Source organism: Pollachius pollachius (genome assembly GCF_949987615.1).
Source record: "Pollachius pollachius genome assembly, chromosome: 18".
Classification (NCBI taxonomy): domain Eukaryota; kingdom Metazoa; phylum Chordata; class Actinopteri; order Gadiformes; family Gadidae; genus Pollachius; species Pollachius pollachius.
Window position 1 is genome coordinate 18338313 of NC_136951.1, and position 70232 is coordinate 18408544.

The window sequence follows — 70232 nt, forward strand, 5'->3', positions numbered from 1 at the left end:
CCCTCCCTCCCTCCTTCCCTCCCCCTCCCCGCCCTCCCTCCCATGTCTTGTGCCTCTGTAATTAGCCACCCATGGAGGTAGGCCCTGGCCCCTCTCTCTTAAAGGAAAAACACACACACACACACGCACACACACACACATACACACACACGTCAGAGTAGGGCACATGCCAGCTTCCTCATGTGCCCTTGATTCCTGACATTCTGACGACCCCTATTACCTCCCCCCCCCCCCCCCCATCAGATGTCTGACCGGACTGACTGCGTGTTTGAGGTGAGTTCAATGAAAGGCCAACATGGACTCACTTTTATTTGTTCTTCTTTAAAGCGGACCCGTCGCATGTGTCTATTTCATCATGTGGGAGACAGTGCTTCATACATGAAATGATGTCTGCGACATCAACTGCGTTTCGGGCCAAAAAAAAACACAATCAAGTTTGTACATTGTTAATGTTATGGATTTGCCTTCGCCGTTGTTCCACGTTGGATCAGTGGCATCTCTGGTCCATCCTTTCTACGCTTCTTTCGGCGTGTAATAAGTTGTTCTGACTGCGAAAATCGCAGTCTTAAAGTCTGGTCTTCATATATAAAGCAGGACGCTCTTATGGACAGAAAATCGCCGGGCATGACGGTTTCCCCTTTAACTACGCCATAAGCTGTAGACGGCCCAGGATGAACCGTGTTTTATATAAAGAATAGTATTCGCTGTCGGCTGTTATATTAGCCCCATAGTACGGTGATGTATGTTTTTCATTAGCATTTCGTCTCATCTTTTTTTAATATATAAAATCCATAAGCGACCGACTGTGAATACCGATAACCGTCCATTAAGGAGCAGGTAGGAGCTTCAGGGAAACTTGCTCCAGGATGCCCACGGGTTAAGCTGCGAACATTTGGGGATTGAACCTGTATCCTTTAGGCTGTGGATCAAACACCCAGTGGCTGTTACACTGTTACCGCCTCCCACACAACTTTAAGCTAGGGAGTAGAAGGGCTGATTATGGTTCCACATCGACACAACGCAAGGGGGGTTACGAACCCCTTACGTCCTTGCGGATCCTCATTGCGTCCACCGCAAGGGCCTGCGGGCGCCTCCCAAAGATGTTACCCTTGGGTCGAGGCGACGCAGCAGCAAGGTCTGTGATTGGTCCGCTCACCAAAACCCGACGCAGAACCAAAACAGCTTCCCGACTGCGTCAAAGCGCCTGCGTGGTCTTTGCGTTGCGTCGACGTGGAACCATAACTGAGCCTTAACTCTGAATAAACACGCACAAACACAGAAAACTCCACACATCGAAGCTGAGAAGAGAGGGGACCTTTTTTTCCAGAGGACTGAGAAGGACGAAGCCCTATAATGTCTCAACCCCCAGCCACTGTATGTACAGAAGCATGTCCAGTGGCTAGTTTGCCATCCTGTAAACCCCCCCCGAGGATTAAAGAGCAAATTCACAGAACCGCGTTCTTGATTCGCTTATCCGCCTTAAGCCCCCCTTCCTCTTGCCTCCTTGATGTTGTACCGCACTGCACCCAGTTAGTACCCCCCCCCACCCCACACACTTATCTATGGTGTCGGCGTTCGGGTGAGGGTAGGGGGGGCGAGGAGGAGCGAGCGGGAGGTTCGTCTGTAGCCCCTCTGTAAATGTTTTGTCTGCCCTCGTGCTCTCTCTCAACCTCTATCCCTATCCCTCTCACCCTCTATCCATCTCTCTCTCTCTCTCACCCTCTATCCATCTCTCTCTCTCACCCTCTATCCATCTCTCTCTCTCCCACCCTCTATCCATCTCTCTCTCTCACCCTCTATCCATCTCTCTCTCTGCCTCTTTCCATCTCGCTCTCTTCCTCTCTAACTATCCTTCCCTCTCTCTCTTCCACTCGCTCTCCTGCTCTCGATCCATCCATCGCTCCATCTATCCCTCTCTCTCTCGTTCTCTCGCTCCCTCTCTCCCTCTCGCTCTCTCAGGGTGATATTGAAGAGATGCTCCAGGCTTTCCCCCAGCGAAGAGCCGAACAGAGGGGCCCCTGGGAAATATTTTATTCAGGCAATGCCAAATTTTGCACTCCGCTCACACACAGACACAAACGCGGAGACACAGATATACAAACCAACACACAAGCACACACACACACACACACACACACACACATATACACACACACACACACACACACACACACACACACACACACACACACACACACACACGCACACACACACACTCACAGAGACACACACACTTACACACACTCACTGCAGTTTTTATGAAAGAGATCCTTGTCCTATATTTTGCTCAGTTGCTTGTAGCTGCCAAATGCATTTTCATATCCTGTAGGACGGTGTTATTCAAAACGACGGGTCTCTGTGAGTGCATTGTAAAGCACGGACATGCCCTAGTTTGACTTCCCCGTTTCAATGCGGAATGTGAGGGCAATATCGCCGTATACGGGCGTGTCCTTTGTTGTGCATGGAAATAGTAGTTAGGTCCGGTCACGCGTGGATGCGTCCCAATAGCACGGAGCTGAGAGCAACAGAAACAAACACACCACACAACTCGTACGTACTTACGACCATAAAAAACGCCAATAAACGCCAGGGTCGCTTTTGTTGATTAATGTATTTTGCTTTAAGTATTTTCATGTACAACAGCTGCCCCTTTAGCGTGAAGCATTACCTAGGTATCTAGGGAGCCTGTGTTGTAGACGAGCCTCCTTACACAACGCATACACCCACGCGCGCACACACACACACACACACACACTTTGTACGTTCCCGCCGTCTCTCTCTCTCTCTCTCTCTCTCTCTCTCTCTCTCTCTCTCTCTCTCGCTGACACCTCAGCTCATTAGACAAGATCTGCAGGTGTCTCCAGAGTCTAGCAGTCTTCCTCCCAATGCGCTGAAGAAGGCCTGCTCTTCGTGAAGTTATTCAGAATCCCCACGTCACCATCTTTTCGTTTAATACCATGTACGGCTTTCAGCACTAATATATTGTCATTTACTCGGTTGATGCTGTTCTATCAAAAAGTGACTTACAGAGAAGATTCACTGGTTGGGCTGCGAGAGGGAACTAATGTAGATCTCCCAGCTGGGAGCCCAACGACAGAAGCTACACTGTAGCTGCGCTGTTCTGCACTTCGCACAATAGCGCCCTAATTCTGCTGTAGCACAGATGGTTACTCCCTGAAGACGATTTTATTCCTCGGATTCAGATTCCTGCGTTAGATTTCTGTGCGTGTATTTATCTAGGTCTACTTGTCGTACATTGATTTCAGACATTGGTTTGGTGTTTCTTTATCCTTGACAAATGTATTGATTGAAGTATTCAAGTATTACCAAATAACTAGCGAAAGACGCCTTTTTGATAATGTTTTTGTCCATTCTTACAATCCAAAATTTATGTTTTCTATAAATATGTTTTTATGAACAGGCTGGATGTTCCCATTTGGAATGGAATTTTTTTGACTATTGAAAGACACACACACACACACACACACACGCTATTGTCTTTTGGGTTGATATTGTATTTTAATAGCAGCTTTGTTGAATCAGAGCTTCCGTTTGAATACACCCATTTAGGGAGTGTGGATCGACCATGTTGGTTAGTCGCATGGGCGCCTTATCTTTAATTAACTCCAAGGTAATTTGATTTTAATATGATTGTTTAATAGGATTTTAATGATACTGATGATTCTCCATTGTTTAACCTGCCTATTTTAACAGCTTTTTTTGTATTTTTTTCTGATTGCCGTGTGTTTCTTGAAAGGCTTTGAGTCCCCTTTGAGTCTTGATCGTGTCTTCATCTAGAAAATGAGACGCCATGTTTGATTGGGCAACAGCTGTGTGTCTCCCCCTCTAGCTGTCCGCTATTCCTACCTCTGTTCTGGTTCCAGACCGTGTGTGTGTGTGTGTGTGTGTGTGTGTGTGTGTGTGTGTGTGTGTGTGTGTGTGTGTGTGCGTGTGTGTGTGTGTGTGTGTGTGTGATTGCGCGTGCGTGCGTGTGTGTGCGTGCAAAACCTATACCTAATTTGCTCTCTATCGTTCCACATTTTTAAGCCGTTTCTATGTACATCTGACATTTCCGTGTCTTTTGGTGTTTGTTGTACATGTATGGGAGTAACCATGGCTCCCAGTCCGAGTCTGTCATTAGCCTTATTGAATCTGGGTGAAGCGAGGTCTTGTTAAAGCAATAAACATAGACAGACCACTTTTTTGAAATTGATCCTTTTTTTATTGACGTTCATTCTAACTTTATTATTTACTGGTTTAATGAAGATTGAATACTATGCCCGGTTTCAACACAGATGCGCTGTCGTGTAGAGTGTGAATTGGAATGACAAAGCTGTGTTTAACTCTATGTGATGTCACGTTTTCTTAACCTTTATTCCTTATTTGTGCAGGATTTTGTTGTCCCACTAGTAACTAGGTTACCAGTTAGACTGAAGCCGCATAAAAAAATTCAATAAAACTAAAAGACAAAGCTTATCTTTGAAGCTCGAGCTGTCTTTATAAAACTGTTAATACATCCGAGCCGGACCACAGCGGATTAAAACATTCCTACCGCCGCACGGTTCAAATCATCTCAACAAATTTAATAAATCCTGTCTGGAATAATTTTATTATTTATCCCCCTCGAGTTATAAAATAATAGCGAGCTTCCAATTAAATTATTCTGAAACGTAGTGCATGCGTGCGCTTTTCTTTTATTTATTACAACAAACTTCGGCACTGGCTTCAAATGCTAGGAGTTAACGTTCTGATCCACTGTGTTGATGGATGGGCTTAACACAGAACGCTGCGATGCCTTTCCGTCTAAGATCTGTGTTGGGCATATAAAAAGAGGCTCAAAATAATAATTACTACAGTACAAGAAAGGAAATAAACATTCATAGGAAGAAAGGAGGGTCGCAAAATGGAGGACAATATCCTGGTGGCTCTTAAAAAGTTGTTTTTCTTTCTGTCCAGACATTTTTACTGAAAAATATCCCTAAGGTGCAATACTTATTATGGACCACAAAATTGCCTAATGTGCTTATTTCTCTTGCTAATGCAGCAGGCAGGCAGGAAGACAGGAGCTCTGCTCTCCAAGGGGAAGAGTACAGTACAATCAGACCTGTAAGCACTATTTAAGTAATTAGACTACCGGGCTGGAAATAAAACAAGTACGCTTGCACGTGCTGACGCACACACATACACATACACACACGTACACACACACACACACACACACACACACACACACTGAGTATCTAACTTTAAGGGAAAGCAGTATTTTTTATCATCTTATTTTAACTTTAACTTGTGACCTCCCTCTGACACTAATTCTCATCCACTAGGATTAGCAATTCTAGCCTAACATTTAACTCTCTCACACACATGCGCACACTGAGCACTTCATGGCTTCTAACTGCGGAACTGGGAGAGGGGGTGGTGCAATCTAAGAGCCCAGGGACGAATGCGTAATGGACTCCCTTTTTATCCCGCTCAAAAGAGAGCACTTGAAACAGAGTGGAGGCAAAGGAGGGCCGAATCAGAGCCGAGAGTGTGTGTTCCAGAGAGAGAGCGAGAGAGAGAGAGAGCGAGAGAGAGAGAGAGAGAGAGAGAGAGAGAGAGAGAGCGAGAGAGAGAGAGAGAGAGAGATAGAGAGAGCGAGAGAGAGAGAGAGAGAGAGAGAGAGTGAGAGAGAGAGAGAGAGAGAGAGAGAGAGAGAGAGCGAGAGAGAGAGAGAGAGAGAGAGAGAGAGAGGGAGACGGCGGGAGTGTGTGTGCGCGTGGTTGTATGCGTTGTGTAAGGAGGTTGTGTGAGGAAGAGAGAGAGCTCAGGTAGATGGATTGATGGAAGCACTGCAGGCATTATAACGGAGGAGAAGGAGACAGCAGTGGGTGGGGAGAGAACAGATGAAGCGAGAGGAAAATTAAAGCATGAATGTGTTTCCCATTTGTGTATTTAATCCTTTGTGATATATGGTAGAAGAATTCAGCAGCCTATGACATTTACAACATATAGCGATAATCAAAAGCTTTGGCGCAGATGATAACTCCCTCAAGACTGAGAGAATTTGATTACTGTGTCAGATGTTTCAGATTCTGTGCGTGTATTTTACATGCCGGTTTCCATGTTGTACATTTATTTCAGACATGGGTTTGTGGGTGTGTGTATGTGTGTGTGTGTGTGTGTGTGTTTGTGTGTGTGTGTGTGTTTGTGTGTGTGTGTGTGTGTGTGTGTGTGTGTGTGTGTGTGTGTGTGTGTTTGTGTGTGTGTGTGTGTGTGTGTGTGTGTGTGTGTGTGTGGTCTGTGTGTGTGTCTATGCTTGCGTTGGATTACTCCCCCCTCCCACCGCTAAAGACATTGCAGAAAGCTACATTAAATGTGTATGAGTGTCTGGCTCACTTATCAGAATTTAGATCGAGCAGTCAAGCCGACAAGTTCAAATCCGGGTGAATCTCTTGCCTCATATTTTAACAAATTCATAATTGGCAAACACATACTCAGCCGGCACTAGTAAATTGCCAAAAAGGGTACGTAATGGCTCCAAATAAACAGAGTGCAGACCGGCTACTGTCGAACTACACTCATTTAAAGGGTTCATGTCATGCCATCAGGTGTGGGTGTGATTAGCTGGTACAAGCCTTTTGAAAATTCCTTCATTCCCTGTGCCATAGTGACATCCAAAGTGTGCGTGTCCACCTAGGTGTATGCTGGATAGATCAGTCTACAAGCCTACCCAATGGACTGTAGCAAACGTTGCTCATCTATCCTTCATATATCTGGGTGGACAAGCCCACTTGCGATGTCACTATGTCACAGGAAAGGAATGATTTTTAGACGGCTTGGACCGGCTAATCCCAACCACACCTGGTGGCATTACATGAGCCCTTCAACGTCCCCTTCTGACAGCCCCATCCACTCGTGGGCCTCTTCCAGGTCTCTCTGTCCGGCCGAGGCTCTGTGCCGTTTCCCCGGAGTGGTTCTGCCGTAACATAGTCGGACATCTGGATGCCAGATTGGTGTGAATGTGACACTGTGCTCGAGCATCCAGATGTTCGGCCGTAACATAGTAGGACAGCTGGATGCCAGATTGGTGTGAATGTGACACTGTGCTGGAGCATCGAATCTATTCATTGTGCCGTTCTGCTCTTATAATAAGGTAATCACACTAGCATGAAGAACGGGGAGGAGCACTGATAGATGGATGAGTGGTGGGGGGATGGATGGATTCTTTGCAATGCATGATGGATAGATAGACCCAATGGGTGGATGAATGAACAGAAGGCACGTGGATGGATGAATTGATATTACGGATGGATGACTGGATGGATGAATTGATGGATGGATGAATACACACGAATAGGTGTGTGGATGGATAGATGATGGATATAGAGAGATACAGTAGGTAGTTCGACGGGATAGTGGCTAGACGATGAAAGGGTGGGTGGGTGAATAGATAGATGCCCAGAGAGAGCGTTAGATAATGGATGGCGGATGAAAGGATTTCATATTTTCATGCCTCAGTTGTCGTTTTAACGGTTCAAGGTTTAGCATAAGGTTCAGTAATTTACACCTTTACAGTCTGCTGAGTGCTGCCATTTCAGCCATCTGTGCTGTGCTGTACTGTGTGTGTGTGTGTGTGTGTGTGTGTGTGTGTGTGTGTGTGTGTTTGTGTGTGCGTGTGCGTGTGCGTGTGCGTGTGAGTGTGTGTGTGTGTGCGGATGCAGTGGATTATCACCCACGTGTGAGAACATCCATGATCTGAGTTTGGTAAACGTAGTCCTTATTCAATCGTCTTGATGCGCAAGTGAGAAATCTGTTTGCCTTGTTTTATGGTCTGTCAGCAGGAGTGCTTGCATCGCACACACTCTTTCTCTCACATGTGTGCATGACAAGTGTGCCCATTTCACCATTGTGCGCGCGTCGCAGCTTTCGGAAGGTGTCTCCAGATACACACGTTCATCCAAGGTGTTGTATGTCAGCGCCGTCTCATTGGCTGTTTGCGTGCCTCTGTCATACTACATTACCCATAATTACCCACAAACGGAGACAGCATCATGGCAGGCTCCTCTGGGACACACACACACACACTAACACACACACAGATAAACAAAGAAAATCAGGCATTCTTCCACACAGAAACAAACGCACACTCACACAATCACAAAACACAGACACATAAATAAACAAAGAAATACAGATATATTTTTCACGCACACACACAATCACAAAACACAGCGACACACACAAACACACAATCACAAACCAGAGACAGACACACAATCACGCACAGAACAAAAAGACAGACACAAACACACACAATCACAAAACACAGACAGACACAAAAAACACACACCAACCACAAAGACAGACCCGCATACACAAACACACACACACAGTACGACAAAGGCAAGAGTGTTTAGAGATGCAGGCGTTGACACTCCTTAATTGCCTTCCAGATCGTGGCATGTATTGATGCTGTGAGTGGGCTCGTCGCGCGACCGGGTGGGCTTGAGATTTTTTTCCTATCATTTGTGATATTGGAGAACGTCTAGAGATAGAGTTTGAACTGGGAGTCTGCGAATTTGACAATTTGACGCTCCCACACATTGCTTGCAGTATCCCAAAACATCAAGCAATGAAGTTGATAGGTGGCCATTAGTGTGGAAGGTCATGGTGACTTTTCAATCTGCCTGTAGTCTCTCTGCTGTTTTTGCGCTGTGATTACTGAGGTTTTTGTTTTTTGACGTACCCAATCAAAATGTAGGTTTTTGGCAATAGAATAGTTGTAACTTTGCTTTAATGTCTCTGTGATTACTATTGTTTTTCCTCAAACTCAAATCAAGATATAATAAAAGAGAAACACTCTTGACTTGTTTCGTCATATCTATGCCATACAGATATGACGAAATGCATTTCTTTCTTCTTCCGATACGTATTTACAGGAGCTAATCGCCAAGCTGGCTTTTCCCCCTGGCGCGCTATTGGCTGGTTTAACACAATCACGACAGGGAAGCGACGGCAAGCAGCCAATTGCGCACAGAGTTGTTTGAACTAGGGCCGTTGATCACGCCTCTTTGTGCTGAAGATTATCACTGCAGCCTCCCCAGCCCAACGTGCAATCTACGATTGAGCTTGGTCTGGCAATAGCCAGGCTACCTATCTATCATAGATGGCATCGCTTCGCAACAGCGAATCGGTCGTGAAAATGTGCTGCAAGGGACCACGCGTAAAATTGGCAGAATATGTCGGAAAAGCAGCGGAGGAAGATGTGCCGCTGCTCCATTTAAATCTTTTTGCACCCCTGTGCATGGCCGTGCATCCTAAATACGACTGAAGCGCAGCCGGAGCAAGCGCCTCCACTAATATAATACCCTGTCACCATTTTTAGGGCGAGATTGTGGTTTTGCAAACAGACAACTGCCACTGAGTCATATTGAATGGATAATGTTTATTTAGCTCACTCCGTTTTAGGCATTTTCTGGCGTTTTGAGCGAGAAAAAAGTTGGATTCTGAATCCATTAAAGCCCACAGCGCTAAAGTGAGTCAGCGCCATGAGCCAGGACATAATACATCGGGTCTTGACCTCGCAGGTTTTTCACCTGCTAGAAAACCCGAGCTTCTCTAAGATCATGCGCTAGCTTGATATTTTAATTCCGCGTTCCCACAAAACCAAACTGGTATCATCAGTATGAATATCAACAACATTTTCTGAAGGACACATTTTGGTTTTAATGAATGTGTTGAGCAGAGCCCCACCGCATACAACAGTCGCCATTGTAGCCGCTGTTTTTATTGTGAGCTCAAAAGATTTCACAAAAAAAAAAAAACCCTCCATTCAGGCAGGCGGCTCCGGATGTGTCAGTGTGTGTTGGGGGGTTGGTGTGTCAGGAGGGAGGGGGGAGTCGCTACCTCACCAGCCGATAAATTGCGGGGACAAGAGCAGGGCTGCACTATTCTTTCGAGTACACCAGATCAGGGCCCTGCCCCCCGCCCCCGAGGGCCGGTAACCGCCTCCGCACAGACAAAGACGCGGAAGTGCACGGTGGGGGTGCTGGGAGCACTCAGAGGCGACGACAAACAGATCGGCATCTCCCGACCGAAGATCTCCGTCAACAGCGGAACCACCGAACGGAGAATACAGACTTGCGCGCACACATACATACGCACACTCATACGCGTGCCCTGCGAACACGCAGGCTAGCAACAAAACACACGCGAGGAGGCCGGAGCGAGGCGACGTGCGCGTCCTTCCAGAGTGATGGACGGGGACGGAGGAAGACGGATGGTTGGGGGGGGGGGGGGGGGGGGTCAGGGCCGATATGACAGCCGAGGCGGAGAGGGGGAAGATAAGCGAGGGACGGATGAGAGCCCCTCTCGTGGGGGGGGGGAGAGGCGGGCCGGTTAAATGTCATTCATTAATAGCCTCCCCCCAAAGCAACGGCGGCGAGGGGAGAAGAATACGGAGAGGAGAAAGACAGGAGGAGAAGAAAGAGCCGCACAGCCGTTCCACAGCCCCCCCTATAGAAAGCGTTATCGGGAGCAGCTGTGGGGCGGCTAAGCCGCCACACAGACCTTTCATTATGCAGCAAATCTGGGCTTGTAGACATATATGCGGTGCTAATTAGCGCGGCGCGGCTTTCCGAGCGTCGCGGGCGTCGGAGCGATGGCTGGGAGGCTTTACGCGCTAATTTCCGTTTTCGCTCGGCGCTTCCGCCCTTCATCAACGCGAGCACCGTTGACCTGTCGAACGAGCACCGCCACCCGTCTCAGTGTGACACCGTGCCCCCCAGAGGTGCTGTATATTTTAGCCCACCCCCCTGCAACCCACCTTATTGCACACTACGGAATTCTTCACACACCTTTCGTTTTTTCATAACATTGTGGGGGCCGAGAATGGTAGGGAACGTAAACAGCACTGTCCCAAGAAGGTTGGTAATGTCATGTTAGTGTTGGTATTTAAAATTCATAAAACAGTAAAGAGTACTGAACGTGCCCCGACGGTCCGTGGAAGGAGGCTGTACTTTGGCTCAAAGTTTCTGCCCTTTCCTGACCTTTACAGGGCATAAGTTTGAAGCCCAGTAGGCCTATTTGAGACACACACATAAAGATGACTTTATTCCATTTTTTATTCATAAACTGTTTTCATGTAAGATACCTCAAAGGGCTGTACTGACTGCTGTCTTGGATTCTCTAAGAAACCGCATGTTAAGCTAAATGACAGAAAAGAAAACCTGTGCATCTTCATTATTATTTAACCAAGTTAAGTGAATTTCACCCCACCAGGATTGTTTACGTACTGTAAGAGTAGCACACCATAGCTCTGTTACACCGAACTAATTGACAGAGACGTGAAACACTGTGCGTCACGTTCACAAAGCCGTCCATTCTATGATAAACAGGGATAACGAACGAGGCACCGCACAAGAGACACAATGGCGAAAAAGGTGCCCATTGTTATTCCGAGTCTATGCATGCATTCTTCAATCTTCATTCGCTGATTATGAAGCTGCCTCTGATTAATTAACGGTTTTTGCCGTATAATTAATACATGCAAGCGTTTCCACGGTATCCGTGTGTGCCTCTGAATTATTCTGTTTTTTCAATTTCGAGAGAGACTGTTCAATTGAACGACGGCAGCCACGGGAGAGACACGACCCATTCCTTATAACAAACTTGGATACGACCACATTTGACTGCAAGCAAAACAACTCTGCTCATGAGCAGGTGTCCTATTTATTTTTAAAACTCTCTCTTCACCTTGCAAACCTTATAACGAATTGAACAAGCGCATGCAAAAGGCTGCAGGTATTTTGGCCCAATGAAGTTAAAAGAAATATACTAGGGCGTTGAGTGGTATGATGTGAAGGTATTTTCATAGAAGTGGTATCGACTGTCATGTGTGTGAAGGTTTTTGCTTTGCCTCCGGGTCAAATTGATGTTCTGTCCATGGATAATGATAGGACTCCCATCTCATCAGTCAATAACCCGACAATGAAACCTGAAGCTCTGGTGTTTTGTTAAACGCCATTTACCATAACCTTCATGTTTTGAGGCACTGACCCTGAACTTTGACCTTGTTGTGATTCCAGGCAACCCAAAAATAGACGGCTTGTTCTTTAGAGGTTGTGAGAAGGAGTGTGGTTCTCTAAGGGTGGCCCATTTGAATCCCTGGGATTTCTGTAAACACTGCTGCCCGAGACATGCCCTTGAAGAACAGGTAACTTTTTAGTTCTCCAAACACAAAACCCTCTCATCGGTCAAAGAGCCTGACCCCATGTCCCAGGTGTGAAATTATATTTTTTTCTGTATGATGCGAAACAAGGTGTCTCTAAATAAAGTACACACGTTTTCAGTCAATGCTTACGAGACCATACAACAACAACAGATGACAGCTAATCCAACACACCGCTTGACCCCAACTACCCATTTCCACCTCTGTGATTGCAATTGGCTAACATGACTAATATTATTAGCACAATAGGTTAGCCATCTTGAGCCCTGCAATTATCGACATTACATAAGCACATATGATATTAGCACTTAGCTGAATGGTCCATTGCAGGCATACTTATGAATACGCAAGCAGGCATACTTATATATATATATACATGAAGCATTCTTTTTGTAAATTTCAATGTTTAAGAATCAGCTCTACCGCCCTTATGTAATCAATAAATGTCTTTCTTTGCCAATGTTCACATTCACACCAAATCAGTTATTGCGACGATTACCGCAAACTGCTGAGGCAATGTCACTTCATAGCTTATTTTTGTGACATCATGCTGTGAACTTAACCACTCCCTTACGGCAGGGTTATACAGCTCTGAAAAGGACAGCATGGTGGCCATCATTCTCTCTTCCATGTACACAGTTGCTCGTTAACCAACGGGATGCTACAAGGCTAACGCTACATGGTAAACAAGGTTAATCTTCCCCTGGACGTCTTCCGGTCTGAACACCGGCTTACGTGATTGGCCACTGCAGCGTAATGTCGGGTTGCGTTCTTCTGCGTTTACAAAAGATTAGTTGTTGCAAGTTTTCGGCTGCATACATATGTTTAAGCACACTACCCACATTCAAATGAATAGTTGAACCGGCGTTTTCGCAAATGCCGGAATCAGTGTGAATCCGAGTGGGATAAATTATACTGTACTACAATTGAATACAAAAACACCATGGGATTTGCACAATTAGGTATAATGACTGGATAGGGAATGGCTAGAACTGCTGACGAACTAAAGCGAGGTGCAAAAGTCATGGCCAGACAGACCTCCTATACAATGTGTGCCTTTCCACTCATCCCAGTATGGAACGATTACATTAGAATCGGAATATAGGATCCTCTACGGTGCACATAACACAAAGAGAAAAAAAAGGAAAAGGATTCTCCTAATTAAAACTTGCTGCAATGGGACGACGGACTGCATGCGAATGTGAACTTTGTTCACATGATTTCCATTTTTATGAGGTGGACTTTGCAAATTTGCGAGCGATTTATTTCTTCCCTTCTCCAACATGTATAGTTTCCCTGCCCCTTATTCCAGAGACTGGAACGTTGTCACACTGATGGAATGTGGATTCATGGCCTCAAGTGCTCCGCATTCATGGAGGTTACCTTCCTGTGAAAGTTATTACCTTATCGATCGTTGGGTGTATTTAACCAATACCGGGCGCCCGCTAAAGCCGAAACCTCATTGATTTCTTCCCGGGCCTCACTCAGACAAAGGTGATGAATTATATTGAATTAGTTCACGTGTCCGGAACCCTATGGTTTCCCGCTTTTAAGATAAAGGATCGTTTTTAATCTTTTCCATTGCTCTCTCTCTCTCTCTCTCTCTCTCTCTCTCTCTCTCTCTCTCTCTCCTCTCTCTCTCTCTCTCTCCTATTCCTCCTCTCCTTTTGTTTTGTTGTCGCTGTTGGACTAACTTCTTTGTGTCTCGCCTTGAGGGAGTCTCGGCTTTGAAAGCGTTGTTATGGCGACTGTGTATTTAATAGGAACAAATTTCACTCAAGGACATTAATCCCCGCTCTTTTGAAGAGGTTAAAGTTCATGTGTTCTGCAATTATTTAATATCTTCCGAAACACCTCTCGGCAAAGTTCTAGGAGTCTGTCACCCCGCAACAACTTTGGTTCATACTTGACTGTCACTCGTGTTGTGTCTGTGCAGCAGTCGTTTGATACATCAGAGCGATGGGATCCAGTATAATATATGTGTTTTTCTATAGGGCGGGGCGACGCAGGCAATCAAAGTCCCCCTGCAGTCTCAGATGACATCCACTATCGGGAGCTGCGAGGGGTGGACACCAGCAAAACCAGATCATAAATACTGACAACAACAACAACAACAACAACAACAAAACCAAAACAGACCACAAGGCTAGGAGCGTGGCTGGTGAGTCAAGCTAATTAGCAGCCGAGTGCATGAGATCTGCACACAGTCCTCAACTGAGGAGCCCTCGAGTCTGTCTCTCTCTCTCTCTCTCTCTCTCTCTCTCTCTCTCTCTCTCTCTCATCTCTCTTTGTGTCTCGGTCAGTCCCTTCATCTCTGTTTCTTCTCCAACCAATCCCCCCTCCCCTTAGCACTGTCTCTCCATCTCTCCAACCCCCTCATCCATTTCCTTATTAATGGGTTTAGCCCAATTCTTGATCCTTTCTTGTTTTGCCAATCCTTTATTTGGGCCTTTGTCGAAAAGCAGGTGTAATCGTGTGTTCAGAGCAATCCCTGGTCCCTGATGCATGTTCCCCAACCAAATGCACAATTACTGAACTGGAAACAAGAAGACAGCAGGATGATGGTATTCACCGTTTTTTTTCATTTTCTCCTAAAATGTATTGTCTTTGTTTTTTCCAGGTGGTTTCATGTTTTAGATCAAATATTTATCTGATCTGTATTTTTAGACAGATGATTGATGGATGGCTAGAGAGAGACAGTATATCAATAGATAGATTCAATGATTATAGATGAATTGAGGTAAAGATAGCAGAAGGATTGTCATGGGAAAAAAACTGCCATGATCAATTAAACATCTGTGATTTACGTTAAAATCAATGCACGCCCACTGTGTACATCTATGGACATATGTACATCTATTGAATTGTATTCACTTTCGAAATGCTGGACTGTGAGGGCAGGAACCTTTTGGAATAGTATTTGATTATCCATTCAGAAAGGCTATTCCCTTCACAATGGACCATATGTGATTTAACTGCAAAGTCACAACCCCAGTGCATATCTAAGTGGTCTAGCAAAACATGTGCATATTAATAGACCTTGAAATGGCTACAGAGAACACACACACACACACACACACACACACACACACACACACACACACACACACACACACACACAAATACATCCTTGGCAGTCAGGTGGGTGTGTATCTACTCAGAGAGACAGACTTAGACATTATACTGTGCCCATTTATCTTCAATGGTGTGCCCACCACCGAAGAAATATGCTTTGTGTATTTTTGTATTATAGCAGTTGACAAGATAATAATCGGATAAACATCTGATCAATTGATCGTGCTGGTTTGCTGGGCTAGGAATCTTTCAAATCACAAGGGAAGGATTTTAAAACGGATATATATCTTAATTTAGTCTGATTAGATGCTTCTTCACTTTTATGGAGATCACTATGTGCAGTACAGATAAGATCAATTCATATTTAAAAAGCTATTATCATGCGTCTATCGGTGGTTATTCATTTTCTCCTTGGAGTAGGTGAGAACGGCTTTCAAACACTTTCATTTCTTTCATTTAACTTCTTAAGGGAACTTGCGTGAACATTAAGTTGAATTTTAGAAGTTCATGTAATTCTACGAGATTCAGTATTACGTATTGTATTAAACATGATGATGTATCCGTACAAAGACTAAGAAAAAATACAGTTTTTGTAGGACTACTGTGACAATTATTTGTTGTAAGTGATTGCTCAATGTAATACAAACAGTGTGAGTTATGCTAATTGTTAGGGTACATTTATATTTTAAGTTTTTCATTGGTTCAAATACAATCTGGTCAGTGTTAGTCGTGCTAAGGTGTCGGAGTAGAGTCAGGAAAGTACGCTGTTTCTGTCCCTGAGGTGAATGGAACAGGAAGATATTCCAATAGCAGTTTAACACTTCCAAAATGTCCTTGAGTCGTTGTAAACTTGTAAAACGGTAGTGTGACTTCAGACAGAATGATCCCTTCCAAAACAGCCAGGGATTTAATAGCAGATAGATAAAGTAGTAGTCGTGTTACTATTAGCTAACTGGAAGTTAAGCGCAAGTTTACTTTGTTCTGTGTTTAAAACAAATCAGTTATTATGGTCAATTCCTGTTCAAAGCATCACTTTCACTGTGATTATTTTCACATAAGCTGAATTTTGTCACCAGAGCCTTTTCACATTCTCTAAGTCGAGAGAGCGAGAGAGAGAGAGAGAGAGAGAGAGAGAGAGAGAGCGGCTATCTGCAATTCCATGTTCCATATTCATTAACCCAAGCATTCCCCAATGAGGGAACAGGTGAAGAAGTGATGCATATTATTAGGTGTCACACTTTTGAATACGCATTCTTTAAAAGGGGTTGTGGGTATGACTTTTCCCTATTCCTAACTCATCTGATTATGACGTCAGAGGAGGTGAGCACATTAATTCTGCACTGTGAGAGAGATAAAGAGAGAGAGAGAGAGAGAGAGAGAGAGACGGCGAGAGAGACAGAGTGAGTGAATGAATGAAGAGAGGGAACGGTGGCACATGAATAAACAATGAAGTAATCAAGAGTGACTGAGCGAGTGTAAATAAGTAAGTGACCGAGGGAGCAAGCTAATGTGTGAGAGAGTGAACTAGAGAGAGAACGAACGAGCGAGTCGGGGCACGAACAAGCAACTGGGTGCTGAGCGAGTGAATTAATTCCTGTGTGTGTGTGTGTGTGTGTGTGTGTGTGTGTGTGTGTGTGTGTGTGTGTGTGTGTGTGAAAACGAGTGAGCATGTGTGTGTGTGTGTGTGTGTGTGTTTGATGTATGTGTGTGATGTATGTTTGTGTGATGTTTGTGTGTGTGTGTGTGTGTGTGTGTGTGTGTGTGTGTTTGATGTATGTGTGCGATGTATGTTTGTGTGATGTGTGTGTGTGTGTGTGTGTGTGTGTGTGTGTGTGTGTGTGTGTGTGTGTGTGTGTGTACGTGTGTGTGTGTGTGTGTGTGTGTGTGAAAGCGAGTGAGCGTGCGTGCGTGCCCTTCCAGCCTGAACCTGTGACTTCGGGGGGGAGTCTGCGTGAGCGCCCGGCCCTGGATGAGACGCGTGGGCGGGCCGACAGCCAGGAGGAACGTCTACCATCTGGGTCGGTGACCTGCCAACCGCGGTGTCACCGTCATCACCATCACTCAGACGGCATCTGCATCCGGGCGTTAAGTGTGTGTGTGTGTTTGTATGTGTGTTTGTGTGTGTGTGTGTGTTGGGGGATGAGTGTTGTAGTGGTTATGTTAGTGTGTATGTGTGCATGTGTGTGTATGTGTGTGTATGTGTGTTGGGGATGGGTTTTGTACTTATTGTGTTTGTGTGGGTGTGTGTGTGTGTTGGGATGAATGTTGTAGTGGGCGTGTTATTGTGTACGTGTGTATGAGGTAGGGTGAGTGTGTTTGTGCCTGTGTGTGTGTGTGTGTGTGTGAATGAGTATTGTAGCGTGTGGGAATGTGTCTATGTGTGGTTGTGTTAGTGTGCATGTGTCTGCTAGTGCGTGTCTGTGTTACGCATCCAGGATGTTGCATAACCACTCATGTCTTGTGAGTCTCTTTTGTGTATTCCTGTTATATTGTGATTATGTGTGTATGTGTGTGTGTGAGTGCAATGTTGTACATTTGCTATACAGATGAGACCTTGTTTGTGTGAGTGTGTTGATAGCTATTTATTTTTTCTCATGTGTTACACTTGGGTCTGGCGCAGGTCAGTGTGTTTGTGTGTGCATGTGTGTGTGTGCTTGTCTGTCTGTGTGTGTGTGTGTGTGTGTGTGTGTGTGTGTGTGTGTGTGTGTGTGTGGCGCTAGGTGTTAGCACACCTGTTTTTCCCTCCATCTGTTGGGGTGTCTGTAACCGGATGGCCCTTTCTCTCCCGTCTGACGGGCCGCGGTGATGCGGTTGTCTTTCCGTTAGCCGCGAGCGTCCACAGCGCTCCGCGTGCACGTCGGCCATTTTGGTGCACGTAGTTCTCTCCCCGTCAGCTGTGTGTGGGTGAGGCTCACTCGGCCTCAAACCGAGACCAGGTGAAGCATCAATAACACTTCACTGTGTGGGAGCGGGCAGGTGCATCCGACGGAAACATTACATCATGTTTTTTTAATGCTTGTGTAATTATGTGGAGTTAGACACTTCGTTATACATAGTGAAAAGTTGCGTCGGTGTTAAGTGATTTAATATATGTTTCATGTTTTTATAATAATGAAAGAAATTGGTCAGAAATTGATTTACTTTGCGGGTGACAAGGAGTGCACGTTCGTTGGTTAGTGGTTACTGACGTTCCAATTAAAAGTAATTATGTTTTCAATTCATTTGTTAGTTTTTCTGTTTTGAAACGGAGGAGTTGTTCATTCTTTTCAGAACAAAAGCAAATTGATTTACTTTAGGTTTGTTGTTGTCTTTTGTTTACGAAAGTGGTGAGAGGGATTGCAAAAATAATTAGTAAGTAAGCAGTTTTGGTTGATTAGCGAACAAATGTGTGAACCACTCTTAGGTTAAAAGGAAGTTAAAATATTTCACTCTGAACAAATGAAATACAGCATAGTGAAAATATGGAACCCATTCCCTTAATTTATCACTTTTATTGACAATCCTTTTGCATTTTATCATTTAAATTCCGAGTAGAGAATGTATATACTCCATAAAATGAACGGGGTTATATATCAGGACACCTACGACAAGAAGGCACGTGTTGGAAAATTGGAAAAGAAAATTCAATTATCTTCGTCCCGGTGACCTAAATGATGAAGGAGGCAGACATTTCAGGAAGCTTCTGGATCCTAACTCGGTTAAGATCAACTGAAGGGAAAAAACTGAAAACACATTTCTCTCGGAAATAAGATTTTGATTGATTAAACGCCACTGTAGGAAGTGACCATCATCCGATTTGATCAAATGTGTTCCTAGACCGTTCAAGATGGGTCGAGTGCCATGCGATGTCTGAGAGCGAGAGAGAGAAAGAGAGAGAGAGAGAGAGAGAGAGAGAGGGAGAGAGAGCACGGGGGCAGACGTTGAATTAGAGTGAGAGTGATGGATGGAGGAAGTCAGAGAAAAATGTATATAAGAGTGAAACAGAAATAAGAGTTTCCAATGGTGGAAAGAAACAAAGTGTGTTGTATAGTTGTATAGTGTGCGAGTGCATGTGTGTGTGTGTATGTATGAATAAAAGTGTGTATATGTCCATAGATGTAGTAAAATGTGGAAAGCAAAGGGGGCACGAGAAGCAGATAGCCGGAGAGAAAGCTCCCTGTAATATAATCAGTGTGTGTCTGTGTGTGTGGTTGTGTCTGGTTGTGTGTATGTATGTGTGTGTGCTTGGCCTTAGACATCATTAAGGAGACCCGAGGTCGAAGGAGTTCACAGCAGCGAAGAGAACCCAGCCGCAACGCGCTCCACCTCTACTCAATCAGTATAATCTGCCTCCCTTCTGGCTCCCACTTTCTGGAAACGGAGACCCCACACCCACCAGTAAGGGCGGGAGTCTGGGGAGAGTTGCATGGAAATGATGTGGATGGTGGAGGGTGTGAGTGAGTGAGTGTGTGTGTGTGTGTGTGTGTGTGTGTGTGTGTGTGTGTGTGTGTGTGTGTGTGTGTGTGTGTGTGTGTGTGTGTGTGTGTGTGTGTGTGTGTGTGTGTATGAGTGTGTGTTTGCGGCGAGTCAATAAAACCCCGGCAGGGAGATGCTGATGGTGATTGGAGGAGAAGGTTCTGCTTCTTCTTCCCAAGACTCATTTAGCTCTTCGGGAGGTGTGTGTGTGTGTCTGTATTTGTGTGTGTGTGTGTGTGGGGGGGGGGGGGAGGGGGGGGGGGGGGGGGGGGGGGAGACTGGGAGATGGAAGATAAGATAGAGACAGAGCGAAAGATCTGCGATGGAGGGCAGTGAGAGAGAGGGTGAGATGGAGGGCATTGACAGAGAGGCTGAGATGGAGGGTACTGAGAGAGAGCCTGAGTGGGAGGGGAGTGAGAGAGAATGGGTAAAGGATGGACAGAAGACAAAAACGAGCAAACGAATGAGAGAGCGTTGGATGCGACCGAGAAGAGGATGACAAACGAGAGAGCAGAGAGGCGCATGTGACCGAGGGAGCGAAAGAGGGAAAAACACGATAAAGGCCGTTCCGCCACGCGCATAAAAAGGTGAAGGCCGTCCTCCCCTGAGGTAGTTGGTCGATTGGCCACAATGACACCTGATGGAGGGGCCACTCCTCTGGGTTTTGTCCCGCCCCCAACCCTGCAGCAGACAAAACAAGGGAGGAGGGAGGGCGAGGGGGAGGGAGAGAGGAGAGCGAGGGGGGAGGGAGGGAGGGAGCAGAGGGAGGGAGGAGAGAGAGGGGGAGGGAGGGAGCAGAGGGAGGGAGGAGAGCGTGGAGGAGGGAAGGGGAGAGAGGGAGGAGAGTGAGGGGGGAGGGAGGGAGCAGAGGGAGGGAGGAGAGAGAGGCGGAGGGAGGGGGAGGGAGGGAGGAGAGTGAGGGGGAGGGAGGGAGGAGGAGGAGGATGGGGAGGGAGGGTGGGTCCTAGGTGAAGCTCCATCGGGGCTGTGTGTTTTGTCATCCTCCATCACGGTGAGTGTGCACTCTGAGGAGTTATGGGGTAACAGGGCGACGGAGAGTGTCTGGCGCATGGAAGACGAGTGATTACTGAGCGCAGGGCTGAGGAATGAGGCGCAGAACAGGGCTATTTTATTTTGTCAATTGGAGTGTGCAAATGGAAATGTCAGTGGAGGCGGAAAACTAATGAATCTGATAGGAGAGAGGCGGCCAGAACCAGCGCCGAATTCCTGATGTTTTTTACCTTTTATTTTTTTTCGCCCTGTTCCTTGTGTTTCAGATTTTTTTTTATTGTTTGGTGGTTAGGAGTATTTGTATCATGAAGTCTTCTGAACCGGGTGGAAAGATAAATCGATTGAAGATAACGAGACTCAATCAGTGTTTTGGATTGTTTTTTAAATCATCTGAAAGGGTGATTTTGGGGTTGTTAAGATTTCTCCGACCCACGACGACAGCAACGAAAAGTTTGGGTAAACAAGGCCAAAGTCTCGCAACTCAAGATCTGAACACATTTTGTCGTTATTTTGTGCCTCTTGATTTCCCTTTTTCTTGCATTTTTGATAGGCACATTCTGATCCAAAACTCCCTGGTCGCAATACAATACACAAAGAAAAACAACAGAAAATGTCTTACATCAAGACGACTTGTTTTCACAGCCTCAGAGCATCTTCATATGTCACCAAAACCCGAGACAAAACTATGCAGTTTAAATTTAGACCAACAATCATACCGTGTGCCTGTTTGGGAGCTTTGTTCTTGTTTTTTTCCCTATTAAATTTGCAATTATTCATAGCAACTCAATAAATACTGAAAACACTACAAGCAATTGTTCCCGCTTAAAACTAAACTAAACAAAACAATCACGTTTGCGCTACTGCGTTTTGAGAAATGCGCTAATTGTCCTGCCCAGGGACGTCAATATTCTTTGACACCATGTAAATCCCTTCTTTGTTTCATATTACAGCCTAAAATAGAGGAACAACGGCCTTTAGGTGGTTTCGTACAGCGGGGTAGACACTCTTCAGCAGCCTTCAAACTAGCTAGCAAAACATGAGGGTAGTTTGCTAGCTTGTTCAGACAGTTTGCAACACAGATGAGACAAGAGTGGCTGTTGCAGCTGCCATTCCTGGTCCCATCGGACTGTGTCTGCCTTTCATTATCATGCCTCATGAACAATATCCTATGTGGACTGTTGAACTATGAAAATACTGTTCTGTGGGGAGGAAAGATGACATGAAATCACCCAGCTGTGTGAGTGATGACAGGAAGATTCCCATTGGAATACAATTATGTTTTTCCCAGCTTTCAGATTCATATATGCCTCTATATATGTATATTCATGGGCAATTATGAGTTTCTTTCCTTTGTAATTATCATAATTGTAAGTATATGCCAGACAAGCGTGGTGTAGATGCAGTCAATTTGCTTAAGCTATATTTTTGAAGGATTCATTTACCATCCTACCCCCAGTGTGCAACCGTGTGCACACTTCTAAATCATAAATTGCCCAGAAGCCGCTTACAAAAACAACACATGATATTTTCTGCTGTAAACACGCAGACTGAGTGACTCTTCAATCTTCTTTTTTCGATTGTCTAGATATATGACATACGTTTTATACATCTTAGTGTGTGTGTGTATGTGTGTGTGTTTGTGTGTGTGGGTGTGTGTGTGTGTACAGACAAGACAGTTTGGCGACGATGAACGACAAAAATGATGCATATGTATGAGTTCAAGATAAGCATTGTACTGAAGGATGCCCACAGGTAGACCGCTCACCTTGGGGTCTCGAACCAAGAACCTTTCAGCCGAAAGCCAAACCTGAACCACGACTGGACTATCTTGGCCCTCATTGTGTCCTTATACAGCAGGAGTAGGGGCCAGCCGGGCCTGGGGTGCTTCCCGCGTGCCTGTTACAAACATCTCGATCGACACACTGACACAAATCCAACACTACCACTGCCACTGTGTCTGTGTGAGTTAGCTCTTGGGGGAGGTTTCTGCTATCTTGGCTCTTCACTGTTACGAGGCTGGGGTCTTCTTTGTTCTTAGAGTGATTGATCACCCCCTTCTCCTCCCACAGTTCATTACACTTTGTTCCTGTTTGGTTCTGACGCACGCACACACACCCCCACACTCACACCAAAACACACACTCCTAAAAGTCCTTATCCAACCGCAAAAGCCTCCGATGTTTTTGTAGACACTTGCTCAATATTACAAGCCATAATTGAAGCAATGGTTAGGAGTGGGTGCATGGTGTGGGGAGGTGGTGGAGGTGGTGGTGGTATATCTACAGAATGTCCTTTACCTCAAGCCGGAAAGAGGCTGCAGAGTCATTGCTATTTTCCAAGGGAAGAGCAATCACTCCTTATTGGCTAATAGCCTGGAGGACCCTGTTCTCGGCACTGGACTAGTATTACACAGGGATTCAAAAAAACGGTTAATAACAGTTTGATTCCCTAATGTACCTGGAGGCTTCCAATACCCTGATGTATAACCCCTAACTGCACCCATTTAATATTGCAGGAGACATATTTAATTTATGTTTAAAACCGCCGTATCATTAAATGGCACTTTATTATTGTTTACAGGAAAAATAAAAGAAACCATTTATTTTTAAAAGATTATTGAAAGTAATGTGTCTGACCTGAATTAGCAAAAGGAGGTCCAGAGACTCTTATTTTGAAGGACTACCTGACTCTACAAAGGGGTTCAGCACATGTGCTTCTGATGGCTCGTTTGTTTGACAAATGAAGATCATATAGGAGGACGTTGTGTGTCTCACCACTTATGCCTAATATTTTAAGTTTTGGTTTGATTTATTCAAACCTTAATTAGAAAAGTTATAGTTTGTGTATGTTTGAGGGCTTTAAGGACTTTGAAATTGTTTTGGATTTAAACTCCTTTGTTGGCCTGGATTGTGTCACCTGCTTCCTGCCTGCTGCTTAATCCCTGCTATACTGCTTGCTTGCCTTCCTGCTGTGTCACCACCTGCCTGCTACGTCACCACCTGCCCGCCTGCTTGCCTGCCTGTGTGTGTGCTTCCAATCTCCACCTGTCTGCCTGCATCAACTTGATCAAAAAGGTACTGCTCTTTAATGACGAACAGCGTGTCAAAGACTCAAATGAACGTCTTCTTAAGACTTGGACTAATTAGCCACCACTGACGTGCATCCTTGTAACTTCCTCTCGGTAAAGGCGGTGGAAAAGGCTTGAGGGAAAAATAATTGGTGATATCGTCATTGTTTTGCCAAGTGAAAGTGCAATTTCTTTGACCTATCCAAAATCCGGCCAACATTGCCTTTAACTCATTATCTCAGGAATGTCCTTTGCCGATAACCTTTCTGTGAGAATGTCTTCACCTACTTACTATAAAAACACACCGTTAGGGGCGGGCAACGGTGTACTCCGTCAGCAGTTCGGGCTGCTAAAATACACCGGACCACCCCAGGGGGTCAGTCATTAAACCAACGATGAGAGCTAGACCTTATTCCTCGTCTTCCTTGGGTACGAGCCGGGAATGTAAGACGAAAGTGAAGAACTTATGCATCCAATTTCAAGTTGGTCCTCGGGCCGTATGTCCTGGATATACTATAACCCTCACAACAGGGACATATGGCACATCAATGGGTAAGATTGGTCCTTTGCACTTCCTATGAGGGTTATCGTTGTCAATTCCATGTTGTATTGGAATAAGGATCGGAACATTTAATCCCGATGTCCCCTGTCGACCTGTCTGCACCTTTAAGTAAAATACGTAGCCGCTTTCTGCTCATGAATGAGATTGTGAATTGCTGTAAGTTTCTTAGGATACAGCATATGCAAAACGTATGAAGCCAAAGTTAGGGAGCATATGGACGATAATTCATTCTTCTTCAAAACTTTCAGTATCGGCACAAATCGTCACTTTAGATTAGTAGTATGGAACATGCGCATCAAAATCATTGAAATTGCTAAAAATGACAAAGTAAGTAAGAAGTAAAGAAGAATAACAACTCTTATTCGATTCTCTCTCTCTCTCTCTCTCTTTGCTCTCTCTTCTCTTTCGGCTCTATATATTCTAGCTAGATTGATCAACAGATTTCTATTTTAGATACCGTTATAGACGGATAGGAAAGTGGTTTGAAAGAGAATGGGTATTGCAGAGTAGGTATTGTATGATCGTGGTCAAAGAAAATGAGGGTTTTGCCTTGGAATTGTGGTTCTTACCAAGGCATGAGAAGGCTGCAAACAATAGAAGAAAGCAGGCAAAAGGGCATCAGGGAGGAGGAGGAGGAGAGCAAATGAGAGGGGGGAGAGACGGGGAGGAAGAGCAAGAATTAGAGAGAGACTCACAAACATAGGGAGAGAGAGAAAAAGAGAGAGCAGGATAGAGGAAAGCAGATAGAATAGTGAGAAAGCTGGATGACGCATCCGTGGTGAAGATAATGAAGATCAAGCTGTAGGCTTTGGTTAATGTTATTCCCGGTGCCATAGAAGCGTGTAATGAACTAAAGAGGAATACATTCATGCATTATCCGACACAGCGATACAATACAGCACACGGCACCACTGCAGATCCATGGAGACACTGTCTAGAAACACAGAGGAGAGGGTGGGGGACTGGGTGGTTTGGTTGTTGATTGATGGTAGACTGTAGCCGTGTGTGTGTGTGTGAGTGTGTGTGTGTGTGTGTGTGTGTGTGTGTCCGCACCCACATACACAAACGCAAGCCTCAGTATGAACAGACAGGCAACACAGCAAAATGGATAATGAGACACACACACTAACAGCCACACGCACACAAAACTCATTTTGGTTAGTGATTAGCTTAATTAGCAGCTAGGCCCGTGCGGCAGACACAACTGATAAGCATCCGGACATGTGCGTGTGATTTGTGCCTATTTGTTGACTGGAGTGTACACACACACACACACACACACACACACACACACACACACACACACACACACACACACACACACACACAAAGCTTGGCATGCCAATCGCCGTCGGTGTTATTAGGTCCATAAACTTGGACCTATACGGGTGGAAAACATATTGCACGCCAACGAAAGCCACCATGATTGCCGCCGCAGTGTCTTTGCAGGGCGGACACACAACGACACTCTTGAGCCTTGACCCCCCGCCACCCCCAATCTAATAAAACCCTTTCATCCGTCTCTCTCTCTCTCGCGCTGTCCGCCTGTATCTCTCAGGCTCGCTCCCCTCTGTCTCTCTTCGCCACTCAATGCTGCAGTCATTACATCAAAGAGTAAGACCCATTGGGCTGGAAGAGACACGCACAAAATGCTTCATGGGGCCCCCATGTCAGCAAAGGGACCCGTATCCCAGGTTATTACTACACAAATACTCATAGTGACATCTGTCACATGGGCCTAGTTTGGGCCAGTCACACATGTCAAGGGATTCAAAGGGCGGCAGAACAGACGTGGTCCATAAAAATCCCTCCAAACTATGTGTTATAACACGCAAGTGATTCATGTTAACTTCTAACAATGGGAAAGAGCTCTTTTGGCTGTGAGTAATAACGTATATTACTACAGGTTTTGTTAATTCATCAGCCTTCCAACGGCTCTTGAAAAAGTGGACTGAACTGAGAGGATATGAACGTGAAACTAAAGTAGTTAGCATGAAAATCAGCCAAATATACAACGAATTATAGTACATATTGTTGTTTGTTTCCTGCATAACTTTAAAAATAAGAACTTCCTGTACAATACATGAACTTAGCTTCTGGATGTTCGTTTGCTGATGGATAGGTAACAGCCTGTAGCAATGCACACTTGAAGGAATGTATCTACTTTCATTAAAGTTTCCCAAAAGCATTGCAAAGGCCCACAATGCCAGTGTAGAAAAAAAAGTCATTAGATCGTTTTTTTTTTGTCATCCTGTTCTTTTGTATTCAGTGAGGCCAATTAAGTTTCCTGTAACTCCCGACTATAAGCCTGGAGCCAAGAAATAATAAGTACTTGAACCTTAATTATTTTTGCTGGGAAATTCTAAGTAGAGGGTATGAAAACGGAAGGAATTCAGCAAGTTTCCTTATTTCTTGGTTAGCTTTTTATTTTTCGCTTGTATTGCGCAAATCTTAACTTGGACACCGACTGGGGAAATGTAGTAGTCTATAGTTCAATTAAAAACTGCAGCATGCTGATTCATCGAACCCAATGCAACACTGGCTGGGCATCCATGAGAAATGATACCTTACCCCTACATGCTCTAAAATGTCAAAAAGAAAATGGTTTTACAGAAACTGTCATGCTGGACTATTTGCTAATATGAAAAGGGGATTGCTTCATATGCATGTTGTGAAGCAAACTTTGTCCGCAACATCTACTCTGTTTCCATGTACAAATCTTGGAAAAGTCTGATCAATTATCCACCATTGGTCTGGAATAGGTGAATGCTGCAGAATGATTGCTCCACAACACGTGCAGGAGGCAGCACTCCACGACGGTTCCTCTCCGAGTCCTTTTGAGGATAATAAGCATCTGCTTGAAAGTATGCTTCTGATCGAAGCTAACAAGCGGAACGGAGCTGAATCTTTTCCCACATGGATCTCCACTTGGATCCGTGCGCCTCCTCTGCAAGCAGACGGGTGTTCCTCAATGTCCTAAGCCCTGGCAGCAACCGGAAACTTCCTGTTTCCCCCCCCTCCCGCTCTCTCCCTTTCACTTACCAATTCCAATCAGCTGTCATGCAGTGTGTGGATACCTCATTAGTCCTGGCATTGATCGGGGATGTGCACCCCCAGCTGCACACATTCTCCCTAACAAACCAATGCCGAAGAAATAAACAAAATAGAGAGGCAGAGAGAGCAGTCAATCAATAGGCTCAGGAAACGTTTTGTCAATTTAGGAACGGGACTACCAATTAGAGGAAAAGCCCTTGTTGTGGGTCATACTAAACCTGGTTTGATTTTCGTTGACCGCACCATAGCTGCAGCAAGCTAGTGTCTTGTAGCTCCCTGTTGATCATGTTTGGCTACTAATGCCACCTATGACAATCAACTAGGCTAATGCCCTGTGAGGCATTGACGCACAAAGAAAAGTGAAAAAACGAAATTGAATCGATGAACATTGATGATTATGAATGGAGTGCAAACAATAGTGTGGATTGAATATTGAGTGAACTGCACGTAGATATCAGGAAGAAGCTTGCAACGCGAGCCATTTTTTTCATGAAATAGTGTGCTATTAGCTATTACACAGCCTTGCCAATAATGAAATCAACCTGACCATTGATGCAGTTCGGGGAGGATAGAACATACGTGTATGTTTTCTTTTTAGAGGAAGTACCTCAAGCTTGCCCTGCAAGTGTAGTGCTAGTGACAGTGAATTATACATTATATATAAAACAGAAGAAACATGTGGAGGCACATCTTGCTCATCTACATGCTAACGGTATGGAGCGCGATGCTAATGGAAATGGAAACCAAGAGCGAGGCCAGACAAAGCAGAGATGCACGCTCAAATGGCTTTTGACTGCTTTCTGATGAACCATGGCAAATCTAGTGTGACGCTCTGTCTCTACTTTTCAAGGGATACACAGCAATGCATGTCCGTGATGGCATTTCACAAGGCACACACGCTGGCTCACTGACAATAGACTAGGCTCAGCTTACCGTGCACATATGATGATTTACTTGAAATACATTATTTAGGTCTACGTGTAAAACAATCTTACAATGCATTGATATTGTTACTTGCAGATTCACATATTCCAAACATTAATACATGTCATTGCATGTTTTAACATTAATACATGATATCATAGGTTGCAAAGCAGGCCACACTATTGTTAATCATGTTTCTCTTTATTATTATTCTTCCGCCTCATTTTAGGTAATGATCTCATCCTACAATGTTGCATGCATAAAACCTTAGCCCTTTGCAAAGCATTGCACATATCGGTACAATGCACCATTCCTACGATTTAGTTTAAATTTTGTCATAACTCACACTCAAAAAAAAAACATTCAGCCTCATTATTCGATCAAATCACAAGTCCACTTTAGAGCGGCCCGGGGACTTGGAACTTGGCATGCATTCTCATTAGCCCTGCTAGCATTAGCATGTCAATATCGGCACGGAATATTGTGCCCACTACGAGTTGGCTCACGCAACCACAGGCATTTTCTTCAGAGATGCACATGTGGTGACATGTCTAGTTGTTTGGTGATACTGTTGGAAGACAGTTGTTGGCTCATATGGCTATCTTAAAAATAATTGACATTTACCCAGAGGACTTCACTTGACTTCGTCAGGTTTTTTAGGCTTCATTGGAATACTTGTTGCTGCATTGGTCGACATCTTTCATTTCAAAATCTCGAATCTCTTCTACATAAACTATGTAATTCTACGCTCCAAGAAAGAAAGCAATGGTTTGTTTTCATATGAAAAGACAATATTCTACACTTTTGATTCACTCATTGATCTGCCTCATAAAATTGCCATCATCATTATCGTTCACTTTCATTTGATTCTTAATGTATTTTAATGGTGTTTACATTGCGTTATTAAATGCCTGTGCCAGTGTCTCCATCTTTAACGTGACGCATATCAGATTAAAGAAGAGGAAGCACGCACTGCAGTGTATTTATAAACTCACCCCCACCACTTCACGGCTGCTTGTTTGACAACGATCCGGGCAAAATTAAAATGAATATATAACCAGTGTACTCACGCCCACCACTAAGTCATCGTACAGTACACATTCGCACAGTATCTGCCTCATTGCAGTGGGTTCCTTTTTCTTTTTCGAGAGAACAAGGTAGGCCTAAACATTTGAAATATGTGAAGATTCAGCAAGTAGCCCTCTTCCTCCTCTTCATCCCCCTCCCTATGGATTAAATGGTGACAGCTCACCAATTCTTTTCATGTGGGATTCAAGTTAAATCCATAGAGGGTTATTTCTTCCCTCTCCCCTAGATATAGGGTACATCCCATGTAAGAATATCGACGACAAAGGGCCTAGGCACCTATATTCTTTACAATCCTTGCTAGTCAGAATGCATTAGAGAGTCAGAGGCAAGAGAGGGAAAGGGAAGAGAAAGAATAAATCGCAAGAGGGGGAACCGGTGAGATAAAGAGCTGGTGGAAACGTATGCGATCGGGAGGGACAGCCGGCTAAATTAGTTTCTGGGTCGCATTCAGCTTATTCAGCCAAGGATGTAATCAAATCACATTGTTGTCCGCAAAGAACCCCACAAATAAACAACCCAATATACCCATGAGCTTCTGCCTTCGAATACCGCTGAGTTATATGGTACTTGTGCTGCCATCTGGTTTTCTTTCTCTAAAGACGGACAGACATGAATACAGAAGGATCCAAGGCTGTGTGGTACATGCTGCGGTACTGCTGTTTTTTGATTTTCTCAGACAGTGAACATAACACTAGCTAGTTTGTGTGTGTGTGTGTGTGTGAGTGTTTACCCTTGTACTATGCATTTGAGAATCGGCTCTAGGTGTTCTCCAAATGAACCCACACTAACACACTAACTTTGTCAGTGTGTAGTGTCCTTGTCCGTCATCTCCCTTTGAGCGTGTGATTCTATTTGTGAGTGCAGCCGTCACGAGAGCAGAGCCTCGCTGTTTGCACACTTACCCAGGCGCGGCCTTCGGACGAAGACGGAAACATGGGAGGACTGAAGTGTTGCCTGGGGAGCAGAACCCCCTGCCTCGCGTCGTATTGTGAACCACCCTCTTTGACAGAGCGCCGCACTCTAAAAGCCTCTGTCCGCGGCGCTGACGGCTCGGCCTTCATGCAGAGAGCGCTGTGTACCCTCTGATGATTCCACTGTGTCTCTGAGATCTATTCATCATGTCTTGTTTTTTTTTTTCTTCTGCATGATGGGAGTGGGGAAAAAAAAACGCAGTAAACTTACGTAATAAAAAATATTTTAAAATCCCTTCACTCTTGAATCTGAATCCCGCTTCATCCGCTGTTGGGGGTAGAGCGGCTCCTTTTTGCCGAGGCTGGGTGAGCAAGGATAAAAGAGGCAGGCACTATGTGACCGAGATTGTACCGCGGCTATATTCAGATCAGGACTGAAGGACAAACACGTCCTTAATGAGCTGCTTAATGAGTTCTGAAGGTGTTTTGTTATCCCCCTCCCTTTTCTTTGTTGTTCATGTCACGGGTTAGGACAACTATTCGACCATGAAGTGGTACTCACTTCACATCTGCCAAGTGGCTTCCCCACCCCCCCTCCTTCTCAACTCCCACACCTCGTATGTCACTCTTAAGGCAGGTGTTTCTAGAAATAGGACACAGGGGCCGCCATTTTAAAGTGTTGTCTCTCGCTAGCTCATAGTGTTAGTGATGGTCCTGTCAAATAACCATTTAACACGGGATCTTCATGTAAAAAATCGCTTCACAGCCCCTTCTAAAGGATGAACCCTGAATTTAAGAAATGGTTGGATAAAAGCATTTTTATGCTGTTGTGCCCGACAACTGATCAGAAATTCACAGACAATAAGGCATCAACTGTTTGTAAAAGAAACAATCACATTTATTCTTTTTAGCACGATTCCCAAGTCTGTTGTGCCCATTGATCACATATAGTACAGTCAATATAAAAATGGCTTTTTAACTTTACACCCAAAGCAACAACGCAATGTTTTCTTAAAATATGTATGCTAAAAATACCGCTGAAGTATTTTTTTGTCACTAGAATTACTGGAGATTAGCTTGTGATTCTGCAGTGATGACATGGCCATATTTTGCTGTTTTTCAACATTTCTTAATTATCGTCCTTTCTTTTTGTTATCAGTTGACTTCATGTCGTCCGCGTTGTAGGCACTTACCGGGGCATAACAAACCACGTCCAAACCTTCAAGGGGGAGGTAAAACACCACACATCTCAACCTTTTTAAGAGTCAAATTTTACATATGTATATAACTTTATATGATTAATTTCTTACATCCCTTCATATTTTACCAAGCCGCCATTGCTATGAGAACTACGCAGCACAAACAGCCATTTCTGCAAATGTCCTCTCCAGGCTCCCATCTCCAGAGTTGAAATTCATTTAGCTTAATGTAGGCCTAGTTGTAATCAAGAGAGCAGTTGGTTCCTTCCCTACAATTTAAAACCCATTTAAACCGCAGGGATACAGAGGGATTCTCATTACATCACCAGTAGAGTAGAATATATAACAATATTTCCATGAAAATTCAAGAATCCTCATTTTAAATAGAAAAAAGAGAGGGAGGGAAAGGGGTATATTTCATCAAAAGGTATACACCATAGTCACTGTTATTCGTCTATTCTACTAAATCCCTCTTTTCCAGGTATAGACAGCCGCTAGTTACTGTTTTTCTCTAACTCGTCTATGGGTGTTTGACAAATCACAGACGTATTGCTTGGGACCACACGGACAGTTCCACAACTCTGAACACATTTAACAGTCAATTACACAAGAGCCCGCCCAGCATTGCATTGTCTTGCTCTCACTCTGTCTGTATTTCTGTGGGAATGGTACTGAAATGTATCCTTTAGCAGTACAGCAAGCTCTCCCAACCGCCGCCGCCCAACCCAGTCCTGCCGATGTTAGCTTGGGTAGATGAAACGGTTGCAAAGCCATCTCTGAAGTTAAAAGTTCAAACCGGGGCGGGTGTGTCATTCAATTCCATCTGTTCCGCCCTAATCCGTTATCCGTTTCGTCACTACATCTGAGTTTGAACTCCCAAAGGGAAGGGGGCGGGAGAGTTGCAATTTGAACAATCCTGCAAAAAAATAGCTGTCTTTCATTTCTCCCCCTATGGCCTCGTCTGTTCTTCCGCAGTCGTGTGGTACTCTCCTCTCGCCGAACTTCCTAAAAGGCATTGTCAGATACGTTTATGACTGTGGCTTTCACTTCCACTCCGCTCGGCATGCCTTTCCCCGGGACCCACAGCCTCGTTAAGAACGGCGAGTAGGCGCCGGCGGCCTCCGGCGTTGTGAGCGCTTCTTTGGACTCGCACTTCCTTAACTCCCCGTAAAGGTGGCGGTTCCTCAGTGACACGTAAATAAGCAAGCAGGCCACAGACGCCATGGCCAGGAGGGACCCGAACACGGTGATCATCGCCGTGTCCCACTTTGCCGTGTCCTGGACTCGCCGCTCCAGCGCCTTGGTGGTGACGTTGACGCACTTGGTGTCGTGGCTGGAGTGAGCGCCGCGCACCTCCACGCACACTTTGTATGGGGTGGCCGGGGTGAGGTGGGTGAGGTTGTAGACCCGGACGTCGGAGGGCACCCTGGCGGTGAACGCCATGGTGGGGTGGTTGGCGTCCGTCAGGGTGTACCACTTGATGCTGGGCGCCACGCCACCGTGGGCGGCGTTCCAGGACACCACGACGGACCTGGCCTCTAACGACTTGATCTTGACTTCCAGAGATCCGTTGGCGGCTTGGGGGAAATATCCGTTCACTTCCACGGAGACCGACTTGAGGTCGGCCCCGACCAGGTTGTGGGCGACACAGGTGTAAAGCCCCGCTTCGTATTCCGTTATATCGTAGATGTCGAAGGTTCCCTCGGGGTGCATGTAAAACTTGTCCGACACGGTGTTGGGAAGAACCCTGGAACCAGACGGGGTGATCCAGTAGATGTCTGGTTCTGGTTCCGCAAAGGCCCTGCAGTGGAGCGACACAGAGCTGCCGTTCTGTGCCTTGACGCGACCGGGCATGCTTTCAGGAGAAATAAGAGGCAGGCAAATTTCCATCATTTCCCTGAAGTGCACCTGTCGAACATGCTGGCCTTCGTATTCTGGCGGCTCCACACAATACAGCGAGTCGGGTTCCATGAAGCGGATACTGGTCTTGTTCATGTTCATCCAGCGGACCACGCAGTCACAGCGGATGGGGTTGCTGTGCATGCTCACCTCCCTGAGGTTTGGGAGGGATTCGACGGTAATCCTATGGAGGGCACTGAGCGCATTACCGTTCAGCATCAGAGTCTCCAGCCTAGGTAGCTTGTAGAAGGCGTTGGGGTGGATGTAAGACAGTTTAGGGTTGTTGGTGGCTTCTATTTTGGTAAGCTCGGGGAGGTTGTTCAGGGCAAAGCTGTCAATGGAAACCAGCTCTGGCATGCTGTTGATTCCCAGCTCTTTCAAATGGAGCATGTCCACAAAGTCCCCTCTCTGTATTCTTCCAATGGGGTTTTTATTCAGATCCAGGAACTTCAGGTTCTTCAGGGTTCTCAGGGCAGAGTGGGGCACCTCAGGGAAAATGTTGTCGTAGAAGGAGATGCTCTCCAACGTGTCGAGGCCCGCCAGCGCATCGTCCAGCAGCTGCGACAGATTCATCCTGGTCAGAACGAGACTGCGGAGGTTAACGAGGGGTTTGAAGTTCATGTCGTCTATGAAGACGACGGGGTTCTCGCCGATCATCAGGATCTCCAGACTCGGCATGGCCTCGAACCACTCCTTGCCGATGACCTTGAGCTTGTTAGAGTTAAGGTGTAATCGCAGCAGCCTGTGGAGGCCCTCGAACGCTGTGGGGGAGATGGAGGAAATGAGGTTGTGATTCATGTAGAGCTCCTGAAGGTTTGGCAGCTCAGCCAAACAGCTCCCAGGCAGCACCTGTATCCAATTCTCCTCCATGTGGAGCGACAGAAGCTGAGGCAGGCTCCCCAGCTGCACGTCGCTGATGGAGGTTAAGTTATTTTGCGAGAGGTCGATCTCTGTGATGTTGGTCAGGTAATCCAAAGGGTTGTTGATCTTCGCCACGTTGTTGGTCTGCAGCAATAGCACCTGCGTGTCCAGAGGTAATTTCCCCGGCAGGCTGAAGAGTCCTACGTCGTTGCAGTCCACCGTGGGGGCCTCCATGTACACAGAGCTAGGAGAGAACCACGGTCTGATCTGACAGACGCAGAGCTTGGGGCAATCAAGCCTCTCTTCGGTGGCCAGCACGATGGAAGCCATGGCCAGGGCCACAAAGAGACGATCGGCGAATGACACGTCCTTCATATTGGCCCCCCCGTTTTCCCGCCGGTAACTGGCCTCTGTAGACTAAGTGGTGTGCACCGTTGGCCTCACGAATAATGAATCATTTGTTTCCGACCACCGCGGCGAATGACTTGCAGCCCCTGCGACCGATCGCCACAGCGAGCTCTTGCAACGGCAGTTTGTGGTCCCCTGGGGGGCTTCGGGTCTGGTTGCTGTCCTTGGATATAATGACCAATCACTCAGTCCTTGCTGCTAGTGTCGGTGTCAGAGGCCAAGGCTGCAGTCAGGCAAAGGGCCCCAGAGGAAGGTGCAGTCGGGCTGGGGAAGAGGAGGGGAAAAAATGATGGCCCGAAAAAAGACTGGTATACCTCAGGGGAGTTACGGTCCAGTTATTAGCATTTACACGTTATCCATGGAAAATTCCAGAGTCCTTTGATGAAGGCTGTCCTCGTTAATTCAGCGGTACTAGCTTCCAGAGCCCGTGAACCAGTCCATTCCAACCTGTGTAAAAAAGAGAAGAGAGAGAGAGAGGCAGTGTGAGTATGATATGATAATGCTCAGCAGTCCAGGATTTTCATAAGAGAAGGATTTAGTCACATTGACATTTGTTATAGGCACACTGATGCATGTTGACATTTATATCGCACTGCCTACAAGCTACCACACCATGGCTTTATATGCGCTTGACCTTCTCTGCTTCATTCCTGGGACATATCTGTACCTTGTGATACGGCGCTCAGGCTTGACATTAGCCGTGTATTATGAGTATAAGAAGAAGCTTTATTAGAAGTCCCTAATGGAGGGACTTCATAGGATTTAAGCATTTGTCTCCTGGGCAAACGGCTCCAGACATCGGGGGTTTGCCTTGAAGCCCACCGATAAAAGAATCCAAAGTGAGACAAACATGACTAGGCCGGTGTTGCCTCTTTTTAAAACCTGGAGGGACATCACTGGAAACAAATAGCCTTGGTTATTTTTCCTAAGCAACAATAAGCATTTACTTGTATTTTATTTGGTTCAGAACCAATTACCCCCCTTTTTTTAATCACCCCTTGAGAACCCAAACTGGCTGCTCAAAGTAAGGCACAGATTCCAGCTTGATGGCTGCGATTGCCAATTAATGAAGTGTGGGTACGTCTCAGCCCAGGGCTTTATGCTTTCAGGAGAGCCTCCATCTTTTTAACAGTACCGAATATTGATTAAGCTGTCCTGGAAAAAAATCGGAACAGAACAAGCCTTAACAACACATGTTAATTCCACAACGTTATTTTATTAATTCTACCCTATCGGTACAAGAAAAAAATAGGGAACGAATGACATTGTGTGGCATCGTATGCTGTTTTCTTTTGCATTGGCATGACATCTGTTTCTTTTGGTACGGTGTATTTTCTCTTTTCACCATCCATTTATTTACTTCTTCGACCCGACTTTGCTAGAGACTTACCCTGGAGTCTCCACGCATTGGGTGCACTATGTAATTTGTTATACATAACTGCCTCTCTCGCAGAACAGATGGTTTGATGGTGCTTGTGGTGTGACGGTCCAAAGGAGCACTCGGTGTACACAAACACACACGCGCACACACACACCATGCTATATTTAAAGAAGGCAGCCGACAAAGGAGGACCACAGAAAAACATTTTTCCCTGATGTAACCGGGTCGTGTATGACAGGCGGGGAAATAAGTGGCGAATGAAAACCGACTATGGAAGTAAAAGAGGGTAAAAAAAGGGTATTTCAAGGTAATAAGAAACACGAATTCGAGTAAGGGGCCCGGTCAAGAAAGCTTGCTATTTTTCAACCGAGTACATATGAAGAGTTTTGGATTGATTTGGCAGACAGGTGGGTAGATATGGACAGATGGATGGATGGAGACAGAGACAGATAAAGAGATGGATAAAGCGATGGGTGGATGGATGGGGCGATAGGAGAGAGAGATGGATGGACGGGTTAAGAGATTGATTGTATAAGTGCAAATCGTGAAAATACCACTGCAGGCATAACTCTGACTACACAAGGCCAGGAATTGTACTCGGGTTCTTAAAGGTGTGTGTGTGTGTGTGTGTGTGTGTGTGTGTGTGTGTGTGTGTGTGTGTGTTTGCACACGTGTTTGTATGTGTGTGTTCACACGTGTGTGTCTGTGCGCGCACTAGTGTGTGTGCGTGTGTATACGCACTAGGGTCTGTGTGTGTGTGTAGGCACTTGTGTATGCAGTAGTGTGTGCACTTGTGTGTGAGTGCATGCACTTGTGTGTGTGCGTGCGCGTGGGGTTATTATATTATAAAGGGAGTACGGAGGAGGAGGAGAGTGGGGGGGGTTGCTGGTGGAGTCTTTGTATAAAGGCACATGGCTCTTTAATGCGGCACAACACCCGAGGCGTTCTGATAAACACGGCTTTGCCTCTCTCCTCCCTCCCCTGGTGAAACCATCTCCATTATAGCGGGTTCAGCTAATCCCTAGCCTGGAAACCTGGCCTGCCCTCGTAATTCCACTTTATAGTGTTCAGGTCTTAACTCCTGCTCGCCGCATGCGTGTTTTCATTCATTTATTTGAGACTCGTCGTTATCAACATCACCGATACTGTAACGTAGCCGAGTTAAGTGGTCCGTCATGCGTCGAAGAAGTGTTTGTTTGACAGTGTTTCATTTTTTTTATATTTTTACGAACTGATTTTCCCTAACTGTTATTTGGAGGGCTGTAATATTATTTTCGTCGTTAAACATTGCAACGAAAACAAACCTTGAGCGAATATTAAAACCTAACCTCTAGACACAGAGAGAGAGAGAAAGGGAGGGAGGGAGGAGGTGATTTGGTGAGAGAGTGGGGAGGGGGTGTTTTGGGGGGGGGGAGAAACCTGTGAAAACTTTAGGCGGAGAATTTGTATGCCGAGTGAATTCAGGGTGACATCTTATTTGGCAACGTGTCTGATGTGGTAATGGCCAAGCAAAATAGGGCTGTGCGGACTGGGCCGTGGGCTGCATACTAATACCTCTCCGACTAGCGCCTCATCAACGGCAAAGTAAAATAAAACGCCTCTCCTCGCCGCTACACCTGTTCCGAAGTTTGACAAAAAAACGCTGCATGGGCACACTTTCGCAGAATCATTTAAGTGAACCCCCAACGCCCCCCTCGCGGTCGTCTGTAAATCATCCACAAACAGTTGAACAGGTAATTTCCTATCGGGCCGATCCATTAAGGGTATAGCCCAGTAAAATAAGGAATTAGCGCTTTATTCACAGGGCCCTGCTCCGTGACTGATTCGACTAAGGAGACCGCCCCAGCTGTACTAACTTATTACAGCCGGTGGTCTCCTGCACCCCCGCCTGTAATACCCCCGCCCACATCTTTATGCCTGAACCCCCCCCCCCCCCCCCAATCATCCATGTGGCTGTAACGGTGTCGCTGTTAATAGTGAAGAGACAATCAGAGAGAGAGAGAGAGAGGGAGAGAGACAGGCAAGCTGTGAGGGGGACTCGGTGAATTAGAGAGATTAAGTAAAAACAGAGGGGTTGTGTTCAACAAAATGACCTGCCATAGGACCCAAGGAACACATCAATACTGGTGTATTAACCTTTTGAATCGACCACACACACACACACACACACACACACACACACACACACACACACACACCTCCACTCGCCAGACTCCCCCAAGAAAGCTGTCACCATCTCACACATTCTGTAAAAAATAATATTAATGCCGGGAATTAGCCCTAACCTAGTTAACCGCCTTTCGCCCGTAAACAAAAGCCAAGTGTGTTGCGACTTTAAGGAGGTAATAACTTTGTGTTTAGCCTCGCAGTCCGCGGGACAGAGAGGAATGTTGTTAATATCGCCGGGGCAAATAGAGTTTAGAGATGGATGTCCCTAATCTACACCTGGAAAAAGGGCTTTTAGCCAAAGGAAAAAAGAAATAAAGGCAAAGGAGGCGGGTTAGGGAGGCGGGGAGTGAGAGCTATCGAATCAGCCGCCCCAGGTAATGTACCCAACAGGGTTTGAAATTGGGTTTCCTGTTAAACTCCAGCACACCAACGGCGCAGCCCCAACGCGGCGGCGGCTGGCGCCGTGGCTTGTGCTCGCGGGAGTGGGGCCGGTGAGCTCCTTTATAGGTCAGGATAAGGCCCTCCGTCATGGAGATAACTCGCAGTCCCAAAGCGTCAGGCAGGGGGCCGGCGTTCGGGGGCCTCTCTCCCGTCTCTCGATCGTCTCATCCTGAGCTACCCTTCCATTACAGGGGCCCTCCCTGACAGCCAGGGGGTGGGGGGGGGGCTTTTCCACTTCTGTTGTGTTTATCCATGCCTCAAACGGTGGGCCGTTTAATCCCCCGCCGGTACTTGACTCATCTCGAAAGGCCCCGAAAACCGAATCTGAAAGTAACAGCCCTGCGAGTCAGTGTCTCTGCAGTTTTTGGTGTTTGTGTTTTTGCGAGGGGATTACGTGAGCGGCATGTCCTGTCTATTTAACCGGCTGTGCGTTTGAATGTTTTCAATCAATATCCTTTATTTTACCAGGTCAAAATAAATTGAGGTTAAAATCTATTTTCCAGCAATGACCTGGCCAACTGGTTTTGACATTGTAAGGGTTTTATATTAGGGTTAGAATGGTTTGATTCGTCTTTTGATTTATTTCTGTATTTTTGTTTTTGTATTTTAACATCCTATTTGTGGTAGCCATGGTACCACAATGTTAGCGACTTTGATCTTACTATATATAAATATATATATAAACAAGGACTTTTAAAACTGCCAATCCGAACGGATAAGCACGTGTGCTATTGCGGTGTGCAGCAGGAACCTCATAACTAGCATGACATTTATCATCACAACAAGCCTGCACTGCCTCTGTGCCTTTGTCCTTTCATATCGCCATCATAACTGCCAGGCTAACTTTAGATTAAATCCAATATCTGCTGCCGGTTGTTTGTGCTGAGAACGTCCCCACGCCTGTGTATTTTTTGCTCAGCCTTTTCCTCTGTGTACACATTTGATATGTTAAATCGAATAACTCGCGGGACTCACTTTATGCCAAGACACTAATGGCTCAAGCTGTGTGTTTCTATTGCGTTGCAGTTACAAAAAAATTGCCCCTCATTTTGAGATATCTTGGCAACACTAACACCTCACAATTACCATCGACTCACCGATTTGCATTTCATTTCATTGTCGTATCTGCATTACGCTCAGGCATTATCATATCCCTGCAATATCCGCTATGCTAAAAGCTGGTAGCACGAATACACCGGCCGGCTGTCCCTGGGATTCTGGTGATAAAACACAGGGAGATACGACCACTTTAAATGAATCATTGTGCACGGGAGAGCAAAGAGCTTTTGTCATGGTATCTCTGCGGTGCTAATTCAGCGTGAGCCGTGACACACCATGCATCAGCAAAAGACAGGCAGGGCCGTTTGTCTTTCAACAGTTCACGGGGGGCCGGGATAGTCGAGTCTGATGCGAGGTAAAAATTGAAAGGTTCTGGCTTGGAACCTCCTCTAGGTTCTACCAAACGGAAGGGTTCTGGGTACGACTCCTGCTCCAGAGGTCTCTATGTAGGCATCATAGGGTAAGATCCCCCTTAACCACCAGATAGCTGCCCTCTCATCAACTAGGTCTGGGCGTTACAAAGTACAACTACCAAACTGAAGGGTTCCGGGTACGATTCCTGCTCCAGCAGTGTACATGTAGGCACCCTAGGGTAAGATGCCCCAGAACCCCCATATAACTGCTCATTAATGAAAAGTATCTGCGGGGCAAGATACAGAGTAGGTGATGATCAGATACCAAACCGAAAGGGTTGAAGAGTTCGATGCCCTTCTATGTAGGGAGACTGCAGTGGATTCCCCCTTACCCTCTTACCTGTGTCTTTATAACCGCAAATGATTCAAACTCAATGTATGGATATCAGCATCTTCCAAATTACTTCATAGTCGTTTAAACTTGTTACAGGACGAGATATCGCTTGCGACCCCTTAGGGCCCACAGATTAGCTTGGGAACCAGACGAATCTGCAAGCTTGTGTTTTATTTGCTCTTGCCTATGCATCTGGCCTCCCTCCTCTTAAGACAGCCTGGGTTGGGCCAATGACAACCGGTGATCTAATATGGGGCGGGTTCAATACAATGACAGTTCAGAGGATCGCCCAATAGGAGCGCTATTGAAGCACTTTCATAACCAACCACGATGGCTGCTGCCGATGTGTCATACGTTCCGGCAAACAGATTGGTTGCAGGTCCCTCCAACTCCAGAGTCCAGAGGCATTTTGGACTGTCTTTTGAAAACGCCCCTTGGGAATCAAAACATTAACGTAGGCGTTGCAGACTGTGGGTAATTTGCCGAATTGGTGTGGCGCTGGCAGGCTCCACACGGCTGGTGATTGGTGGAGAATCTCAAGTCATTCGTGCATCATTGAAATGTCCTTTACAGAAAGACCGGCAAGGGTTTGGTATGCAGATAGCGCTTAGCGGACGAGAAAACAAGATAGATCTAAGCAGCTAGGTCGAGCTGAAGAGGAAAGAATATGAGAAAAAAAAAACTTGATTTTCCTTTGGAGACATTGGCCCGGGGGGGATGCTTATGAGGCCGTCCGCGGTTTAAGCGGTAACAAGGCAGTATTGTATCTGCGGGGAAATAGGCATTACACTCGCGCTGGAAAGACCGGGCGGACGACATAAAGGTCAGGTACGAGTGGAAAGTAGGGCACGGCAGAATTGCCTCCTCATTCAGGAGACCGGCCCGTGTGTTGTAGGAACGCTTCGCTGGGAATTCTGATCTAGGGGGTAATAAGGCTCGGAAGGCTTTTCCACTTGCTCCTCCACCTCGGGACTCTCCTCCCCCACTTCCCCCCCCCCCCCATCCTACGCAGCTTCTCATGCTTCCTTCACTTCCCTTGCTCGCTTTCTTCTCTTCCTCCTCCAAATCATTTCAAAAGGCATGTGTTCAATGCCCCTGTTCTCATCACGTTCATTTGTTTGCACTAGTTTTTGATGGTGGCTGCCGGCTGTTATTGACCTCGCCTCTTGGGACATTTCCACCGGCCATTAGAATAAATGTTTTCCTACTTTCCCCAACATTTCTCATTTGCAATGCCCTGTGTGTGTGTGTGTGTGTGTGTGTGTGTGTGTGTGTGTGTGTGTGTGTGTGTGTGTGTGTGTGTGTGTGTGTGTTTTAAGACAACTTATTAACCGTCTTATCTAGCCCTATCAATCCGTGCACCCCATCCACTGTGGCTCTATCACTCTATTAACGACGCATGCCTATCGTTGGTTGCCGGGGCCCTCGTTGCTATGCGGGGCCGGTTTGCAGTCCCTCAACCATTTAATACGACTGAGTGGTCTGGTAAGCCTCGTGTGTGTGTGTGTGTGTGTGTGTGTGTGTGGGGGGGTCTACCTCTGGGGTGTGGGGGTGCTGGTTCTTAGCTGCCACCCCCCTTGCCCTTCACCTCATCGATTTACCATTTGGTCCAAGGTAAAAGAGAGTCTATTAAATAGGGTGACACTCGTTGCATGTGTTGTGTATGCACAATGTGCTTTTGCTTTGTGGCCGTTTTTTTCTTTTGCGCATCCATGTGAATCACTGCGTGTGGTTGGGTCGGTGTGTGTGTGTGTGTGTGTGTCATGCACACACGCACGCACACACCTACGCACGCACGTGAGAACTTCGGCCACGACTGGGGATGGAAACCTTTTTTCGCTTACATCTGCTCCAGTACGGCCATGGATCAGTGGCGAGTCCACCGTTAATGCAGAATCAATATTGCAAATTAACCGCGGAACCCTATCTTCGCCTTTTCAGCCCTGAATCGGACAAGACATGCCCTTGAGCTGAGTAAAGGAAAACGGACTTGTCTCTCTTTTTTTTTAATACCCTTTCTTCTTCCCAACGCTAGAAAACACTCACACCCACCTAGATGTGTAGCCTTAAACAGCGAGAGATACAAACTTTATACATTATCAGGAGTTTGCAAACATGCGCCCCTATGTACGCACGGCTCACAGGGGCTACCCAAAACCCCTACGAAAAACACGCGGAACATCCAAAGCACACACTCTAGCTAATGTGTATGCATACATAGGCGCTAGCTTTTGCACACGGGCATCGCCTGTCCATACCTATAGCGAGCAAACAGCACCACATACACCACCTTCTCAACCACAAGCCGGGGCATCCTATTGCAATCCCTAACCCTACTCCACATCGAGGATAAAAGCATGGGCTTGCAGGCCTGCTAAATCAATGCACAAACTAGGACTGAACGATTTGGGGAAATAAACTAAATGCGATTATTTTTGCCAATATTGCAATTTCGATTTAGAATACGATTTTTCTTTTTAAAGTTCCTTATGTTCTGTATAATTCATTAAACAAGCAATAAATCATTCTATAGTATGATCAGCACAATGGTGGAAGCAGTTAACATATAAACTGCTCTTTCCTTCAGGCCTAGTAAAAGAAAAATAAACACGAATCTCACTGATCTCCAGTCAGTAACGGTAACAAATCGCAAAAATAAAATACTCCTCCAAAAAAAAAGTTTTTTTTTTTATCGTAGCCGTTGCAATTTGCATATCGCATTCTTTTACATCGGGATTCCGGTTTGACTTAGATTAATCATTCAGCCCTAGCACAAACACAGGCTGCACATCGCCGAGGCTCACTGTTGTCGTCTTGGTGCTCCCCCCCGCCCCCCCCCCCCCCCCCCCCCCCCCCCCCATCCTGCCGGTCTAATACACCTCATGCTGCATCTATTAAAATTAAGCCAAGGTATCCAGCTTAAGGCTCCATGCTGATAAGGTCAAAGGCGTAGCGAACGCCCCGACGCTCATTTCTCTCCCAACATAATCGCACACCTAGCTCTTGACCAAAAAAAGACGGGGGAAATCTGCATAATGTTCCTTGTAGAGCTCATGGCTGAAAATGAAAGATGTGTTTGGAGGGGGGGAGAGAGAAGACAGAGGAGAGAGGATGAGGGAAGGGGGAAGAGAGGTAAGGAGAAGGGAGGACGAGAGAGAGAAGGCAGGAGAATGGATGAAGGAAGGGGACAAGGGAGAGAATGGAGGAGAAGGGATGAGGGAAGGGAGAGGGGAGGTAAGGAGAAGGGAGGACGAGAGAGAAGGTAGGAAAAGACAGAGACAGCAGGAGAAGGGATAAGGGAAGGGAGGGGAGAGCGAAAGAGAAGCAAAGGAGAAGGCTGGACAAGAGAGAGGGGGAAGGAGACAAGAGCAGAGGAAAGGAGAGGAAGACGAGCCAGCGGTATTACCCTCAGTCAGGCGGCTGGGATAGGGGGGTGGTGAGGGGTGCATGGGTTGAATTGAATCTGCAGGTGCAAATGCGCCGTGTGTGCACGCAGTGGGCAGGGATGCGTAGCTATCTATATTTATATGAATAATATATAGCCGGTCAAGGGGGGCACGCGCCTGCAGGGGGATAAAGATCCTACGGTAGACGGAATCAATCATTACGTGGCACTGAAATGCATTTAACGCAAGCTAGGACCCCTTTATTATGATTTCATGGGTTTGGACGGTTCGCTTCTCGGTTTCAGTTTCGTTCTCCCGCCCTTCTCTCCCCCCCCCCCCCACTTCTCTATTCTCTCCTTGCACGTCTAGCCGCGAGCAGATGGATAGATACGCCGCCTCGGTAAAATAGGTTCCATGATGGCTTTCTGTGTTCTATTCAGTGACTCAGAATGATTCACAACACAGGCCTGATTGGCCACCGAATAATTAGTATGTGTGCGTCTCTGAGTGTTTGGTGTAAATTGTCTGTGCCTGGGTGAGTGTGGAGATTGGAATGGTGTGGGAGGCAGGACGGGAAGCATTGTGTCTGTGTGTGTGTGTGTGTGTGTGTGTGTGTGTGTGTCTGTGCGTGCATGCGTGGGTCTGTTGGCCATGTGGTGATTTGTGCCCGGATGTGTTCCCCTGTGTGTGTTTGAGCGTTTTGTGCCGGTGCGTTTTTTCATCAAAACAAGAGTGATTTGTTTGGTTCAAGCAAGTAGTCTCCACAGTACCGGATCGCACATTTAACTAGAACCTCTTAATCTGCATACCCAGGGGCTATATCTTTATGTACCAATCGGAACGGAAGAACAGATGGACGTCACAGCAGTGGCCCATATACATCCTCCATCTTCATTTTCCACTCGCGTTTGAAAACTGCGATATGTGCATGTGTTCCCGTCAAGTTCAACTCTGATGATAAACCACAAGCTCTGTATTTGGTGATGTGAATCACAATGTTGCATGCCTCAGCATCCAATCAGTGCGGTATCTCGACGCTTTGCACAATCCATTGTTGGATGTACATACGTCAGAATGGTCTATTGTTTTGTTAGGCGTCTGTAATTGTACATTTGGCAGTAGCTAGCATCAGTGCGCCTGGTGCTTTTCCTTCATTGGTTCATAGATCTATAGGGCCTTATACTATATAGAGCTGAATATATTAATATGGGCTTTAATGCTTCTCTACACAGTGCAGTCAGTGGAAAGCAATGGAAATTTAGCATATAGTATTGAACACCACAGGTGGGAATCAAACCTGTGCAGCTATGAGAGGTAAATTGCCTTTGTGTTTAGCGCAGTAGCGCTTCCAGCAAAACCCTTTGTGCAGTCTGTTTAAACGCCACAAAAGCAACAAAAGCAACTTTCAAGCTGCTAAAGTGATTCAGGAATATTATGGTCTGCACGACGTGGGCGTTCTCTCCCTGCTGACCAATCCTATGGAATCCATCGTAATTGATTCGGAACACATTGCCTAATTGCCTGGATCCCGCGGCTAACGGCGGAGTGGTGATGTTTCATGCGTGTAGCCACCGTATCCTTCCACCGCCCGGCCTCGTCACCGAGTACCCCTCAGCTCGGTTCACTGGGGACAGCGAGACAAACACCCGTACGCACGTACAGAACCAAGCAGAGCTGGCGACGCCCACACCCTTTCTCAACGCCGGCCTGGTTGTTGTGTTGTCTTGATTGGGCGAGCGTGCTCATTGGAGGACGCACAAGCTATTAAGAAAGGGCACATGCTCCGACGCACAGCACCCTCCCCGCCCCCAACCCTGGAGTGATAGGTTTACTCGCGTTAATGCGTGTACATGGATTTCGGTTTTGTTGTGTGGGGGGAAGAAAAAACGCCATAGAAAGAAGCAAAGTAGTTGTACTTTGTAACGCCCAGACCTAGTTGATGAGAGGGCAGTTTTCTGGTGGTTAAGGGGGATCTTACCCTATGATGCCTACATAGAGACCTGGGGGGGGGGGTGCTTCTTTCTATGGCGTTTTTTTGCAATTGTTACAGCACGGCTAAGAGAAGGCACACACACGTATGCTTCTTCAATTTGTTCTCAGTCGGCTGGAAGGCAGAGTTACGGCCTTCTATCCCGGTCGACCTCCGCCGCTGCGTCTGAACGCTATAACCTGTTGGCGGGACTCGCAGGAACCTGTCTGCCCACTTGGTACCAGGTTGAGATTTATACGAAACGCCCACGCCTCGAGTCGCGCGCGGGGGACGCCTTCCGGAAGCTTCCGCTAGGCTGTGGCCCAGGTGCAAGAGGGGGGGGAAAAAAAAAACAATCGAGCAGATTGTGTCTTGTCATTTCTCGCAGGGGATCAATAGGTAATTCACCACAGCACCCCACCAACGCTCTTAAGTGTATGAGTTGTTGTTGTGAACATGGTTTTATTGATTTTTGTTTTTAATAAAATGCAGTGGGATTACTGAAATGCCCCCCCATTATGCTATTGTCTTGCTATTTATTGATATGAATAGCCTAGTGTGTGTGGGTGGGTGTGTGTTTGTGCGTGCCTAACTTGCTGACTCAAATAATGGACACAGCTAAACATAGTCTTGCAGCAGATAATGATCTTACACACCGTCGTAATTAGATATTCTTTGGATTCCCTAAAAAGACACAACTGTCTGTCTTATGTTGGTGAGCGAACAAATAGGTTATTACTTCCACTGAACAAATCATAAGGAGATTATAATAATAATTATAGAATGGCACTTGTGTGATATAGTACACCTTAATATGGCAATTACATTTGCAAACTGGCAAATATCTTACCCCAAAAAACCCTGTTGCATATGTGTTTTCCAACACTATTTCTAAGTGATAACAAGGAAGGTCAATGGTAGGTCCATAGATCGGAGCGGGGAGGCCTTAATGAGGTCGTTTACAGAGTTGCTGTCGACAGCTACACAAAAACTTTTTTATCTATTTTTGAGAGGTTTTTATTAAACAATGAAAAGGAAGGCAAAAGTTTGATTAAACCAACACTGGCTAGACCGAGAATGCCTCTAGGCAGGTCTCTTTAATGAGGAAATACAACAGAACATTAACTGTACCAGCATTATCCCCTAACCAATCAACATCTCTAAATGGTAATTTTAATAAACCACATGTGTAGAGATGAGCCAACACCATATCAAACACCACCATGATCATGCAAATGGTTGTGAACCATGAATTGGCCATTAACGGATCAGCCAATCAAATATCGGATCTAATGTGTGCGCAAATTCCGTCTTCTGGAGTTAAGGCCAGTTGTGGTTGTCTGAGTTTTATGCAGCGTGGTGTATCTCATATTGAATGGCTCTCCTTGATGAGTCATTCCGATTTGAACGGGCCTCGTTGTGTTCCACTTCCAACACAGCCATACCAGACGCATTGATCACAACTTCACCGGAAATGGGAAACGGACACGCGCGCACACACACACACACACACGCTCGCACACGCGCACACACGCCCGCACACAAGCGCACGCACACAAAGGCACGCACGGTTGGAACGGACGTATAACCACAAACGTGCGCATGACGAAAACACCTCACCATTCAGATATACACATCTACTTCTGAAAATATTGTTCGGGATATTTTGGGTTGGTCGAGTTCGAAATAGATTTTGGCAAAGGAAACAAAGTGAATGCATAAACAGCAACAGAGAGGCAGAGAGAGAGAGAGACTGGCAGAGAGGAAAAGACAGACGCCCCAATGCAGAGGGATTAATGAAAATCTCTCTCTCTGTCGCTCTCTCTAATGCGTGTGCTTGTGTGCGTGTGCGCGGACGGACAGGTAGCTCACCGAGGTAAGATCCCGAGCGACAGCACTAAACGGGCTCCTGTGGGTGCTTCTAGGTGACAGGGTTAATCACGCAAGCAAACGCAGAAAATGTGAGAAGGAACCAAAAAAAAAAGTAGGATCCGAGGCGAACATGTCCGATCCAACGTGGTGCGGAGTATACAGGTAGCCTATTATACGCAGGCAGGGTACACGTAATACCAAATGTAGCTTATAGCCTCATGAAGATTACAATCGCATAGGTTTTTTTCTAACGCAAAGCCACATGGAGGAGGAGGACTGGGAGACAAGATCCCCACCAGTGTTTCTCTGGCGAGGGTCCTTCGAGATGTTTCTGGTGGTGGCTGGTGACGGCGGCGGTGGTGGGCATTTAGCAGCCATCCACCATCACCCCCGTGATGCAAAGCTGTAGGCTATGAGTTGTGCCAGTGTGCTCAGTGTCAGCTATTGAAATCGCACACGCGTTCCTCACCCCTTAACCTGCCTTTCAACACGCTGCGAGACACCCGTCTGCTGAGCGCATAGAACTGCAGAGTTGCGCAAAGCGCGCCGTCTCCACTCCACGCCAAAGACCGGGGTTCGAGGCCAGCGGTTAATATCGCACCATTTATTCGCATACGGACGAATCCCTTTTTATTTCAGATTACTGACGTCACACAGTTCCTCTTAAACCCCGACGGCAGGGCCTACCTGGGGTACGGAACAGTTCCTCAGCATCGATTCGGTGCATGCAGGCGTTTCGCATCAACTTGTGTGTGCGTAGACGGCAGCTGCAGCCCGGAACACGCCAGAGCATCCAGAAAGAAACCAACGTTGAATATAGTGGGGAGGGGAAAATAGGTTGAACTTACCGGGTGTGTTAGACTCCGTAACGGGCTTTTGTCCCCCTCTATATCTCCTTTTTAGAGACCCCTGGTCGGCCGCGAGAGAGAAGCGCGCGCCACATAGAAACCACCGAAGAGCGCGCGGCTTGGTTTTTTCTTTTTTTTTACGCAGTTGAGGTTGAGGATGAATCAGTTCAATCAGATCTCCGGTTCTCCTCTGCTCCGGAACCCACCGAGAACGAACGGAGAGGTACAGCCTCGTCGGGAAGGGGGTAAAAAGCAGACGTCAAAGTCCCCTTAACAACAAACCATAAAAAAAAAAATCACGATACATCTGGAGATGGGTAGACGGTGAAATGTAGACACGTGTGTAACGGTTCCCCCACGTCTTCACTTCTGCGCCTCTTTCTCCTGCTCGTCTGTTCCGGTACGGCTGTTAACGGCGCCTCTCTCCCCTCGATCAAGTGTCAGGCGGACCACCACATAGACGTCGACGCGCCCGCCGTCTCCTCCTCAGCAGTCATTAATATCGCGACGAACCCGAAGCGCGGCAGGACAGCCAATGGCGGCAGAGGAGCGGGGCCGAGTGTTTGCCGGGTCCGCGGCGCCGATTGGTCGAGAGCGCCCGTCACTCATATCCAAAAGGAAGGGAAGGAAGGAGCCTGTTTTTCATGTACGTATGTCTTCGAGTCCTGGAGGTTTTTGAAGCGGGGAGAGAGAGCGAGAGGATGAGAGCGAGAGGGTGGCGCATGGAGGGAGGGAGGGAGGGAGGGAGTGGGCGGGTGGGGTGAGGGTGAGGGAAGAAAACGGATATCTGTACCTATTAGCGCAAGCGCCAGCCTGACTTTAGGTTCCCGTGAGTATTTTGAAGGGATTGTTGTACACACCGATGTTCCTGGAGGTCAGTGAAGGGGGAGGATCACACACACACACACACACACACACACACACACACACACACAAAGACAGACAGCATGTGTTGACTGTCAACACAGAAGGTGTTATTTTTGTCAAAATATTTTTCTTCTGAAAGATTTTAAGTATGAACACACCTGTGTCTGACATGTGGGGACTTTTATATAATTGCACACGTGTCAGTTTTAACTTTATGAAATACTGCATGTGCAGGCTATTTCGTGTATAGATCCAGTTGTGGTGGATACCCCTGGCGTATGTAAAGGCCTGGGCAAATCTGAGTAGGCCTGGTATTATAAGGCTTAAAATAGCTGAAAGTGTAGCCAAGACAGACTTTGTGTGTTATTTGTGCTCCCGTAAAAACGGTGGCTTGTTAATATTACAACAAACACACATAATCACATGGATACATGGAAAAATGTAATTTTCATGCTGAAAGATCTAGAAGAATCATGTAACGTGTTATGTCGTTTATAATTGTTCTGGGGTCAGGGTCTGATATGGCTTCATTGTGGCTCGCTCGGCAGCAACAGAACTCCTATTGCTTGAAGCAGCCTTCAGTCGCCTATAGGCTTAGAACACAATAACGGTCTTACAGAGTGTGTTGAAAATATAACGACTGAGTGACAACTCGCTTAGAGAAAAGCGTAAATTCTAATTGGAACAATGCTTTGCATTGAAAGCATTGAAATTATACTTTTCGTGGTTCACGGCCGGTCTCAACAGGATTTGGGGAAAAGTTAGGTCGGCGAAGACTACTGTGCTAGCATCTCTGTGCTAGCTTCTCTGCGATAGCTTCTCTGTGCTAGCTACTCTGCGCTAGCCTTTGAACCAAATTAATCTGCCTGCTGCTGTTTATTTGCTCCCCTCCTGTCTGGACACATCTCCAGCAGACCGGGCCCAGTTTGGGCCAATAACAACGGTTTATCTAACACGGCTGGGTTTGATGCGATGACTACCCTATGTTCAGAGACAACCAAGATGGCCGCCGCTGATGTCTCACACGTTGCGTTGATTGGGTGTAGGGACGATTCCGTGGATGACTCCACTCGGAATGGACATCGGAAATATACTGAGAGGTTCCAGACTTTACGCCAAGTTACAGTGTAAGGATTATCTGTGGATTGGTCCGGCGATGTCAGGCTAACTCTGAATAGGCTACTAGAGGTTAGTAGGTTAAGAGAGGCGACTAATATGTTATGACTGTTGGGCACACTGATGATAGATCGAATCAGAGCGACTGCCAGCCTGAGAGTTGTATTACCCCCAGCACGGGTCGCAGCATGTGGAAAACGATTCCATTCAAAGCGCCGTCGTTTTCTTTCTATTCTCGTTTGTCCTCAAAAAAACCACCCAGCTCATGGGATGCTAGCAGAATGTCACACCAGTCCCTTCGATTCTACCGTTGGAAATAGCGTCCACGGCAACAGACCGCTGGATTTCCTAATTGACCAATCAGAATCGAGTAAACAAACCAGCTGTGTAATAACCTGTAATAAACACTGGCAATTAGAAAATGTCAACATTTACATTTACATTTAGGGCATTTAGCAGACGCTTTTATCCAAAGCGACTTACAATAAGTGCATTTGTTACAATAAGTACATTTGTCATAAGAAGTGAAACAATATATCGCTGTCGGTACAGTAAAGATGTTCATAGAACCAAGTGCAAGTATTACAATCGCTAGGCTAACCCATTCCCCGTGTAAAGCAACGATAGCAGCTACTGTAGATGCTACACAATTAAGTACCTTGAATAAGTGCAATGTACAAGTGCCAGGACGTACACATTTCCAGGATCCATTTTTAATTCTGGAACATCATTTATAGATCTCAACTTAGTTGTTAATTCAGGGTCTTGTACTCCATTTCTTTAAACATATATATTGGGAGCATAAATACTCATTAGTATGTTGTATTTGCATACAGAAAACCCTTTGTTCCACATGGAACATAAAATGGGTTATTATGGGCCATTTCCTATTAAGTTTACTTCAAGCTAATTCATCTCAATTAATTCCTTGCTGTATAAGAGCTGTAATTATATATTTATTATCGCTGTACACGTCCTAAATGTGCCATTGTTGGTTTGCATAATTCATGCCCATTTATTGTGCATAGAGTACAATAAAATGATTGCATTATCTTACTTGTATAAAACCTATGGACGCTCCGTGCTGCAATGCGTTCATTACATCGATAAGTAATGTGATTTTGCAGATCATGTTAATAACGTCTATGCATTACGAGCCATGCTTTCCTCTGCATTCTTTTACTACTTCTCTTATATGTAATCGGATCACATTACATGACGTTTACGTTTGTGGAGCGAGTCCATACCGTTCTCAGTCTCTGTGCACTTTAACTACCAGTAACATAAGAAAAATCCACAGAAAAGTCATCAATCACTGAATGGTCAACCATTCTTTTGCAAGTCGTTAGCCCTTGATCGTGACCGGGCCCATGCTGTTGATTGTAATTGGCATGTGTACTGGAAGCTGAAACAAGGGTGTTTGATTCACGCCAAATGTTATTTTTTAATTCCTGGAATGGGACGTGGGTACACACTGTCCCTTGATGTGTTAAGATGAGGATGCTAATTTTCTGCTTGGACAGCTTTGTTGAAGATGTGACCAGGGAATGAAAACATTCAGTGTTGTCAGAGGGGCTTGTGGTCCTGTCGGTCTCTCTGTCTGTGTTCTTGTGGGTTCCTGCAAATTAATGCCCCAAAAAAAAAGTTTTGAATCATGTAAAGTACCTTTTTTAAACGGAACAATTCCCTGTTATTATTCATGCATACAGAATGATATTGGCAACCACCACTGGGGTATTTCACACCCATTTTAAAACACTTTAAAATGTCATTTAATTTCATCACATTTTGGCAGTATGTTATTCGGAGAGATTCATATTGGCATACTGGTATTCCAAGGGAGAAAAAAATAAAATCTGAAGCAAGTCTACCACTTATAATTGTCCTTTTTGTGACTAGCAGCCTTGACGTCTCAAGTGGATTCGCAGGAACATCCAGGGTTTCTGATGAGATATAATTTGGCATTCTGGGATTTGTGATGTAAACCCTTAATCTGTCGCCTGGCTGAAAGGAACCTGGTTTCCACGCTGGCAACGCTGTGTGTAAACTCCCAAAAGCAGCCACTGGGGAGGGTGCAGCATGCGTCTGTGGTGTGTGCTGGGGCCACACAGGTGGATAACTCAAATCGGAGAAAACAACCAATAGGAAGGCTTGGGCGTGCGTTCCGGATCCAAGAAGGTCGTCACAATTTGACACATTATCAACTTCAAATCATGCTGAAGTGAAGTTGGGGTCTTGTTTCACATATATTGTTGGAAAATGGGATTCTGTGACTGCTATGTTGTATCCAGGCTTAGTGCAGACAAAGGGAAGGCAAAGCAGTCATCGTTCACATGTTTTCTTTTTGCCAATATAGAAACTCCCCCTGGAAGCCAAGACAATGTTTGGCTGCCTCACCCAAAGCACATCATTTTTGAGTAATAACACCATTAAGAAAAACTTTAATTCTTCATCTTTTTTTGTTGTTTATCATATATTTTGTCAAAAATGATGTAACAAAACAAGGCTGATGCAATAAATAACAAAAGTAGTAAGTATAACTCAAAAGTTCTCATGGCTCAGAATAACGGACTAACTATATATCTATTTCCTTTCTCTTTTCTTTTTTTTTTAAACTGAACAAATGATGCCTTTCATGAATTGGCCTGAGTGGAATATAAACCCGGCAGCGGTCATACTTCCAAGGGTGTAAGGGCCAGAATGAATGGGGACTTGTGGAGGAAGCATTATCCTCAGTGCTGGCTCAGCGACTTTACTGTCCACGCTATATTCAGGGCCCCAATCGAGAAGTGGCCTCCGGTTGCGGCATGCTTCATGCACCCAGGCAAGACTGAGGTGGTGCCCTATAAAAAAATACAATAAAAATAAACCTTCTAAAGGGGGACGGTATGGAATAAGGCCGAACGGGGAGCCAGCCATATCTTTGTGAACACAACGTCAAGTCACGGATAGGCCAACCTCTAAATCAGTTGTAGTTTTGGGTCCTTGACCCCCTTCTTTTTAGGTCTAAAAGTCCTTCGACCCCCTCTATGGATTTTGAGACCCCCAAACTTGCATCTGCGGCCCAATACATAATGAATAATTTCCAAACCCCAAGGTTAGCAAACACGGCACTAGATTTATAGGTGTTCCATTAACTCCCTGTGGAATGGTGCGTGGGGTTGGAGCCCTCAATATACCTCGGTCGATCGTGAAGTCCTTGAGCAAGATTCCCTAACTTCTACCTGCGGCGAAACAACCTGACCCTCCACCTGACAAGCCCCTTTGGATAAAAGCATCCAAATGACAAAAAAATGCAAAATGACTCAAAAGTGAAAACCTAAGCATCAAGTGTAACCCTGTAAATACTCTTTTTCTTTTTTGCTACCGCCAATGGAAAATACTTCATCTGAAATTGCCTCGGGTGGTTCTAGCGTGAGTTATGTCCTCACTTGGTCCTTGTTTATTAGCGAGTGGAGGGAATATTCTGAGTGCGTTTCATGGTGACATTTCGCAACGTGTTTGGGGAGATGGAGAAAAGGCCGGAGAGGGCAATAGAATTTATTGACTGAATTTCACAGTTATAAATGGGTCTTTTTACCGGTGACATAAAGAAAATGATCCGTTGGCTGTTACACGCTGGTGGTGGTGGTGTCGGCAGCAGTGGAGATCTGTAGATTTATCCTGGAGTATACCGACTTAAACCACTTGGACATTTTGTATTCGATAAAGTTGAATTCGCTAACTTCGAACTATAGTTGCCTCTTCTCTCAGCTTAGAGTGGAGCTAAAAGCAGCAGAGAAGAAAATCATTTCTAGGTTGTTGCTAGCACGTTGCTATGGCCTCCCGTAATGTGACAAGTTCCAATCCTGCTTTTGTGTTGCACAAACACTGTGTGTGTGTGTGTGTGTGTGTGTGTGTGTGTGTGTGTGTGTGTGTGTGTGTGTGTGTGTGTGTGTGTGTGTGTGCGTGTGTGTGTGTGTGTGTGTGTGTGTGAATTCTATACAGTTTTCTCACTATTATGGTCGACGTGTAAATATAAGTGTCTGCAGAAGTTCTTGAACTTGGCAACCTTTGAAGTGTGTCTTGTGGGTGATACACATACTGTACACATACTGTATGCACTGCATACCGGCGTCTCTGCTTTAGAATGATCTGTTTTTCTTTACTGCAGACGAAGCAACTGTCAGGCTTTTATTATTGTCAGTACCTGGGATATAAAAAAATAAAGATGCCTACAGTATGTATGTGTATGTGTGTGTATATATATATATATATATATATATATATATATATATATATATATATATATATAGCTGTACAGTGACATTTTCAAAATGGTATAGTCCGTTCTAGTCTACAATTAAATCCTTGCTTGACAAATTAAGTGAGGTAGTCTCTTGCTTTATTATTGTTACAATTCCTCTATTGTTGCACCTGCAATATGGAATAATATATTATTTTGATTAACCATTACATTCAAATCAATAGTGATGTGTGTGTATATATATCACAGAATTACGATGAGTTTATTGTCGATCCTAAGGTGTATTGTTCATTTTCTCTGCTGTCAGACCAACAATATAACTACTTAGGCCACCAAAATGCAAACCTATGTTGGTAATGTAAATCTCATATTGTTACGAAGTACATCCTCTTGTAAGAAAGTTATTATAGTATAAACAAGGGGCTACCGTAAGTCTATATGTCTCATGGCAATTACAAAATATAATCCTATGGCGCTTTGAGTGGTAGCGTACCGCATTAGTCATGAACATTGTTGTACCGAGTCACACAGTACTGGAAATATTTGGCAACCCAGCTGGCTGATTTATCCATCTGTACCAGATTAAATATGGCAGTGGGATTGAATTTCTTCAAAATGTTAGAGTGCTGCAGTGATAAATCATTTCTCTGTGAGGAATTTGATTTGGTTGAAGCATTACTTTTGGTGTGTGTGTGTGTGTGTGTGCGCGCGCCCAATGTAAACTAAGCTAGCTTGAGTGGTGTCTAGCCTACACCATTTCTCTTTTTATCCCCAGAACCCAGTTGCTCAGTCTTACTTTGTTGTGAATCTCTATTTCAGGTAATTTATCTAACGTCTTCCAAAGCTACTCCTAGTAAATCATGTGCGTCCCACAACCCGGCCACCAGCTACATTCGCAATGGCGTCAAACCTTATCCCCACCAAGAGGTTAGAATAATGCTGGTTATGAGATATTTTCACAATAAGAGCCCCGTTAGACCTCCATCCAGATGGACAGACAGGCTGCTATGCTTCAGGGAAAGCCCACCAAGAACTGGTTAAGCAACGCCAACAAACCGGGCTAAAAACACTCATTACCCAGTTTATTCCCTCGATATTATTTTTCCAGCAACGAGAGCAGAAGAGGACAAAACAAAGTAAAATAATTGCATCCTGGTCCCATTTTCCCTCAGTTTACTACATCATGGCATGACAAATAAACATGTAAACCTATGGCCCTTTGTAAAGTATGTCACGGGGTGCACTTCCTTACCCCGATGATTATGCTAATGTTATACATGATGAAGGAATCGCCCCGCAAATAATGACTTTAGGGATATGCTGCACTAACAGACTGCGATATGTGTGATAAAAATAGACATCCTCTCAACAAGATGTACGGTGGTACCGTATGTATTTGTCACGCACGCACACACACACACACACACACACACACACACACACACACACACACACACACACACATAATCTCCCTGAGTCATTACGCCACATCGATGGCCTACTTTGCGTAACGTTGTATTCTTCCTGTGTGTTCTCGTGGGGGCCAATTTACTTCTTAATGACGGGGAGAAGAACATGAGTGACAGGATGTGACAGCGGGAGAGCAAAACAAAGTGAGGGCGACGCAGAGAGACAAAGAGGATGTCATGAGTCATGACACACACCGTGCACTTCTAAAGGCCCTGACGCGACCCACCGACCGCCAAGAACTAGCTAAGACGACGGCCAACTGTCACATCGCGTCGCCTCGCGTCGCTTGTATCGTGGCCAAAAAGTTACACTTGAACACACTGTAAAGACAACAGCCAACGGCTAACTACTACGTACTTTCTGTGCCTGGGTGAGAGGAAATAACTCCCTACCAGTAGGTGGCGGTAGTCTTTGTTCGTCTTTCGACGCCGGAAGACGGATATATATATAAACATGAAACTCTCGCTTAGACATTCATAATATAGCTACGTCTAATCGCCAAAATGTGAAAATGAATGATCAGATGAGATGAAGCGGAAAAGTTATTATTTGCAGCTCTTTGTGTGTGTGCCCTGTTTTGCTCATTCCGGTTTCCCTTCTCTTGCTTGGATTGGTTTGAGTTTAACAGCTGATCCAAGTGGTTTCTCTCTGAGCGATGTGGAATACACGGCAGAAACCACGGCCGCTGACACACACGCACACAAACACACACACACACACACACACACACAAGTAAACACACATAAACACACACACACACAAACATGTAAACACACATACACACACACACACGTAAACACACGCACACGTAAACACACACACACACACGTAAACACACAATTACTTTTTTTATAGCTTTGAGTGCATTCGGTGCCTGCGTGGTCGTATTAACCGCTCTAATCAATACTCATTGTAACATTACAAAAAAGTATTAATTTAAATCCTCATTAAGTCAGTCGGTTACAGAGCTAATTTACATTTAATTATACAGGGAAAAAACATGTTGAAATAGTCCATTTAAAATAAACGAAATAGTTCTTTCTTCGGTCCTTATTGCTAAACATTGCGTGAAAAAAAAAGCCCAACAGGCCCTGTTACAAGCCCACGTGGCAAAGGAGGTGCACGTTGTGATGAACGACGGAGCCGGCTGCTCTAAGCCGTAGCGTAGCACATTTCACCTCCACCTCACAGGCTGCTGTAGCTTTGATGCCCTTGTCAAAAAGGTACTTCTCCTCACAAGAAACAAACTAATGCCCCAGCATAATCCCCGTGTTCCACCCCTCTCCCTTCCCGTCAAAGGCAAGGCTAACATTTGTATTCCTCGTCATCCTCCCTTGTTCCAAAGCCCCTGTCTAAAACACAAAGTTTAGGATATAAAGCTTGAAGTTTTCCTCCTACCGTGAGAGCTGAGGTTTAGGAATGTTTCCTGAGGTTGTTGCTTATCCTTAGCTTCTCTCTCTCTCTCTCTCTCTCTCTCTCTCTCTCTCTCTCTCTCTCTCTCTCTCTCTCTCTCTCTCTCTCTCTCTCTATGGGGATTTTCAGGCTCTTTTCCATGCCTCTCTTTGGTTCTTTCTAGCCCTTTCTCCACTCATCTTTTTCCATCCCTTGTTTTTCATCCACCTGACTACAGTTCCCACAATGCTGGGGTTCACTTCCTGCTGGGCTCCCCAAGTCCTCCTGTTTCTTGGGGGTCGTAAATTGGCATATAGTCCTGCAAGGGAAAATTAGGTCTGACGGACCAAGCCGCCCAAAACTGTGTATAATTACAACCGTTTAAACAACAAAAACAACAACAACAAACAACGCCATACAGCCCGATGTCTATGAGAGCTATGTGGGGTTTTGTTAACTTTACGCGGGTCGAGTTGTTTGTTATTGTTTTGCTTACTTTAAATTCGGAAGAAACCGAAAGTTGTCATTTGGGTTGAGCCGTGTGTGTGTGTGTGTCTCTCTTTGTGTGTGTGTGTGTGTGTGTGTGTGTGTGTGGGGGGGAAGGCTGTCCTGTTGTGCTGATCTCTCCTTGAAAGGGTCCTGCTGGCCTGACTGCTCTGCGGGTGGATGTGTCTCGCTCGCGCGATGACAGAATGCATAATGTGCCGGGTGTCGCCTAAAAAACAAGTGTCACCCTTCGGGGGGGGGGGGGGGGGGAGGTGTTGAGTAATTATGTAACGGAAATTTACTAATAAACTGGACAGAGCTGAGGGTGCTGAGGCAAAGCTTTTTCTACTTGGCAGTTACCTACAGTTTATTTGTTTCGGCTTTTTCCTGTTTTTTGCTTCTTTTTTTTTTTACATTAAACCAACTCCAGTGCTGACACAATGACTAATCACTTCCTGAATTTGGTGTTTTTCCATGGAAAAAGTGTACTATAATAATGATTGATAATGATGCATGAAATTCTGGCCTAATAAAGCACATAAGTATTGTTAACTTCAAAGAGTCTATATATCTAGATACATCTATATCTCTATAAAGATATATATAGAATTATGAATTCATCGGGAATGACTGTCTGAGAAAACGTGAAGCCTTTTGAATGATGCCTGTGTGTCACTTCCTTTGATGTGCGTGCATAACCCTTGTTTTTTTGCCACTTAAAGTGCTCTTCCATCGGGAAAATAGGCGGTGGCTGAGTTCTCTGCTTTTTCTTACGCCATCAGAGAGTCGAGCCAGAGATCCTGAGCGAGGACATTTTCCTTAGTGAGGCAGAAAGAAGATTCACATTCTTTTTCCTTTGTTCTACAACCTTGTCATTCTGATGAGACGATTTGACCGAAAGATTAGCCGACACAGGAGATGAATGTATGGAGGCAAAGTGCTCTGCTGAACTCAAGCTCTGCGTCTTTTAAGAGTGCCAAAGATAATATGTTCTGTCGTCCAGGCCTTACGTAACTGGCCTCATGTCGCTGTATAGAATAAGGGGGTGTTTTCCTTTGTGTTTTAATGACTACATTTTCTTTGTGATGTGTCTTTGTGATGAATTAACCCTACCTCAGTTTTCAAAGGACATGCAGTTTTATAATTATGTCATACAGTCGTTAAGGAGCAGGTAGGGATTAGGTGGTTCACACTGCCTGGCTCAGTGTGAACCACCACCGTGTGTGGATTCGACTGTAGGAGGAACATAATACAATTTAGTCACTTTGCTCTGGCTTTGATCAAAGGTGTCTCACAAGTAAGTCTGAGGAACAATCAGAGCCTACCTCACACGGCGCCATTTAAAAAAGCTTTCGAAGAATGTCCTGCAAAAAAAACAAATGAATAGAAAGCAGCTTGTGTTTGTGGCTCCGATTGGCTGGCCCAACTCTCCACCGACCCCCTTCGCTGTATGCGTCTAGCGGCGCAGTCAGCAATGCTATGCGCTCGGGATGAAGTATACCACACGCAAAAAACTCACTTCTACACGCATACACACATGTGCACACAGACACACACACACACACACACTCTCAATGGATAATCAATGCATCTCCAACAGTAGTTGTTTTACATGTGTGGGGTTTTCTAGATGAAAAAAAGATGAAGCCATGAAAACAAAGGCGGTCGGTCTCGGCGCGGTTGTGCGCGGCCCTGGTGAGATGCTTCTTGGTTCTCTGATGCCTCCTCGTTATATTCCTTTGTGTGTCACCCCTGAGTGGCTGCTGATGATTATGCAAATGAACCGTCAGAGAGCAGCATGGGTAATTATCACAGTGGAGAGGGGGGGCGGGGGGGGGGGGATCTCTGCCTGCAGAAAAAGGGATTGAGCAAAGAACAAGGGGGCCTCCGGTATGTGTGTCTGTGTTTGTTGAGCTGTCTGTGTGTGTTTTTTTAGACCTTTGTGTGTGTTTGTTTGGCAATGTATATGAAGGTGTGTTTGTGTGTTTTTGGCAATGTATATGAAGGTATGTTTGTGTGTTTTTGGCAATGTCTATGAAGGTATGTTTGTGTGTGTTTGGCAATGTATATGAAGGTGTTTGTATGGCAGTGTGTGTATGCGCGTGTGTTTGGTTTAGTTCCTTGAGAGACACTGGGAGTGTAATGATCATATTTCTGCCACCCACAAATTCCCGTTCTTGGCGGCGGCATACGAATGCAACCGCAGCAGGGTTTTTGCTTATCCTCTGAAGAAATTAGCCTTTCCTCGCGGCTGGTGGATTGTGCAAAGTGGACAATGGAGAATTTCAATTGGCCCTTGCATTGTTGCAGAAATAATGAGCTATTCTGGCCTGTGTAAGAAGGCTAAACCATGGAATATTAATCAGTGTTGTTTTAATGTCTTGGTAAGCTATGAGGCAGCTTTCCAGTCCTTATTTATTTATTCGGCAACAGTTTAGAAAGCTCAATGGCGTTGTTGACACCTGGTGCACTTTGCTTATGATGACACCTGCAGAACAGCACAAAGCACTTAATAGCCATGAAGGGGGGGAGTGGGTTAACAGTGTTGCACCATTATTCTCCCTGGAGGCAGCTTCACTGCAGCAATCGCCTTTGCTGAAGAGTCATTAGTCATCATTTAACATCAGAATAAATTGAGCATTTTGATTTTACGCTAAGAATCTGGTTGAGGGCCGGTCTTGCAATAAGGACCACACTGACATCAGGGCACATCAGTCTGAGCATACAGACTGTTAGGAGACAGACAAGAGAGTAAGAGAGTTACTGAGCAATAGAGAGGAAGAGAGTCAGGAAGCGAGAGAGCGTTAGAAAGCAATGGAGAGAGAGTAGGAGGGCAATAGAGGGAGAAGAGTTACCAAGCAATAGAGAGAGCGATAGAAAGCAGGAGAGAGAGAGTGTTGCAACGCAATAGAGAGAGAGCGTTAAAACGCAATAGAGAGGTAGCTAAAGAGACAGGAGCAGATAAGTGTCGGACTCCAAGGTGCAATAGTTTTATAGATACTGACAAGGCACAATTTGTGCCCACACAGTGAGGTCCACTGTCGATAGTAGCATAGTAGGCATACCAAGTAAAAAAAAACATTTTACTTTCCTTTACTCAAGTTTTCTGAAGCTGTAAAGGCCTTCTTGAGGGGTCATCCCTCAAGAAGGCGTCAGGGGGCTGAGAGTAAAGGATATTAAGGAACACGTGTGGAAACACAACCTCTGCGCGGCGGCCACCAGGGTTTGCTGGAGTGGCATTTTTTCCGTTTCGGGTTTCGTTTTTTTTTTTTTCCTTATTCTCCGGAGAACGTTGGCAGTTCATCTCAAAAAACAAAAGGGGGGGAAATGGAGAAACTCGACAATTGGGAACATCCGCACACTTATTGTGTTGAGCGGGCACACAACATAAATCATAGCTCAGATAAACTGACTCCCCTCTTCCCCCCCCCCCCCCCCACATCTCCCCTCCCCCCGAAAAAACCCACAAACCTTTATTAGTGAAGCTGGACAGCGTCTGGGGAGACCCAGACAGCCAATCCCCTATGAGGAATAAACGCAGTGTCGTCAGGGAGACTGCGACATATGACATCTTGTTCTCGTGCTCTCAATGTGATTAAGTGAGAGCAGTTAATGTAATAATCCTCCTACAATGCACAGCATAATGTTCCAATCAATGCCAATAAAACATCTCTCTGCCTCTCCCTCTATTTCTCACGGGCGGGACCCTGCCAAAAAAAAAACCCTGAGCTCATCAAGACTTTATTCCCCTCCCCTCAACTTCCCTCCCTTCTTTCGCCTGTCAGCTGCACTTCTGACATCACAGGGCCCAAATATGGAGACCCTAAGACATATATGAAAGAGTGAGAGAAAGCCTTTTCAATTCAATTGCATTTGTATAGCCCTTAGTCACCATTACAGTCTCAAAGGTCTTAACAGGTCATATATGTATGACAACCCCTTACCCTAACCCAAGTCCAAGAGAGGGCAATAAATATATCCCTTAATAAGCAAGGAAGAAATCTTGTGGAGAAATGACTCGATGGCATGTACAGTGGGGCAAAAAAGTATTTAGTCAGCCACCAATTGTGCAAGTTCTCCCACTTAAAAAGATGAGAGGCTTGTAATTTTCATCATAGGTATACCTCAGCAATGAGAGACAAAATGAAAAAAAAAATCTAGAAAATCACATTGTCTGATTTTTAAAGGATTTATTTGCAAATTATGGTGGAAAATAAGTATTTGGTCAATAACAAAAGGTCATCTCAATACTTTGTTACATGCCCTTTGTTGGCAATGACAGAGGTTAAACGTTTTCTGTAAGTCTTTACAAGGTTTTCACACACTGCTGCTGGTATTTTGGCCCATTCCTCCATGCAGATCTCCTCTAGAGCAGTGATGTTTTTGGGCCTTCACTGGGCAACACGGACTTTCAACTCCCTCCAAAGATTTTCTATGGGGTTGAGATCTGGAGACTGGCTAGGCCACTCCAGGACCTTGAAATGCTTCTTACGAAGCCACTCCTTCGTTGCCCGGGCGGTGAGTTTGGGGTCATTGTCATGCTGAAAGACCCAGCCACGTTTCATCTTCAGTGCCCTTGCTGATGGAAGGAGGTTTTCACTCAAAATCTCACGAAACATGGCCCCATTCATTCTTTCCGTCACACGGATCAGACGTCCTGGTCCCTTGGCAGAAAAACAGCCCCAAAGCATGATGTTTCCACCCCCATGCTTCACTGTAGGTATGGTGTTCTTTGGATGCAACTCAGCATTCTTTCTCCTCCAAACACGATGAGTTGAGTTTTTACCAAAAAGTTCTATTTTGGTTTCATCTGACCATATGACATTCTCCCAATCCTGTTCTGGATCATCCAAATGCTCTCTAGCAAACTTCAAACGGGCCCGGACATGCACTGGCTTTAGCAGGGGGACACGTCTGGCACTGCAGGATTTGAGTCCCTGGCGGCGTAGTGTGTTAGTGATGGTAGCCTTTGTTACTTTGATCCCACCTCTCTGGAGGTCATTCACTAGGTCCCTCCGTGTGGTTCTGGGATTCTTGTTCGCCGTTCTTGTGATCATTTTGACCCCACAGGGTGAGATCTTGCGTGGAGCCCCAGATCGAGGGAGATTATCAGTGGTCTTGTATGTATTCCATTTCCTAATAATTGCTCCCACAGTTGATTTCTTCACACCAAGCTGCTTACCTATTGCAGATTCAGACTTCCCAGCCTGGTGCAGGTCTACAATTGTGTCTCTGGTGTCCTTTACAAGCTCTTTGGTCTTGGCCATAGTGGAGTTTGGAGTGTGACTGTTTGAGGTTGTGGACAGGTGTCTTTTATACTGATAAGGAGTTCAAACAGGTGCCATTAATACAGGTAAAGAGCCTCTTAAAGAAGAAGAAGTTACAGGTCTGTGACAGCCAGAAATCTTGCTGGTTTGTAGGTGACCAAATACTTATTTTCCACCATAATTTGCAAATAAATTCTTAAAAAATCAGACAATGTGATTTTCTGGATTTTCTTTTTTCATTTTGTCTCTCATAGCTGAAAATTACAGGCCTCTCTCGTCTTTTTAAGTGGGAGAACTTGCACAATTGGTCGCTGACTAAATACTTTTTTGCGCCACTGTATATTTAAAACCGCACCAAACTGTAAGTAAGCCCTTGGAGTCAACTTGTTTGTAAACGTGGATTAATGCTGGTTGCATTGTACCAATTGTTCCAATCCACATCGCCTGGCCGAGGCTGTGGGAGGGCTAGGGGCTGGGGGATACCGAGGCGAGACAGCCAGTTACAGGTGGAAAGGAACTCTAGAAATGTCAGCGAGCACATGTGTGCACTGGGTGAAGAGTCCTGTGAATGTCACAGCAGGTCACGTCGGGCCCCTTGTGGAAACACATCATTACGGCGCCATTTCCGTCGAGCCTTGGTGGAAAAGGGAAACGGGAGGCGAAGAGGAAGAGAGGGAGGAAGGAGGTGGATAACCAGCTATTTGCTCTAAAACTATCTTCTGGTGCCCAGGCACTCTGTAGGGAACCTTTGTAGACAGTGACGATACAATGAAGGGTTGCTACTCTCTCCTGTTCTCTGTTCACAATCTATATAAATAAGGCCTTCGCATCCGGCTCTCTGCCCAGTTCTTTGTCTTGTGTACTGTATATAAACATCTGAGTACATCCCATCGGCTATCGTTTTCTCTCTCTCTCTCTCTCTCTCTCTCTCTCTCTCTCTCTCTCTCTCTCTCTCTCTCACTCACCGAGCGAACACAATAGTGCTCGACAGGAAGACCGCGAGAAACGTTTACACAAATACATCGATATGTTTAGGAGCCGGGGTGGTTTTGAAACATGGCATTTGGCGGTAGGTGTGATTGTGTTGATGGTGTGTAGTGTGTGTAAAATATGTGTGTGCGTCTGGGCAGGGGGATAACGTGATGCCGCCGCCCATACTCGCAGGACACAAGAAAAGCATTTACAGATGGATCATTGACCGGTGGCCCTGTTCCATTTACCGCACCATTGGACGAATCAATGTGACGTTTAGGTAATGAGGAGAAACCTGCGCTAATGGCGTCGCGCCTCACCGCACACAAGCCTGGACCCACACGCCGCCAACCGTGTTCCCTTATTGCTGATTATCCCACATTATATCGCAAAATGTTATCAATTAGCCAGACTGTACTTTTGTTATAATTGGATCCAGCGATCGCGGCCGTCGTCTGTCGGTGATGGGAAAAGTTAAAGTGCGTTTTTGGCAAGCCCGTGCGAGGACTAACTCACTCAACTTTTGTGCTGGATGCAGATAAGGTTGAAGCGGTGTAGCCGTTGTTAAACATTTGCGGTGGTTTCATCCCCAAAGGACTGGTGTCGTTCATTTCAGGGCGGAAATAGGCTTTCTCTTTTGTTCAGGAATACTAGCTTTTAATAATAGACAGGTGTTCAAATACATATTATTATAACTATAATTATTGTTATACCCGATATTTAGTTAAGTTTGTCATATTCTATTTCACTCGGAGTTGCATATGCATGCTGAGCGTGAAAATGTTCTTCGACCTCGATTACCTGCATGGCCTCGCCCACCTTGGCTTGCGACGGCCCACGGATAGACAGTAATGATTTTGCGGCCAGGTGACATAACTGCGGCCCGTGGTCGCAGGCATCGCGACCACGGGCCGCGATGCCTGCGGTGCCCGTGGTCGAGGTGGAGAGATCTCTCCGTCTCTCTCTCTCTCTCTCTGTGTCTCTCTCTCTGTGACTCTGTCTCTCTCTCCCTCTCTCTCTGTCTCTCTCTCTGTCTCTCTGTCTCTCTCTCTGACTCTGTCTCTCTCTCCCTCTCTGTGTCTCTCTCTCGCTCTCTCTCTCTCTCTCTCTCTCTCTCTCTCTCTCTCTCTCTCTCTCTCTCTCTCTCTCTCTCTCTCTCTCTCGGAGTCTCTCTGAGTCTCTCTGGAAGTTTTTGGTATGATTACTCAAATGGACAGTGATGTTAGCCAATCAGAGGCGATACATTTGCATGTCATGGATATTCATGAGTAAGAGCCAAAATCCTGTCGTTCCTCCCCGCCCACCTCCTCCACCACACTAGAACAGCGTTGAAACAGGAGCACCGCAGCATTTTTTTCACCAAAACCGACCACCGCAGAATTTATGAAAAAACGACGCAGTGATACCTTTAAGATGTCCCTTATTGGCATGTACTTCATCGTGTTACTTATAGCTTTTGTGTTTGTGTTCATTTTGTGGAGCCACTGTTTATCCAAGACAGCATGAGGAGGGTATAGATCAGGACCATGGACAGCAGCCTCTCAGGAACAACTCCATATATGGGCGCAGCACTCAAATTCAATGAATTCCACATTAATAAAACCTTAATTCTCTTAAACAGCTCTAAAATAAGTATTGAAAGGGATTATATCTGGAAGCACGGGGGCTTCTCCTCGTAATTAAAACAACAAAAACAACAGCAACTTTCCCTTCTCTTACGTAATTTGTATTTCTTTCACTCAGGGCGACAATGGACCAGCAGGGCGAGATAAGGCGGCTGAGACCTCGCTCGGGCTAAATGTGGTCCTTTCATCCGGGCTTAACTGTACAAATGGACCTCATTGTCTTCTGAGGAATTCGATTTTCTGCCATTCTGCAGGCACACTGTGTTCCTCTCTGGGGCCACAGTGGAACACGCCGGGGCCCCTTATCAACGGCTCTCAGGGTGTGTGGAATTGAGTTCTGCTTCCAAATCAAAACCATGGGAAAGTAGGGGGGGGGGGGGGGGGAGAGGAGGTAAAGAGAGGGAAGGAGGTGGAGAGAGAGAGAGAGAGAGAGAGAGCGCTAAACGCAGGAGTAGAAGGAGGTAGAGGGCTAACGGATGGAAGGAGAGAGGGAGGGATGTGGAGAGAGCTATACACAGGGAGAGGGCTAAGTAGAGGGAGGTGGAATGAGAAGATGGAGGGAGCCAAACAGACCACGTTAGACTGAGACATGAGAGTTATACCGAGAGGAGGTGGAAAGAGAACGAGAGAGAGAGCTAAACATGACCAATGAGAGAGAGCTAGAGAAAGAGCAAGTGAGAGAGACCGCTTAACAGAGAGAAAGAGAGCTAAACAGAGAAGAGAGAGAGAGAGAGACCGCTTCACGGAGGAGAGAAAGAAAGAGATACCGCTTAACAGAGGAGAGAGAGAACGCTAAACAGAGGGGAGAGAGAACGCTAAACAGAGGAGAGAAAGAGAGAGCCCGCTAAACAGAGGGGAGAGAGAACGCTAAACAGAGGGGAGAGAGAACGCTAAACAGAGGGGAGAGAGAACGCTAAACAGAGGAGAGAAAGAGAGAGCCCGCTAAACAGTGGGGAGAGAGAGAGACTTCTAAATAAAGGAGAGCGAGAGAGGGAGAGAGAGAGAGAGAGAGACCTCTAAATAAAGGAGAGAGAGAGACCTCTAAATAAAGGAGAGAGAGTGCTAAACAGAGGAAAGGGGTGTGAGAGTGGATTTGTTGGTGGCTCTAAATCCTGTGACTCCTCACCTCCACCCACTCAGCACAAAAGATGCATGTGCATGTACACACAAACACACACACACACACACACATGCAAGCTGGCACAAAACCAGCGCGCTCGCGCACAAACGGCAGCATAGTGTTCAGCCGGTAAATGCACACGAGCACATCCATATGTATTCCGCACTTGCACACACACACACACACACACACACACGCGTGAAGTACACACAGAGCATTAATGGCTGTTGTTGTTCCCAGTAGGAAGGCTTTTATATACCCTAATTTCCACCGCTATCTCCTAGTCCTAAGAGGCTTCTGCCAAATAGAGCTATTTTCATCAACTAGATAACAGCTATTACTTACCGCGTGTGTGTGTGTGTTTGTGTGAGAGAGAGAGCATTATGTTATTTTTCTGTGTGTGTTATTTTCATATATGTTTATGTGTATTTGTGAAACCCCAAAATGTCATTAGAACTTTAAAGCAAAAGTTACCCAACATCAAAGCTACAATTAATGAGATAAAGCACAATTATACAGTTTTACTTTTCTAGTTGTGCTTTATTAAGCTGTGATTTATTAAGAGCTTCCCTTTGTCAAAAAGTTAAAGTTTTTTTGTTAAAGGTTAATGAACCTAGGGAACAAACCAATTAACATTTATGTTATTCATAAGCGCAAGACTTTGTGAGCTTTAAACAAGTCTATGCAACTTACACACACACGCACACACGCATAAACAAGCCACACCAACATCTGTGTTGTCACAAAACACACACCAACACACACAAAGTACAGTTTGTGTGTGTGACCCCACAGGGGCCAAGAGTCACCTTGCTTGTGAGCGCCATTCGTCAGCGGGCCCCCGTGACTCCATCCACAGAGGTTGGTTGGGGTCGTCTAGAGTAGACAACCACTGTGTGCGTGTCTTTGTGTGTTTGTGTTTTTGTGTGTGTTTATGGCAGGCTTTGCTCTCCCCGTCAGCTGGGAGGGGGCGTTGGGGGGGGGGAGGACGACATCAAAAGCCAAGGTTCTGGTTTGTGTTCGCTGGGTGCCTTGGTCCACAACCGCTGACTAGGCCGTTTCTTTTTCCGTCTGTAAAGCACTTAGTCATCCGGATCCCTGCAGAGATCGCCGGGCGCATCCGAAAAAACACAGAAAAAGAATGCTATTTAAATGTGGTTCTTTCTGCAGTTCTGGCAGAGACCGACACACCCGATGCTGGCGAGGTCAGGGTGGGGTGGGGTCATGTTTAACCTCCTTGGTGAACCATATTAGCAAGGCTGCTCCACTGATTTTGTTATATTTTGAGATCTGCCCCGCGTTGACCCCGCCTGCTCTCCTCCTCCTCCTCCTCCCCCCCGTTCGTGAGGAGCTGCCGATTAGTTTGTTCTGAACGAGTGAAGTAGGATGAAATGTTGTTTAATCAACTTTATGCAGGCTGTATCAAAATAAGAGTCAATGAGGGAAATCATAGGTTGCCAAGATGAGACCGGGGACTTTGATAAAGCATGGAAAATAAATTGACTTGGCTTTACCCTCGTGGATGACTTATCCCGACAACAAGCAGGACAAAAGTGGAGGAAATGCTACGATATTCATAGCGCATATGCTCATCCGAAACGAGCGGAGAAAAAAAAAGTGGCAAAGTTTGGGATATACTTTTATTTTCGGTTCGACTCCAACAGCAGGAGTTCTGTTTATCGTGTGCCGCAGGGTGTTCCGGCAGTGTGTTTATCTAATGCATCAGCCCCTTTTACCTGAGGCCCGTGGGAATCTGACGTCTTCAAGGAAGAAACAAACCACAGAGAGAGAGAGAGAGAGGGGAAAAAAACAAGATTACACTTTTTCGACGGGGTATCGCAGGGCTATTACCCCCCTTTGATGTGCAGCAATAATACTTTAATCCCAAACGACGCCAGTCTGCCCCGATGCCTCCCGCTGGGCAACAACACACACACGCACTGGTAATGATTCTTAGCCGTGGGGGGGGGGGGGGGACAAGGCTTGCAAACACACTGCTAACTACACGAAATCCATGTACTCGCTCAATTAGTGTGTGTGTGTGTGTGTTTGTGTTCATTAGGGTATCGTCATTAATCTAAACACACCCGTGTGTGTGTGTGTGTGTTAGAAAATGTGTTGAAGGGTGAGATCTGCCCTTCAGTGTGTGTGTGTGTGTGTGTGTGTGCACTTGCCTGTGTGCTATTTCAACTATATGCACTCAAAATATTGTAGGACACTTTGGATAAAAGCATCCACCGAATGGCATATACTTATTTATTTATTGTGTGTGTGTGTGTGTGTGTGTGTGTGTGTGTGTTAGCCCACCCCCCCCTCGACCCAGGCTAGGAACAGATGCACTCAGAGCATTGTGAAGCACCCTGGATAAAAGGTTTCATTCCCTGTCATATTTTTTGGTTTATTTTTTATACATTCTTTGTTTAATAATGTTCGTTCATGTTTGCTGCGCCTTCACACTCATATCTGTGTGTGTGTGTGTGTTAATGTGTCTCATCCTGTGTGTGCGCGTGCGTCATGCGTGCGTGTGCGCGCCTTGTGATTTTGTGTGCGTAAGGCTGATGCACAGCGGCTGAGTGTGCGGTTGTTGGAGCAGAAGAAAGCCAGGCTCCGGTTCCCCCCCGGATATCTTCTGTAGCACCAGGCAGCCTCCCAGCCATCTTTATCCTCTCACCATGAGATCTCTGCACAACTCCCCCCCCCCCCAACCTCGATCTGACACCCAGCCACAGTCTGTGTGTGTGTGTGTGTGTGTGTGTGTGTGTGTGTGTGTGTGTGTGTGTGTGTGTGTGTGCAGCGAGTGCACTCTCTCTGCTGTGAGCACTCTGTGAGGGACCACAGTAGCTATGATTGCACTTGTAAGACTTATTTTGTTGCTCCCGTAAACTCTCTTGCTTTATAAAGTTTTTTTTTTTTTTTTTTTTTTTTGGGGGGTGGGTGGATATACTTTTATTTTATTCTCCTGTGATTAAAATCTCTCCGTCGCCATGACGATGGCGACCGGTGGGGATCGGGGGGCTATGGGCGATGGCGGGCTATAATCCCTTCTACGAGCCATGTGGATATTCGGGACT

At 45.7% G+C, this 70232-nt stretch overlaps 1 protein-coding gene across 1 annotated transcript; it reads right to left on the reverse strand.

Annotated features, from left to right (window-relative positions):
• Positions 1 to 31355: 31355 nt before the first annotated feature.
• On the reverse strand, positions 31356 to 49022 carry lrrn3b (leucine rich repeat neuronal 3b). The gene is made up of 2 exons (XM_079756181.1): positions 48601 to 49022; positions 31356 to 35175 (listed from the first exon to the last, which is right to left on the reverse strand). The coding sequence occupies exon 2, from the start codon at positions 34693 to 34695 to the stop codon at positions 32566 to 32568; it is 2130 nt and encodes a 709-aa protein (XP_079612307.1). The 5' UTR covers positions 34696 to 35175; positions 48601 to 49022; the 3' UTR covers positions 31356 to 32565.
• Between the last annotated feature and the right edge of the window lie 21210 nt (positions 49023 to 70232).

What these genes read in the sequence shown, in the direction of transcription:
- lrrn3b (XM_079756181.1), bottom strand. Translation starts at nt 34,695, where the DNA reads ATGAAGGACGTGTCATTCGCCGATCGTCTCTTTGTGGCCCTGGCCATG.